The 64,282-nt window shown below is 40.0% G+C and overlaps 1 protein-coding gene across 2 annotated transcripts; it reads left to right on the plus strand.

The window, feature by feature from the left end:
- The first annotated feature begins 10,067 nt into the window (after positions 1-10,067).
- TSNAX (translin associated factor X) lies at positions 10,068-45,888 on the plus strand. Of its 2 annotated transcripts, none has more exons than XM_046027495.1 (6): positions 10,068-10,211; positions 10,684-10,788; positions 13,128-13,242; positions 16,145-16,275; positions 38,607-38,734; positions 42,442-45,887. In XM_046027495.1, the coding sequence occupies exons 1-6, from the start codon at positions 10,196-10,198 to the stop codon at positions 42,817-42,819; spliced, it is 873 nt and encodes a 290-aa protein (XP_045883451.1). In that variant the 5' UTR covers positions 10,068-10,195; the 3' UTR covers positions 42,820-45,887. The 2 variants fall into 2 exon arrangements, with proteins under 2 accessions (XP_045883451.1, XP_045883452.1); XM_046027496.1 differs by having other exon boundaries at positions 10,194-10,211; positions 13,081-13,242; positions 42,442-45,888.
- Positions 45,889-64,282: the final 18,394 nt, after the last annotated feature.

Here is a 64,282-nt window from a genome sequence, read left to right on the forward strand (position 1 = left end):
TCAACCTCTGTGCTATTGCAATTTTGGATAGTTCTGTGCTGTGGCATTGTTCTGTGCATTATAAAATGTTTAGCAATATCCCTAGCATCTATTCACAAGATGCTAGGAGGAGCCCGGGCATCCCACTACCTGATTGGACACCCAAAAAGCTCTTCAGCCATTGTCAAATGTCTTCGGCAAGGAAAATCACCTTTTCTTGGGAACCACTGGTTTAGTCATTTGAAGGGCCCTAAAAGAAGAGGTGAGAGTCTCTGTCCAGTTTTCCCAGTCAATGCTCCTCTCTCAATACCATCACTTCTTAACCAGTGAAGCCTATGCTTAGAATGCTGAAGATCCTCCAAACAGCAGTGAGGTCAGAAATGGTGAAGGATTTACCACTAGAGTGTGAAGGGCTAATTCATGCAAGGAAGGGATGCCAGGAAGGACAAAGGAATACAAGTTCACTGCATCCATTTTACACTAAGCAGTAAGCTTGTTATAGAAATGTGAGTTATATGGAGAGGAGGGGGAAAAAATCACCATATTCAACATTCAAATATTTCTAAACAACATTTTCTAAACAACATTTCTAAACAACATTTTCTCCTTTATCATGAATATAATGCATACTTATAAACAAGATCCCACTCACACTGTTTACAAAAAGTGTAAGCTTCATAGAATAAAGCTAACAAAACCTATCAGGAACCTAGGAATGAATCTAACCAAAGTTAAGTAAAATTCTATTCATGGAGAACATAAAAAAAGTAACAAATCAAGAGATAGAGTATAACCATAGTTTATAGAACAAACAGAAAACTCACTACCATAAATTCTTCCCCAATTAGTATATATATTCAGTGCTCTTTAACAGAGGAAGAATGTTTTTCATATATCTTAGTAGGTCAAGTAAAAATGGAGAGGAACCATATGACCTAGCTATTCTGCTCCTACCCAAGAAAGGTGAGAGCGTATATTCACACAGAGACTTGTAGGCAAAGGTTCATTATTCAGAATAGCCCCAAAGCAGAAACCCAAATGTCCATCCACTGATAAATAGATATATAAAACGTAGTACACCTTTAAAATGGAATATTATTCAGCCATGTAAAGGAATGAAGTACTGATACACGCTATGAGGTATATGAACCGTGAAAACATTCTGCTACGTGAAAGCTAGACACAAAAGACCACATGCTGCATGATTCCATTTGTATGAAATATGCAGAATAGGCAAATCCATAGAGGCATAAAATGGATTAGTGGTTGCCAGGAACCGAGGAGGGAGGGTGGGAAGTGACTGCTAAGGGACATGGGTTTTTTTCTGGAGTGATGAAATTGTTGTGGAATTAGGTAGTGATGATGGTTGTACCACCTTGTGAATCCATGAAAATTCACTGAATTACACACTTTTAAAGGACGAATCTTATAGTATGTGAATTATATTTCAATTTTAAAAATTGTTAACAGTGATATGAAAGAATACAAGTATATATGCGCATGTAAATGTATACAGAAGGGATAGAGGAAGGGTATAGGGATATAAAAGGGATACAGGAAGTGCCAGGAAGGACATGGTTGGCATTTTAGATAGGATTGCTAGGAATTTATGTCTCTAGATACATTCTACTGCTGCTATAAGAAATGATCACAAACTCATGGCTTAAAGCAACACAAATTTATTATCTTATAGTTCTAGCGGTCAGATGTCAGAAATGCATCAAAAATTTTATTGGGTTAAGGGGCGCCTAGGTGGCTCAGTGGATTAAGCCGCTGCCTTCGGCTCGGGTCATGATCTCAGGGTCCTGGGATCGAGTCCCACATCGGGCTCTCTGCTCTGCGGGGAGCCTGCTTCCTCCTCTCTCTCTGCCTGCCTCTCTGCCTACTCGTGATCTCTCTCTCTGTCAAATAAATAAATAAAATCTTTTAAAAAAATTTTATTGGGTTAAAATCAAGTGTTTGGGGCGCCTGGGTGGTTTAGTGGGTTAAGCCTCTGCCTTCAGCTCAGGTCATGATCTCAGGGTCCTGGGATCGAGCCCCACATCGGGCTCTCTGCTTCCCCTCTCTCTCTGCCTGCCTCTCTGCCTATTTGTGATCTCTCTGTCAAATAAATAAAATCTTAAAAAATAAATAAAATCTAGTGTTTGCAGTGCTGCATTCCTTCCTGAAGTTCTAGGGAGGAGTCAGCTTCCTGGGGCTTTCTGCATTTGTTGGATCAAGACCTCCAGCCAACAATCTCATCACTGTTACTTCTCCTGCTGTCATTATCTCGTTTTCTGACTCCCCTGCCTCTACCATTCACTTATAAGTGCGCTTCTGATTACACTTGGCCCACTTGGATAACCCAGAATAATTTCCCTATCTCAAGATCCTTAATTTAATTACATTTACAAAGTCACTTTTGCCACTAAAGTAATATATTTACAAGTTCCATTGATTAGGATGAGGACATCTTTGATTTTTTTTTAAAATTTAAATTTTAGTTAGTTAACATACAGTTCAATATTGATTCATCACGTAGATAAAACACGCAATGCTCATCAGAAGTGCCCTCATTAAAACCCACCCCCCCACCTCCCTCCATCAACCCACCCAAGAGTCTCTTATGCTTTGCTTCCCTCTCCTTTTTCTCCCCCTCCCTAAATGTTCATTTGTTTTCTTTCTTAAATTCCACATATGAGTGAGATCATATGGCATTTGTCTTTCCCTGACTGATGTAATCTACTTAGAATAATACACTAGCTCCAACCATGTTTTTGCAATTGGCAAGAGTTCATCCATTTTGATGGGTGAGTAATATTCTATTGTACATATGTATCACGTCTTCTTTTTCCATTCATCAGTTGGTGGTCGTTTGGGCTCCTTCCATAATGCTACCGTAAACATCGGGGTGCATGTACCCTGTCGAATCTGTGTTTTTCTCTCCTTTGGGAAAATACATAGGGTAATTCTATTTTTAGCTTTTTGAGGAAACTCCATACTGTTCTCCAGAGTGGCTGCACCAGTTTGCATTTCCACCAACAGTGCAGGAGGTTTCCCTTTTCTAGGATGTGGACATCTTTGGAGGGCCATTATTTGGATCACCACAGAAGGACCCAATGAGAAGTTGCATTTTCAGTGAGGAAATGAAGAAAAGAACAAAGTCTGGAAGAAATCTGTTGAAAGAGGCATTCATGCTAAGAAAACAGTAGGTGCTAAGGCTTTGAGGCAGGACCATGTCCAGGCTGTTTGAGAACAGGTCAAAGAGGATGGAGCAGAGGTAGCACATAGATGAGGACAAGGTCATGCGGTGGTGGTTAGGGCCAACTAGGCAGGGTCTTGTAACAGTTGTGACTTTTTCTCTGTGGTAGAGGAGTATCCTTGCAGTTTTAAGTAAAGGGAAAACATCATCTATATTTTAATGGCATCACTGACTGCTGTGTGGAAAAATACTGAAAGTGGGGCAAAATTGAAAACACCAGTGTGTATCAGTTATCTATTGCTGCATAAGGGCTTTATAGTATTTTTTTAAGATTTTATTTATTTATTTGATAGAGAGAGACACAGCAGGAGAGGGAATGCAAGCAGGGGAGGGTGAGAGGGAGAAGCAGGCTTCCCGCTGAGCAGGGAGCCTGACGTGAGGCTCCATCCCAGGACCCTGGGATCATGACCTGAACTGAAGGCAGGTGCTTAACAACTGAGCCACCCAGGAGCCCCAAACTTAAGGGCTTTAAAATGACTTTGTTTTTCATGATTCTGTGGGTTGGATGCATGGTCCTTTTGCTCCATGGTGGTAACTGCTGGCGTCATCATCCTGTTGCATTCAGGAGGGAGTTCAGCCAGGGCTGGAAGGTCCTAGAAAGCTTTACTCACATCGCTGGCAGCTCAGCTGGGTTGGCTGTGAGGAATGGAGCTGGTCAGGCCTTTCTCTCCAATAGAATAGTCAGATGTCTTACACGGTAGCTTATGGTTCCAAGAGAGCAAGAATGGAAGCTGTTAGGTCTTAGAGGTCTAGGCTTGGAATTGATGTGGTACCACTTCCTCCACATTGGATTAGTCAGAACAAGTCAAAAAGCCACCTCAGGGAGTGCCTGAGTGGCTCAGTGGGTTAAGCCACTGCCTTCAGCTCAGGTCATGATCTCAGGGTCCTGGGGTCGAGCCCTGCATTGAGCAAATTGCTCAGTGGGGAGCCTGCTTCCCTCTCTCTCTGCCTACCTGTGATTTCTCTCTGCCAAATAAATAAATAAAATCTTAAAAAAAAAAGCCAACTCAGTTCTAAGGGGAGAGAAAACTGACTACGTTGGATGAGGAGGACTGACATCTATATTCAGTTAGAAGAGCACTGCAGTACTCCAGGTGTGAGATGACAGTAGCTTGGGTAAGGGGAAAACAGAATTTGGGGAGGCGGCTGTAACAGGAACATAACATATGCGGAGGGTAGAACCAACAGGATAGAGTAGTGATTCATGCCTTAGTCTGCTTGCACTGCCGTAAAAGAATACCATAAAGTAGGTTGCTTAAATAACAGAATTTTCTTTTCTCATACTCTAGAGGTTAGAAGTCCAAGATCAGTGTTCCAAGATGGTCAGGTTGTGGTGAGACCTCTCTTCCTGGCTTGCAGGTGGTCACCTTCTTGCTGTGTGTGTCCTCATATGGCCTTTCCTTGGTGTATGCACATGCAGAAAGAGATCATTCTCTCCCTTTTTTGGTAAGGTCCCTAGTCCTATCAGATTGGACCCCACCCCATGAATTTACTTAACCTTAATTACCTCCTAAAATCACTATCTCCAAAGATAGTCACATTGAGGGTCAGGTTTTCCCAGAAGGCAATTTTGGGGGAATGCAATTCAGCCCCTAGCAAACAGCATGTAGAATGTGAAAGACAGAGGAGTCAAGGATGACTCTAGTTTTTCAGTCTGAAAAAACCAGAAAAAGAGATTTACATGAACTCAAGTAAGAAATAATGCTAAAGAGAGATGGGTTTGGGGGGACTGGGATGTTCAATTTCAGACACGTTCATTTTGAGATAAATATTAGATACTCCAGACATAGGTAAGATAATGGGTTATAGGTTTGGACCGGATATGAATTTTCTGGAGCAGAGACATAAAGTGGGGTTTTATTCGATTATTGATGGCATTTAAAACCATCAGAATGAAATCAACATGTCAGTAAGTGTAACAGAGAGGAAATCTTTTAAGCAATTGATCGTTGAATTTGGGGAGATGAGGATGAGCAACAGAGGATTGGGAATAGGTTAGGGAGGGAGAAGGAGGGTGTCTGCAAGAGAACGTGGTGTCTGCAAGTGGCACCAGGAATAACTGTTAAATGCTGCTTACAGGTTGTGAGATGAGGGATAAGTATTGATCACCAGATTTAGCAATGTGGAAGTCATTAGTGATAGTGGTAGCAGCAATTTCTAAGCAGCCATAGCCTGATTAGAGATAGACCAGAAGAGTGGGAATACAGGTAGTATAAAGCTTTTACTGCAAAGTGGTAGAGAAATGGTGGGTAGGTTGGGAGGTAGAAGTGGTCAGGAGACTCTTAAGATGGATGATATGACAGCAAGTTTGTATGGTGATGGGAATGATGCAGTAGAGAGCGGAAGAAAAATAATAACAATAATTGTAAAGGAGAGAAAGGGGAAAATTACTAGCACACACAGAGAAGAGAAAATACCCCAGCTATGTGTATGGCCCACTTGTTCACTTCCAGTAGATCTATGGCCACACTTCCTCTTCTCGGTGAGGTATTTTCCAATTGCCCTGTTTCAAGGGCAACTCACTCTCACCCCTGGCAACCCTATCCTTCATCTATTTCTTTCCTTCATTTTATTTTTCTTGATAGCAACGATCACTTTCTAATGCTATATACTTTGTTTGTCCTTGTCTGTCTCATCTCACTAGAAAATAAACTTTATGTGAACAAGGATCCACAATCCTTAGAACAGTACCTGTGACATGACAGGTGCTCAATAAATATTTGTTGAATCATTAAGAAAACAGTTGTGTCCTCTAAGGCACAAATCACATTGCCAGGCATAAATCAGGCATGGAAATATTTGTTGAAGATTATCAGACCTGTAAGGTTAAAGTACTTTACATCTTTTTAATTACAGATTATTAAAAGTAAGTTTAAGCCACGTTGTTTCACGCTCTTCCTTAATGACACTTAAGTATGTCTATATATCTACATGTATATACCTACAGGATTTGAAATGTTTCCCATCAGTCTTTCAAAAAATTTTAACAGCTTTATTGAGATAAAATTCACTTATTTATAATTCATTCATTTAAAGTGACAAATTCAATAGTTTTAAATATATTCACAGATACATGCAACCATCATCACAATTTTAGAACATCTTTATCACCTAAAAAAGAAATCCTATATACGTGAGCTAGCCTTCTATTCCTTCCCCCACCTCCATGCCTCTCAACCCAAGGAAATGTAAATCTACTTTGTAAAGATCTGAGTATTCGAAACATTCCAAATAAATGGAATCATATAATACGTGATCTTTTGTGATGGGCTTCTTTCACTTAGTATGTTTTCAAGGTTCATTCGTATTATAGCATGAATAGTATCTCAATCCTTTTTATTGCTAAATAGTATTCCATTGTAGAGGTGGTCCACATTTTGTTTACCTCTTTTATTTATTTTATTTTAAATTTACGTAAAATAAATTTTACATTTATTTTACCTATTTCTTTACCACATTTTGTTTTCCTTTGTTGCTGGACATTTGGCTGGTTTCCAGGTTTCCGCCTCTTCATTATTGTAAATGGTGCTGCTATGATCCTTCATGTACAAGTATGTACCTATTGGTGGGATTACTGGGTCATGTGCTAACTCCATGTTTGCACTTATGAGACGGCCAAACTGTCTTCTTACAGTGAATGCACCACATAACATTCCTACCATCAGTGAGAGTTCCATTTTCTTCGTATCTCCTCTACCACTTGTTACTTACTTAAAAAAAAAATTTTTTTTTTTTTATTATAGCCATCCTCCTGACTGTGAAGTGGTATCTCGTTGTGGTTTTGCCCATCCCTTTTTATTCCCTTAAATACAGTTCCCTCTCCAGTAAAGAACCGGAAGGAAAATCTTTTTCTCCTACTACATCCTAGAATTGCTTGAAAAATAAATCCGCGAATTGGTATGTGTACACTTCACAATACTACTTCAGACCCTATAGATAGCTTCTAAATATTATGTTTATTTTTAAAATGGTCACTCAAGATTCTGACAATTTCCCCTAAGACCCCCAACCCCCCCAAGATTTATTTAACAACTATGTAATAAGGTATAGGCTAAAACAGAAAATATCTTGAGAAGCTGTATCTCTTCTCTTGGTTGATTATATGATTTTTTAAAACCTCAATCCAAATTTGATATCAGATTTCTTTTTCCCATAAAGGTGGTAAGTATGAGGATTTATAAAAACAGGTGCCTGGAAAGCTTACAGCTTTATTCAGAGTCAAATGTGGGCAATTAGAACGCAACAAGAGGAGGAAGGAGAACCTTTCCAAAAAGTAAGGACTTACGGAAAATGTTTACCTTCCACTTCCCAACATGGGGTGGTAGTGTTCCTTTAAAAACAAACAAAAATATGTTTTGCCAAATACCAAAACTATGGGAGCGCCTCTGAAGTCACAAAACAAGGAGACAAGGTGCAGATGCCTTCGGCAGGTTACCAGAGGCTGAAAGGTATTTTCTGACAAAGGAGCAGCTACAGATGGGTCCAGGGCGATACTGCGTATGCAAATAAGTGTCGGGAAAGTGTCCCCGGGGTTCACCTCATTTGGTTACTTTAAGAAGTCATTACGGGTTATGAAACTTTGTGTTCTAATCCTAACAGGTATGGCAAGCAGTGAAAAGCAGTTTAAGTAACACGGCTGTAGTTAAACACTTCAACAGGAGTGATGGCTGGAGAAAGAAATCGGGCTGATCTAGGTTTTGGACAGTTGAGGTCTTCGGAGCTGCTATTCCAGTAGAATTAGGAAAAAATACCCTTTTCTTAGACTGTGATAAAATAAATATTAACTCTAAAGATGTTCATAAGTTAACTGGCTTCTTTGGACCTAGAGGGAGTCACATGAAAATGATTCTATTTATACCAGAGGATTTCCCCCCCAACCTCAATTTAACCAAAAAGAGGGAGACTGGACCTCCTACAAACTCAGAATTATTTGCCCCAAATCTACAAAGCAAGAGTCCCGAGCAGCCTGTTTTATACACAAGCAATTTGTTTAATCAGTTGACGTATTCCAAGAGCTGCAAAGAAAACAGGTGGGTGGTGGCTACCTTCTTGCTTCTGAGTTGGGAGACTCCGGAGATCAGCCAGAGCGGAAAACCGTCCTGCGACACACTTGTCTCCGGCTTGAAAACACCGCCGTATTCCAGCCAAACTGTTTCATTTACATTCCTTTGTTCCTAAATTATAACAAGGAGGAACGAACACGGACGGTGTGTACAACACGTGCCCACAACACGGGGAGTATTCGGAGACAGCGTAATGAAATGTATTTGTTTTCCCCACTAGGCCTAGGCTACCCAACCACCGAGTCTTAGCCTGAGTCTGTATCTAGAAGATGCCCGCTGGCTACTTAGTTACCCATCAGCCTCATTCTTCGAGAAACACTTATGCAGGCTTCCAAGCGCTGCGGGCTCCGGGGGTGGAGTGCGGGTGCGGGTCGGGGTCTTAGAAAATGTAGGAAGTCTAATAAGACATGGCGGTACCTGCCCCAAGCAAAAAGCTCACAACTTGGTGGCGCACACCTGTTGTTACCGACCTCTCGCTCTTTTTTGGAGTGCGGCCTTGGGAGAAGGCTATGAAAGCTAATTAAAAAAATATATATATATATTTTATTTATTTATTTATTTGACAGACAGAGATCACAAGTAGGCAGAGAGGCAGGCAGAGAGAGAGAAGGAAGCAGGCTCCCCGCCGAGCAGATAGCCCGACGCGGGGCTCGATCCCAGGACTCTGGGATCATGACCTGAGCCGAAGACAGAGGCTCAACCCACTGAGCCACCCAGGCGCCCCGAAAGCTATTTAATGGAGCATTTACTTTGCGAAAGGGCACTCTTCAGGGAGCTTCAGTACTAACTCACTTGGTCCTCGAGTAAGCCTAGGACGCAGATCTTCTATCCCTATTTTACAGATGAGGAAACTGAGGACCGAGATCAACTACCCTCAAGGTCGCCCACGCAGGCCGCGACGGAGCCAGGAGAAACAGAGGAAAGCGAGACCCGGCGGAGGAGGAGGCGCAGAGGGGAAACACCGATTGAGAGGTGACAAGGGAGAGCAGGGGTGCGGGAGACAGGGGGAGGAGCAGAGAGGGCGGGCTTTACCTTCGTCAGAACGCCGCTAATGCCGTCCACTTGCCGATTTGCATATCCCCATCCCTTTACCTGCTAGCATCACCGCCAGGAACGGGAAGTGTAAACTCCCAGCTCCGTAGGGTTCGGCCACGATCCGGAGAAGACCTTCCCATGGGCGACCGAGGGCTCGCTCCTTCCTCAGCCTGGTCGGGGAGCCAGAGGGCCGGCTCCTGCAGGCGAACTACAACCCCCATGACTCCCCGCGCGGAAGGCTGGGTCCACGGTGAGGGAACGCGGGGGTGTTCCAAAGGTGCCTTGAGAGAAAAAAAAACCACACACACGTACATCTTCCGCCGTTTTTCTACCTTCACACAGTCCTCGCCTCCATCATCTGTTTTTTTTTTTTTTTTTTTTTTTAAAGATTTTATTTATTTATTTGACAGAGAGAGATCACAAGTAGACAGGCAGGCAGAGAGAGAGAGAGAGGGAAGCAGGCTCGCTGCTGAGCAGAGAGCCCGATGCGGGACTCGATCCCAGGACCCTGAGATCATGACCCGAGCCGAAGGCAGCGGCCTAACCCACTGAGCCACCCAGGCGCCCCTCCATCATCTGTTTTATTAACAGACCGTACAGTGAAGCGTGTAGAGTCGCTCTTGTCTTCAGGCACAGCAGAGGGCAGGCATGACCACGGCGCGCGGGCGCGAGGTCCTCGGGCCGCGAGCGGGGCGGAGCCAGGGGCGGCGGGGCCGGGGCGCAGGCCGGAAGTGTGCGAGGGCGGAGGGAGAGGCGTGAGTGGTTGTGGGCGCGCGCTTCCGGCCAGGGCGTCGACGTCGGCCGGTGGCGAAGGGTTTCTCGGCGGGCTCTCCGGGTAGCCCGTTACGTTCCCCTCTGGCTCCGAGGCCTTGACGACATGAGCGGCAAAGAAGGTGGTGTCCCCAGCGGCGCGGGGCGTTATTTATTCCAAGGGGGGAACCTCCATCCTTTCTGTCGGATTTTCCACCGCTCTTCACCCTTGAGGGATGCCCGCTCCCTTTGCACGCTCGGGGTGGCGGGCGGGGGTGGGGGGCGGCCCCGGTGATTTCCCGGCCGCATGGGCCTCTTTACACCTCGCCTTTTTTTTTTTTTTTTATCCTCGAGTTGTGTTTTTTTAATCTTAGTTCAGTAATTGCTCCACCTTGTGCCTGACCAGGGAAGCCACTGGTGGAGGCCCGCGTGAGTGGAGCCTCAGGTTTGGGGGAAGAAAGGCCGGGCTGATGTTCCGCCGTCCGCCGAGAAAGCCTCGGAGGCGAGGGCCCCGCGGGCGCTGGTTCGGAAGGAAGGGGCTCGCCGACCTGGACGCGTGTCCGCTCTCGGTGGTGGAAGAGCCCTCTCCAACTTCTTTCTCCTTCTCTACGTAAGGCTCAGGAGGGTTCAGGAAAAGGAAGCATGACAATTTCCCACATAACCAGAGGAGAGAAGGGAAGGATGTTAACTCCTCTTCACCCGTGATGTTGGCCTTCAAATGTAAGTTCCCTGTGATGGAAGTTAGCGAGGGGAAGAGCTCGGAGCGGGGGAAGCAGGATGGTTCAGACGTGTCGTGCACACACAGAAACAGCCGTCAGAAGGGAAGAGGTGCCTGTGTGGCTTTGTTTACTTTTCCTGGAGGTTTGCTGTGGTGCTGGGTCTGCCATTAAAGTCGAAATCACTCAAGTGTTGACCCCCCCCCCCCCATTACAGTTCTACTGGTAAACGTTAGTTAATTCACATCAGAAACCCGATGTACAAATACGGATCCGCTGTATGTAAGTCAGGGGTATAAATACACACACATATTTAATTAGTTCACTGTTAAGCATGTGTTGGTTTAGTTCCTCCACGAGACTTTTGAAGACAGGGAGTACGTTTTTGTTTTGACGGTAACACTTTGCGCAGAGTGGGGACTCATCTGTCAGTAAACCATCTACATGGTACGCGGATGCCATACGTATATAACGTGTGTGCGCATGCATATGTATTAGTCGCAGTCCTTTTGACTGGGTCAAGTTGCTCCTCCTTTCAGAGCAGATGAGCATAAAATTCTCCTTCCTGCCATCCTGGATCCACCCTCCTGTACCTTATGGTCTCTGTGATTCGGGAACCCGAGAGGGCCTGAGCTGTAGACTTTAAGTCCCACTTATCTGAAGGCTCGATCGGAGCTGGAGGATCCGAGGCAATTGACAAGTTAGGCCTTCTGCCCGCAGCCGGTGCTCAGTCTTCACAGGGAGCCGAGCCCCCCCCCCCCCCCCCCCCCCCCCCCCCCCCCCCCGGTGCTGCTCAGGTGTCCTAACGTTATAGCATCTGGCTTCCCCAGTCAGAGTGAGGAGGAAACCACAATCTCCTTATGTCCTGATGATGATGCAGTCATTTTTGCTACATTCTGTTTGTGAGAAATGAGGCAGTTTAAAAACTGCTTCGTGTTTAAACGGACGGGAATTAGGTTCCACCTTTTGAAGGGAGTCTCAAATAATTCCGGGGCATATTTTAAAACCATCACAGCATCTACAGGGATACTCGGAGGTATAAGACAACTTGTGATTGAGTAGAGATTGCATTGATAAAAACGCCACACATAGTGGAAAAACTTCAGTGGGTCGCGTGTTCCCCATGTTTACACTTTGATATCCTATACAGAGCTGCTTGTTTCCAGGCATACATTGCTTTTGTTATGTTTCTGTTTGGCTTTTCACATGTAGTTCTTTAAGCTTGAAATTCCTTCTAATTTGCCTCCCCCATTGTTCATCTGGTGAACTGTGGTTTTCACGACCTAGCTCAAGTGATCTTCCTTGGAAGCCTTTTTGATTTTTTTTCTCAAGCAAATTTATGGGTAGATGTTGCATTTATTCATTATTCATTCATTTGTTTAGTTATGAAATATTTATTGAGCATCTACTCTTCTAGCCTGTGTTAGGAGTGAACAAGAAAAATATGGTTCGTGCTTTCCTGCACCTTTACATATACTTATTATGTTTTTTTTTGTTGTTGTTTACATCTCTGTTTTTTACTGGACTAAGCTCCTTGAAGATAGGAATTTTCTTATTTCACTCTGTGTTCATAGTACCTAATTCACAGTGATCATTAGTATTTCCAATAAATAATGAAAGCTTTTGATTATCTTGATTATATTAGGAAAAATATCAGCTTAATTATTATCTCAATAATAAAAGAGCAGATATATTTGGTCCTTGTCAACCTGTTAATTTGATTAATAGTTTATTCAAGTTCTGGGGTTTTTCTAATATATGCAAAATATGTCTCTGTGCTCCCTACAGGATAGGCAGTTTGCTAGGTCTTTGGCATGGCAATGCTTCTGAAATAAAGTGGTGATTAAGAGTTAAGTGGTTTATGGGTATTTCAGTGACTGGGGCTTGGAAATTCAGAAAGTTGATGTCCTTAACAGTTATAAACTTTTAATTCAAAAAAAATCCAAATTTTCTTCGGGGGAGATAATATTGCATGTGGTAGGGTGATTTTAAAAAAAAGTTATGTAACTTAGGTAGTTGGAAGTAATTTTTGTAAGTGTCCTGTGATAATTCTGTGATAACGATCTCATGTTTACTAGATGAGGTTTTTTTTGTTTGTTTTTTTACAATATGTACAACTTACTGTGAGGCTGTGAGTAGTAAAACCCACTTAAAGCATACTTGTGTTTAAAGAAATAGTATTTTGGTTACTAGTAGTCTCTGATTTCCAGTACTTTAAAAATGAATGAGATGGTATGCTCCTCATTTTTACAGAGTAAATAATAGTTGCTTTATTGTGCATAATGGTGTTTTACAGGCCTGAAGCATAGAACATGCATTCTTATGGTTGTAATAATGTGTTAGCATTTCAGCAGGAACTTGATGCAAGACATGACAAATATGAGAGACTTGTGAAACTTAGTCGGGATATAACTGTTGAAAGTAAAAGGACAATTTTTCTCCTCCATAGGATTACAAGGTGAGTAAATATCTTTAAAATTTGTTATAGTTGTATACAGTTTGATATGTATTGTAATTCTTTATACCTCAGTAGACAGTAACTAGCTGTTAGAATATTCTGTGATTTATTCTATGAACCCTGGGATCAGAAGATGTTAGCAGCAAGTGGATTTTTTTTTTTTTTTCTTAAGAGAGTGAGCCAGTGTGAGCTGAGGGGGAGGGGGGAAAGGGAGAGGGAGAGAGAATCTTAAGCAGGCTTCATGCACATCATGGAGCTAATGTGGGGTTTAATCCCACAACCCTGAGATGATGACCTGAGCGAAAATCAAGAGTCAGACGCACAATGGACTGAGCCACGTAGGCATCCCACTAGCAAGTAGATTTTAAGAAATATTTTAATCAATATAGGAAGGGAAAGTTCTTATTTTCAGAGTAGGTAGGGATTTTGTGTTAAGATCCCTCAGTGATGTAGATGTTGTTTGTGAAAATATTAAATTTCTAATGGTTTATTAGAACCTGTTACATTAAAGCTTTGTTTGGATGATACATGGAAAATTTTAGTATTATCTGCTTTATCTTCCCATTCAGTGTTCAAATCATTGCAGTCTGCTTTTCTGCGTCACAACTATTGTAATTGCCCTGTTACCCTCATATTGCTGAATCTAGTACATACTCTTATTCTGCATTTTTGTAGCATATGATCCCATTGACTGCTTAATTGTTTTTGGAACTTCCTTTTCCTTCAGCTCTGAGGCATCTTTTCTTTGAAATTTCTTTCTGTAAGAATATTTCATTTTATTTTTCTAGGTAGTCTCTGTATATATCCTGGATTCCTTGGTTGCAAATAAAAGAAACCAGCTTATGAGGCGCCTGTGTGGCTCAGTTGGTTAAGTATCCAACTCTTGGTTTCGGCTTAGGTTATGCTCTCAGGGTCAAGAGATCATGCCCTTCGTTGGCCTCTGCATTCAGTGTGGAGTCGGCTTGAGATCCTTTTCCTCTCCCTCTGCCCACCACTCCTCTGCTGTTCACGTGCATGTGTGTTCTCTCTTGAATGAATGAATGAAAGGAAAGAAAGAAAGAAAAAGAAACCAGCTTAAAACTACCCTAAGCAGAAGAAGGAGGCAAATTATAAAGATTCAGGAGTATCTTATGAATACAGCTAGGTATCACTCTCTTCCATCTTTGCCTCATTATTTCCTTCCTATTTCATTTAATTGGCTCTCTTTGCTTCTCTGTTTTACATGAGGTTAGGAAGTGCCCACCCGGTAACTCCCCGAGAGAGACTCTTGTTAAAAATTACAAATGCCTCTGGGCGCCTGGGTGGCTCAGTGGTTTAAGCCGCTGCCTTCGGCTCAGGTCATGATCTCAGGGTCCTGGGATCGAGTCCCACATCGGGCTCTCTGCTCGGCAGGGAGCCTGCTTCCCTCTCACTCTCTCTGCCTGCCTCTCTGCCTACTTATGATCTCTCTCTGTCAAATAAATACATAAAAAAAAAAAAAAAGAAAAAATTACAAATGCCTCTAGAAGGATTTAATACAGTATGTATTTTATAAAGTGTTTAAGTAAGTCCAGATATGATTTATGGTCTTTTTATTATTAAAAATATTACTGGGGGCGCCTGTGTTGCTCAGTCAGTGAAGCATCTGCCTTCGGCTCGGGTTATGATCCCAGGGTTCTGGGATGGAGCCCCGCATCTGCCTCCTTGCTCAGCGGGGAGCCTGCTTCTTTCTGTCCCGCTGCTGCTCCCCCTGCTTGTGCTCTCTTGCGCTTGCACTCTTTCTGTCAAATGAATAAATAAAATCTTTAAAAAAATATTACTGAAGTATTCTATTCACTCGTTTACAGTTTTTTTCATTTACAGTTTTTAAGATAACATACTACTGGTTCAATTTTTATTGTTTTATTTATTTTATTCTATTAAGTGGAAGTGTATTTGCCATACATAGATTTATTGGAATGTGGGGCTGTAAACTTTGTATTATCACCTGATTCTAAAATTAGTTTTTGCTTATTTTTTAATGAGTTCTCAGCTTACATACTGAAAGATTTTAAGTTATTCTTGAGCTTGTTTTATGGAAAGAAGCAACACTGTTTTGACTAATTGTGAACACTTTTTCAATAAAAATTGCAATTTTGAAAGACCTGACATCAATATTCAGCAGTTTAAAGAAATAATAGAACTGTGACAGGAGATCTTAATATTTTAGAAAAAACCCTATTATTGTGTGAAGTCATCTTGTAAGTATTTCTCCACCAAAAATGTGCATTGGTATTATAGTAAACTTAGAAAGTAGTAATTTTTAGGAAAATAATAAATTGTTTAAAAGTAAAGATTCTGAATGAAAGAAGTCAGTCACAATACCAAAAGATAGCTACCGTCAGCAGATTTCATATTTCATACACAAATTTTATGTGTGTGTATATATATATTAAAAAAATTTTTTTTTAAAGCTCTGTGCCCGGTGGGGGGCTTACACTCATGACCCTGAGATCAAGAGTCGTATGCTCTACCAACTAAGCCAGCCAGGCACCCCTTAATTTACCTATTTTTAGTAAAATAGAATTGTGGTTTTAAGTTAGAGGCATCCAGATACAATATTTATTTAGTCCTGTGTTCATTGATACTTAGATTATTTCATTTTTTTTTCAAAGATTTTATTTATTTATTTGACAGAGATCACAAGGAGGCAGAGAGGCAGGCAGGGTCGGGGGGGAGCACTCTCCCTGCTGAGCAGAGAGCCCGGTGATGGTGATGCATGCAGTGCAGTGCGGGGCTCTGATCCCAGGACCCTGAGATCATGACCTGAGCCGAAGGCAGAGGCTAACCCTCTGAGCCACCTAGGTGCCCCAGATTATTTCAAATTTTTCATCAACAAAGCATCTGGCTGATACTCTAAAAATTCCCAATATTTTGATTATAGTGCTCCTGATATGGAAGAGATACTGACTGAATCAGAAATTAAATTGGATGGTGTTAGACAAAAGATATTGCAAGTAGCCCAGGAGCTCTCAGGAGAAGACATGCATCAATTTCACAGAGCCATTACTACAGGTAAGTGTAGGTTCACTTCAGTGGTAACATTAAAAAAAAAAATGTGTTACCTGATTTATGTGTGAGTTGCATGAATTTTAATTGACACTTGGTGATAGGCTTTAAAAATTGGGACTTCGGAATAGTAATATAAAGATAACCTAGAAACATTAATTGGTTTTATTTTTCCAGTTATATAGAGTAGTCATATTCTATAGAAATAGATTTTAATGAAGATAGATTTTAATAAAGTCATTGAAAAAACAGACCTAACAGAATGAGCTTTATTCTGGAGCGTGTAGGGTGTATTTAGACAGGGCACATCTCACTTCCCAGTATGGGTATGTCTCACTGGTGACTCTGACATTCAGTTTAATTAGGCTCATAAAAGAGAATGTATCGCCTAGCCAAGTGGACCAAACATCTCATGGTGTGACTCCATACTGGAATTTTAGGATAGTACTGGGTTTATATAAATACAAATCACTTTATATATATACAAATCAGTCACATAAATATTTAAAGTGCTTGGTTCTTTTCATCCTTTTTTAATGTGAGTTCACTGACATGAGAGAAACCAGATAATTCAAAAATACAAAGTCAAAGGTTGATTCATTTTATAGAAGTATATGAAAGTTCTCGTTTCTATCAAATAGCTGATTCCATTAACTCTGGACGTTTCATCATGAGAAATGAATTTATGTGATATCTGCTCAGTGTGTCCAGTTTTAGTGTGAACATTTATAATTTCAACTTGTTTTTCAGAAATGTCAACCTGTAGAATATTCAGATGTCTTTTGTTGTTGCTTAGTAATTATATATACAGGTGACCCCTGAACAATGGGTCAAGGTTAGGGGTGCCGACTCCTCACACAGCCAAAAATGTACATAAAATTTTTGACTCTTCCAAAACTTAACTGCCAGTGACCTCCTGTTGACTGGAAGTGGTACTGATGATATAAACAGTCTGTTAACATGTATTTTGTATATTAAGTGTATTTACTGTATTCTTAACAGTAAAGTAAAAGAAAATGTTCCTAAAATTATAAGGAAGAGAAAATACATTTATAGTACTAAACTGTATCGAAAAAAAATGGACATATACGTGAATTATTGCAGTTCAAACCTGTGGTGTTCTGGGGTCACCTGTTATTGTGTGTGTGTGTGTGTGTGTATTTTTTGCTGAGGTATGACTTACTTATAAAGTTACATTAGTTCTAGGTGTACATTGTATATATTGTGAAATGATCACCACAAGAAGTCTAGTTAACATCCATCATTATACATAGTTACAGAATTGTATTTTTATGATGAACTTTTAAGGTCTGTTATTATTGTTATCAACTATAGTTGCCGTGCTGTGATTGCATCCCACTTTTTTTTTTTAATTTTTATTTTTAAATTTTTAAATAAACATATAATGTGTTTTTATCCCCAGGGGTACAAGTCTGTTACTCGCCAGGTTTACACACTTCACGAGCACTCATCATAGCACATACCCTCCCACCGTCCATATCCCCACCACCCTATCCCGTCCCCACTCCCCCCAGCAACCCTCAGTCTGTTTTTTGAGATTGAGTCTTTTATGGTTTGTCTCCCTCCCGATCCCATCTTTTTTCATTTTTTCTTTGCCTACCCCCCCAAACCCCCATGTTGCATCTACACTTCCTCATATCAGGGAGATTATATGATAGTTGTCTTTCTCCGACTGACTCACTTTGCTAAGCATAATACCCTCTAGTTCCATCCATATCGCCGCAAATGGCAAGATTTCATTTCTTTTGATGGCTGCATAGTATTCCATTGTACATATATATATATACCACATCTTCTTTATCCATTCATCTGTTGATGGACATCTAGGTTCTTTGCATAGTTTGGCTATTGTGGACATTGCTGCCGTAAACATTCGGGTGCACGTGCCCCTTCGGAGCACCACGTTTGTATCTTTAGGATATATACCCAGCAGTGCAATTGCTGGGTCATAGGGTAGCTCTATTTTCAGTTTTTTGAGGAACCTCCACACTGTTTTCCAGAGTGGCTGCACCAGCTTGCATTCCCACCAGCAGTGTAGGAGGGTTTACATTCCACTTTTGCCCACCTTCAACAACAACCTAAAATGTCTTTTAACTAATCAGTAAAAGCAAGTTAAGGCTGGAGCGTGTTATTAGAAACTAAAGTGAAAACTCAGTTGTGTGAAGAGTCATTCTGGTAAATTCCCAAAAGAGATCCATTCCCATCATCATTTATTATTTACTATCAGAGATTTTTTTTTTTTTTTAAGTAATAGGACACATAATAAACAAGGTTTAATGAACTCAGTTTGTGCTGTCACGTGGCAAAACCTTGGACATGACAGGTTTGGCAGGGTTGGGAGAGAAGGTGCAACTGCTGTTGAGAAGGGTGAAGGGAAAGCTAAAACAAGCCTTTTGAAGAAAACCTGAGAATATATCTGTGATCTTGTAGTAGAAAAGATTTTTTTTGAAAGGACACAAGCATTAACTGGTAAAGGAAAAATGGATCTATTGGATTTCATTAAAATTAAGACGTCATTTATCGGAAGACGACATTAAAGTGAAAGGGCAAGTCTAAGTCTGAGAGAAGACACATGTATACCTTGGATAAAGGACTCACGTAGAGAATTTATGAAGAATTCCTACAGATCACCAAGAAGACAGGCAATTTTAAAAAGTTGGATAGGGGTGCCGGGCCGGCTCAGTGGGTAGAGCTTGTGATTCTTAATCTCTGGGTCATGAGTTCAAACTCCAGTTGGGGGTAGAGATTACTTTAGAAAAAAAATGGGCAAAAAACATCAGTGGGCCTCAAAATGAATATTCGTATGGCTAAAAAGCATATGAAAAAATGCTGAATGTTATTTACTAGAGTCATGCAAAGTAAAGCCAAATGAGATACCATTTACTCATCTGCAAGATTAGATTATAAAGACTGACAATACCACTTAAAAAGCTTTGGCAGTATCTAACTAAAAATATGTGTCTACTGCATGATCCCTTCTGGGTATGTACACAATAAAAGTGAAGCTAATGTCACCAAAAGACGTGCAAGAAAGCTGGTAACAGCTATAGTGATAATATCCTAAAACTGAAAAATGACCCAAGATATCCATCAACAGGAGGAAGGATAAATCAATTACGGTATATTTGTACAGTATAATAGCTATATAGCAATAAAAAATTATAAACATGCATACCAGCAAATATGAATCTCACATACATTCAGTTGGGCAAAATAAGCAGGCCCGAAGGAGTATCTATTGTATAATTCCATTTAAGTGAAGTTGAAAAGAGGCAAAATTAATCTAAGGAGCCAAAAGGCAGGGTAGTGGTTACTTGGGAGTGGAGGTTGGGGGCAGGGGTTATTGATTAGAGGCATGAGGGAACCTTCTGGAGTAATAGAAGTGTTTTGTATTTTTAGCTGGGTGATATTCAGAGTGTACACATACTTAAAAATTCACTGAGTTACACATGTAAGATTTATATGCTTTATATAAATTATAGCTCTTTTCTTTTTTTTTTTTTAAACAAAGTCACTATTGACAAATTCTTATTCCTTTTCCCAGACCGGTTCTTTGTATCGGGAGATCATATCAATAATCTTTTTATGATATAGGGGTGCCTGGCTGTCTTAGAAGAACATGTGACTCTTGATCTTGGGGTTGTGATTTCAAGCCCCATGTTTTGTGTGGAGACTAGTTAAATAAATAAAACTTAAAAATAAATCTCTTTGTGGCAGTCTTGTGGTGAGAATAAATGCCATGTTCAGTGAAAACAGCTATGTTATTCGTATTGATGATATTCTTTGTCAGAATCCTTTTGTTGAGGTTTCTCTTGGGTAGCCTGACATTTCCACTTGTTAGGGCAGATTTTTTTTTTTTAAGATTTTACTTATGTATTTGACAGAGCGAGACCATGTGCACAAGTAAAGGGAGTTGCAGACAGAGGGAGAGGGAGAAGCAGGTTCCAGCTGAGCTGAGCAGGGAGGCTGACTTGCGAGGCTTGATCCCAGGACCCTGGGATGATGACCTGAGCCGAAGGCAAAGGCTTTAACCCACTGAGCCACCCAGGCGCCCCTGATCTGAAATTTTTATCTGCCTCTTCTAGTGGAAATGGATTGGGAAGGAGGTAAGCTTGAACATCCAGCCATTTCCCCATGTTAGTTCTCAGGGTTGTTTGGAATCCAAAGTGGCATGTCTAGGCTGCAGGTATGTTATAGATCTTTTCAGGGATATAGATCAGGAGCGGTGGTATTGGGATTCCTGTAGGCTCTTTCGGAAAAGCATGTGACTGTTGATCTCAGGCTCCTGAGTTCAAGCTCCATGTTGGGAGTAGAGATTACTTAAGAAAAATCAGTAAATAGGAGCAGTGGTGTTATCATTTCTTGATACGCGAGTATTCCACTGCCATGAGGAATCCCAGGGACATTGCTGCTGTTCCTCCCTGTGAGCTGGAAGTAGCTTGAACCATACTAGAGACAGATTGGTGGCAGACGTACACTTCAGCCAGAGTGGTCCTGCTACGTATGACTGTGTATGCGTGTATAATCCAAAGGGCCACTGGGTGGTGGAGTTGGTGGTGGGGGCAAGTTGGGTCTCCCAGTTTCTAGACAGTCCTTGATCTGAAGAGCAGTATGGTCTAAATGTCTTACTGCGTCAAAGTGAACAAATCACATTCTGTGGCTTCTAAGTATCCCATCAACTTGGGTAACTAAAGGCAAGAGTTTGAGTAACTTCCATAGCTTGATCGTTTTTCTGTCACACCATGCAATGAGCTTATCTTAGAAAAACTTCACAGCAGTGTAATACGTAGAGTAAAAGGTGGCTGCAGTAGTCTTCACTCTTGACTTCAGTCCGTCCCTAAAAACTTCCGTACCTCCGGAAGAACTGGTATCTGTTCCTCACAGTGTCGGTGCTTCGTCTTATGATGTGTCTAGATTAAACATCTCAATTCCGTATTAGTTCAAGGTTAAGCCCTACCAATCCTCATAACTTAAAGTTCTGGCGGGACAGTGTAGATTTGCTTTGTTTATCCCAGTAATCTATTTTGTATGTTCTTTGTCAGTGAGTAAAGTATAAGGAAAGACTTTAAACAAGACCGAGGACCATATGGGTAGTGACATAAAAAGAATCCTAGAAAGTTGCCCTTGGCTTTTAGAACAAAATGGAGAAAGGAAGAAAAAAGACAAAGGCACATTTCATTGAATCAATAGAATATCACTTAGGAAGGAGACATTGCACTATTGGAGAGAGTTTAGATAGGGCATTAATAAAATGGAAGCAGTTTTCAGATTTTCCCTCTTCAGTGTATCATTGAGGATTATTGGAAGCACCAGTTCCATTTTAGGCTTTTATCTATTTTTTGTAAGTTTTTATGGAGATTGCTTATTCATGGTTTAAAGATTTAAGGATTCCCTGTATCTCACTCTTCTCTAGTTAAGTCCTTAAAATGAGATTCTTTAAACCTAAACAATAAAGTTGTTTTTTTTTCCTTAAAGTTAAGGAATAAAGCAGTTAGATAAAGAGGTATCTAGGACTTAAAATTTTGCTGACAGGTATTTTATTTGGTAAAATAAGGTTACTTATAATTAGAGTAGCATTAACAATATGATGTTTATGAATAGCTTGCTGCTTGTAATTGTTAAATGCTTGTTTTGGTGTTACTCCAAATAGTTGTTCTTTTGACTTGAAGATAAAACAATTCTGGCATTGAACTAAAGGAGTTCTGTGCTTTTCCTCATTAAGAATAGTGCTAATGGCACGCAGAGCATTTCCCCAAGGGATACTTGTGTGAGCTCAAACGTTGAGTATCCTCCTAATAATTGAACAACAACAAAAAGTTAGGTCTGTTTTCTACACATTTCTTATCGGAGTAGATTACAGATTGTCCCAAGGGATGGTTAAACAAATGAACGAATAATTAGTTGCTTGAAATAAGTCACTTAAAAAAATGTTGAGTTCTGTTGTGTTTTTGTTTTGTGTTTTTCTCTTGTTGAAAAATTAACAGTTGGGGGAAAATGTTTTCCATCTCAAAGAAAAAAAAATTTTTTTTGTTTAGTTTATATCACTCTGATAATGATAAAAATTGTTATTTAATTTTGAGATGTTTTGGTGCACATAACTAAGTTCAGACCCTAGCTAATATTTTAGTTCTCCTATTCAGGAATGTGAAGGATGGGTTAAGTGGATATTTTGGGCCAGTTAGACATTTTTTTTAAGCTGTTATTCTTTATGACCTTTGCAGTATCGTTAAGTTATAGATGTTATTCTTACTGCTAAATAGGTGGGAAAATTGAGTTACATAGGAGTTAAGCAACTTGCTTGAGATAAGCTAGTAAGTGGTACCATTGGTTTCTTGCCATATGGATTTGATTTATCTATTGACTTTAGAACCTTACTCCTAGTAAAGGCTTAGTCTTGCTTTAAGTCCCCTTCCCCTCAGTGTTAGGGTTTTCCTTACAAATCCAGCACACATTATAGCTCTTATGTTGCTCTTTTTTGTCCATAGCACTTAAAACCTTCTGACATACTATGAAGTTTCTTTGTATATTATAGTGTCTCTCTTTCCTGTATTAGAAAGTGGACTCTACACGTCTCTACAGATTTTGTTGTTGTTCACGTCAGGTTTTGATAAAAACAACAGGTTTTTGGTTTTTTTTTTTAAGATTTTATTTATTTATTTGACAGAGACAGAGATCACAAGTAGGCAGAGAGAGAGAAAGAAGCAGGTTCCCTGCTGAGCAGAGAGCCTGATGTGGGGCTCAATCCCAAGACCCTGGGATCATGACCCGAGCCGAAGGCAGAGGCTTTAACCCACTGAGCCACTCAGGCGCCCTCAAACAACAGGTTTTTATAAAAGTTTAATTTTTATAAAAGTTTTTTAATAAAAATAATATTTTATAAAAACTTTTATATAAAAGCTTTCTAAAAAAATTTTTATAAAAGTTTAATAACAGGTTTTGATAAAAGTTGATAGAATGAAGAACAAAACCATTTTCAAAGGGCTTTTCTTTTTTTGTTCAACCAGATCCTTTATCTGATGATTTACTTTTGCAAATTTTTCCTGGACTTTTTTTGTTTCTTCCAAAAGAAAACCTGTTTCCAGTGGCTGTTACCTACACATGATAGTAGAAATAGGATCGGTATTAATATTCAGGAAATTCTAAACTTTGTTTTATCAGTACAGAGGACTTTGATGCAGGTTCAACCTATTAACAAAATTCAGAAGGCTCACAGAAAATGAACTAGGATACAAAGAGTCGTAAGCCTTTGGAATGATAGTAAGAAGAATTAAGTGAAGGGAAAGATATAGCTGAAAATTAAATTTATCTGTTTATACATGAGATTCATTATAGAGATATTAGTTAAGATAAAGCTAAGAACTGAAATAGATGAATAAACCATGGCATTTTGGTTGTTTAACAAAGCAGCAATTGTTTCTTTCTCCCTGTAAAGTCCAGGCTTTGTGATGGTAGTTTGCATGTGCTTAGTCATTCAGGGACCCAGGATCATGGGGCTCTGGTATTATCAATACATGGTTTCCAAGATGAGCTAGGGCATCAAAATAAAGCCTGTGGGTTGTGGGAAAGAAGGGTGCAGGGTGGGGCGCCTGGGTGGCTCAGTGGGTTAAAGCCTCTGCCTTCGGCTCAGGTCATGATCCCAGGGCCCTGGGATCGAGCCCCACATCGGGCTCTCTGCTCGACAGGAAGCCTGCTTCCTTCTCTCTCTGCCTGCCTCTCTGCCTACTTGTGATCTCTCTCTGTCTGTCAAATAAATAAATAAAATTAAAAAAAAAAAAAAAGGGTGCAGGGTGATCCCTGAGGTTTTTATGTGATCCCTGAGGTTTTTAATCCCTGCAAAAGATAGATCACGTCTGCCCACATTTTTTTGGCGGGTTACATGGCCACATCTAACTTCAAGGAAGAATGAGAAATACGATCTCTTCCTATGCTGGGGTAATGAAATGTGTTTGGTGAATAGTCAGATTTTTTTCCTGCCCAGTATGGCAATTTGATTTCCATTTGGTTTGGTGGAAAATCCAGGTATATGCGTGATGATGGATTTTAAATTTTTTTCTGAATATATTTTAATTTTGTTTGAAAACATTCATTTACCTAATTTGAGAATAATTTTATAACTGAAAGAATGGTTAGAGGATACCTAGTCCTGCTACCTTATTTTCTAAATGAGCTTAGTGATTGTATTGGAATTGAAATCTGATTTATCTGCTCTGATACATTTTCTGCTAGACCACCTCTTCTCTGATAGCTAGTATTACTATAATAATCTACTATAGTAATACGACTATAATACTAATAATACTACTATAATCTACTATAATTGTTTTTGCCAAAGCCAAAGACTTCTACTTGACTATCTCAGATCCTATATCTGGGTAAAGATACTGGTACTTCCATTAATTTTACCTGTACATGTAAGTAAATTGGATACAGTTTAAGTTTGCATTTAAATGTGAGAAGGTTCAGTATACATTTTCCTGACTATTTTAATCACAATTTAGGGGCACCTGCGTGGCTCAGTCAGCTAAGCATCTGCCTTCAGCTCTGGTCACAATCCCAGGGATTGAGCTCCCCTGCTTTCTGTGGAGCCTGCTTCTCCCTCTCCCTCTGCCTGCTGCTCCTCCTGCTTAATGCTCTCTCTCACTGTCAAATGGGTGAATAAAATCTTTTAAAACAAAATCACAATTTAGTAAGTGTGTATATCATAGTGCAGACCCCTGTGGTGAATAGGATGACCATGAGAAAAATCTTTATAGGTATTTTCTTGGTTACAGAAACTCCGTTTGTAAACGTTCTTTTAGATAAATGTCTGGTTCCTACAACTTGGACTGTCCAAGTAGAGGTCTTCTGGCCTAGTTTCTCTTTTCACCTTTGAACATTCCTATTGCTTTTCTGAAATCCTTTTTGAGAAAGCTCCCTTTTTGAGCTGAGGTCTGTCGGTTGATAAGGATGGAGCTGAGTAGGGAGCATGGAAGGGACAGACAGCTTCTTTCTTAGTTTTGTGTGAGTGTACCAAGTCAAAGAGCTTCTTATTCCATGACAGACTATTTTAATTTAATATGCCTTAGTAAGATAAACAGTCGTGTTCCATTAATCTAATTTGCCGTTACTTAGAATTATAGTGCATATTGGGCTAGGGTAACATTTCAAAAGAATGTCCTCTTTTAATACGAGTTAATGCACTGCAATGAAAACGGTAACAGAAGAACCACTAACTTCTTTAAAGAAATTAGAAAATGTCTAACAAAAGTTAATCACCTTCATTCATTTTTTTTTAAGATAAATGATGGAAGATGTATTATGAGCTTTATTTTTCCAAAGATAATGCCCTCATTCTTATTTTAGTTATTCTCACGTCAGTTTAATTCAGCAGTTTCAGAGGTCCCTTGTCCCGATACTGGTGCATTCATTATTCCATATAAATCCTGCAGTGTAGGTAGATGTCCGTTCTTCACAAATACGAAGTTGAAGTGCAGTAAAGTTCATAAATGACCTTCGTTCACACAGCTAATGAGACTGAGTTAGCTTGTGAGCCTCATTTCAGGTCTGTACCTTTCTTTTATGCCACCCTCATATTTTATTTGGAGGAAGACTAGAGGCAGGAAGGTGAGTGAGGAGGCTGTGGTGGTCATTCTAGGTGTGACATGAACGGAGCCCCCAGGCTGGTGTTAGCTATGGCGATGGAAAGGAAAGAGCATACTTTTAGCGTGTGGTTTTTTTAAATGTGCGAGAAGAAGGAAATAGTTTCAGGACCACCTTTAGGTTTCTGGTTGGGCTGGTTGGATGAGGGCGTTATTTAAGAGAAGAAAACTGGAATGTGGAATGGGTTTTGGATGATTACTTGGAATCTTGGAAATTATGGGGCATCCAAGTAGTTGCCTAGTAGGCTATTGGGTATAGGGTCTAGAGAGCTGATGATACAATGCAGGACTGATCTTCAGTTTCAGCCTCAGAGTCATTGGCTTATAAGCTGTTGTTGGGTTTACAGACATGAATAAAATTGTTCAAGGAGGGTGTAGGATGGGAAGAAAGTCAAAGACTGGGTCCTGTGGAACTTTAACGAAAGGGGATAGAATATTTGACAGAATCAGATCCCAGAAGAACCAGGAGAGGGTGAGATCCAGAGCTTAGGTGAATTGACAAGCCTTAAAGGAGAGGACAGCCACCTCTTTGGAGATGGGCAGTTAAGGATGGGTATAGAGGTAGGCTGTTGTGTGCTAAGAGAGAAGGGATGGGAGGTGGGGCAGTGGTTTGGAATTGATGGGAGACTGAAGATAAAAGAAGGACTGTCAGGGGAATGGGAGTGGGACCTTAACCAGAGACATTTATTGTGATGGTTAATCATTTCTGAAAGTTTACCTGATGAGTAAATTTGATCTTTTCTATATAGCAGTAGAAGTGAATGAGGTAAAAATTTAATTTGTGGTTAGGGTTTTGTTAATTAGTTGCAGCAGAAGAAAGTGGGAGAAGTAGGACAAGACACTCAGTTCAATAGACTATGGCCATTTTGGTTGTTAAAAGAATACTTTTGTGTCTGTTGGTAAGTAGTGTATTACCAACTGTGGTGAGTAGCAAAGGCAATAAATAATATAAATTTCCGCATATCTGGCGTATCTCACAAGCCAAACACTATAGATCCAAGATACTATAGTAGTTTGTTAGGGCTGCCATAGTAAAATACCACAGACTGTTGGCTTAAACAGTAGGAATTTACTTTTCCACATTTCTGGAGCCTTGAAGTCCAATAGGCAGGATTGTTGTTTTTCTGAGGCCTTTCTCTGGTTTAAAGATGGCTTCTGTCTTTCTGTGTCCTTACATGGTCTTTCCTCCACGCACGGGCATCCTTGGTGTTTGTCTCACTGTGCTAATCTCCTTACAAGGACACCAGTCAGGTTGAATTAATCATCCGAGTTACTAGGGTTAGGGCTTCAACAGATAAATTTGGGGGATGTACATAGTTAGCCCATGACCTGCTTTCTCGTTTTGTGCAGTGCAGCTAGGGGGCAAGCTGCAAAATTCATGTTACTCCGGGGTGGGGAGACAGGGGAGTTGCTCTGAGCTAAGTCCAGAGGTGCAGCTCGGGGGACTTGTGCTGTGCAGCTGAGCTGTGGCCCCTTTCTGTAACCCTCCGCAGAAATGCCCTAAGGGGACAGCAGATAGCCTTGGGGAAGTCTGCCAGGAAGCAGGTATCTAAACAGGTGTTTCATGTAAAGCATATTTGCTCAGGTTGTAGTAAGAGTCTTTGAGGTGGGTTTCAGGGGAGCTTTGCTTTAGCTGAGACATACTCCCTGATGGTGAGGGGAGTGGCTGTGCACTAGGGGAGGGGTCTGGGGGAAGGAATCTGCCCTGAGTCTTATCGAATGACTGAAGGACAGCATACCTCTCCCACCCAATAAGTGACTTCCAAACCTTTCTCTTTTTTTCCCTTCTATTCCCTTATTTATATGTCAGTGGCTAGAGTGAGGATGGTGAGAGGAACAGAGATTTGATGAGTAGTGGGGAGTAGAGGTAGAGGCAGGCCTGCGAATCTCCACATAGGCAGGATCCCCAGTCACTGAATGACCCATTGAAATGGAGAAAGTCATGGGAAGAGTTTGATGATGTTCCCAATATCAAATCTTGTCTCAGTGGCTTCATTTAGCTAGAGAAAGACAGATTAAAAAGACCTTTCAACCAGCATCTAAAAATCAAGAAATGATTTGGTAAGTAACTTACACTTTTGTCTTACAGCACTTGGTAAGCAGTTTTATAATAAATATAGCTTAATGTAGTAAGGCAATAGAAGAGTCTGTTTAGAATCTGGGATTAATATGGATTTATATAATAATTTATGTTCTGTTAAAATATCTTGAACATCACTGGAAGGAACAAAGGAGTTGAAAATGCTGACAGGAGACGTTTAAGGGATTACTGTAGTGATTAAGTGAGATAGGAAGAGACCATGATCCTTTGGTACTAGCAGAGTCAGCTTGGAGGGATTTAGAAGATCCCCAGATTACTACTAACTTCACTACTCATTCAGGTTTGCTATTTAAACAGATGAAATTTGCTCACTGAGGTGAGGTAGAAAGAGAGCGTCTGCTGTCAGACACACATGGGTTTATGTGTTCGCTCTGATACTCCTTAGATTTGTAACCTTGGAGCACAGTATACAACCTGTCTGAATTTCAGCTTCCTCACCTGTATGTGGGGACAGGAATAGCTGCCTCCTGGAGGTATGTTTATGGACAGCATTTCCTATTTTGTTTGGCATGTAACTATTAACAAATGTTTATTCGCTTCCCTTCTGGAATTTAGCAGAATTAATCTGTAACAGTATGCTAAATTTTAAAATTCATTTTCATTTTGGGTTAAGAACTCAGTCATACTTTTTCAGCGTACACGCTTCAGTTTTAAAGTAAAAGTCATGCGCAAATGGACGATATTAAAATTAGACAAAGTCCAAATTAGTGAAATTGTGCTTAAGTTTTACTGTTGGTAGTATAATTGCATGTATTTTACAAAGCTAAGGCTTATGGATGTATTTTTAGTGTGTAATCTATGTATTTGCAGGTAGATTTATTTTAGCAGAGTGGCATGTGACTCAAACCTGGATCTGACTTTAACATTTCAGTGATCTAATAGAGCTAACTACTGAAAAAATTGAAGTGGTGTTCTTAAAAATAATTATAAATGCAGTTCTAAAAATTGACATATGATTTATACATCATAAAATTAACCCACTTAAATTGTATAATGCAGTGGTTTTTACTGTAATCACAGTTGCACAGCTGTTTACCATTGTCTAATTCCAGAGTGTTTTCAGCATCCCAAAGGGACACTCCTTACCCATTCGCTGTCACTCCCCATCTTCCTTCTCCCACACCAATACACCCAAGCCTAGACAACCACTAATTTATTTTCTGTCTCCATGGACTTGCCTCTTCTGAATATTTCATATAAACAGAAGCATACGGTATGTGGCCTTTTGTGTCTGGCTTTTGTCACTTACCGTAATGTTTTCAAAGGCTCTCATATATGTTGTAGCATGTATCAGAACTTTATTCTTGGGATGCCTGGGTGGCTCAGTTAAGCATCTGCCTTTGGCTCAGGTCATGATCTCAGGGTCCTGGGATCAAGTCCCACATCGGGCTGTCTGCTCAGCAGGGAGCCCGCTTTCCCCCTCTGCCTGCCATTCCCCGTTAGTGTGTTCACACATGTGCGCGCGCTCTCTCTCTTTCTGACAATAAATAAGCTATCTTTTAAAAAAAAAACAAAACTTTATTCTTTTTTAAGGCTAAATAATATTCCATTACAGATATACCACATTTTGTTTATCCATTCATCAGCTGATGGACATTTGGGTTGTTTCTCCTCATGGGTTATTGTGAACAGTACTGCATTTGTCTACAAGTCTTTGTGTGAGCCTTTACTTTCAGTTTCTTGGGTGTATACCAAGGAGTGGGATTGCTGGGTCATATGGCAAGCAGTTTTTTAAAACACTGAAAGCCTGGAAAAAGTAGTTGAGTACAAAATTTGAATTTAGAATGAAACCTTTGTCTTGTCTGTTTACCTTTATATATGGTTTTTGATGGAGATTTGGACTGGATGTATATTGCTTAAGTATTATAAGAATAAGTAAAAATAATCAGAAGTCTTTAATTGGGTTTCCTTGTATATGTTCTAATAGAGGAACAAGAAGAAAAATAACAAATTACATAAAAGCAACCTACAGACTTTTCTCTTACTGGCAGCTGATTCTGTAAATAATTCTAATTGGATTTCATCCAAGGTAAAAGCTGAAGGGGAAGACATTGTTTGATGGAATATGGCAGTAGGTTGAAATTTTTCACCTTGGGGATTATTCACTGAAAATAGCGGATGTCCTTTTCATCAAGTTGAAACATAACTTGTTTAAACATCCTTTTACCTAGATGTGACCACAACTGCTTTTCAGTGTTTGGGGCCAGATGTCCTTGAACTTTCTGTGTGTTATATCATGAAACTTACTTACCATGGAGCAGTAATGGCCACCTCATTTCTGAAGCAACTTTAATCAAACACATTCTAAGAACAACTTAAATAATGACGTTAGATATACTTGAAAATGGAATGTTTGACAGCCATCCATATTTATGTACATTGACACCACAGAAGAATTTTGAAGTCTGTTGTTCTATACCCTCCCTTTTTTCTCCCCATGAAAAATAAATCAGATAACTTTAAGACCTCTGATTCTGAACTTCATCAGTTTGAGCTTCAGTCTCGTAAGAGTATTTATTTCCATTAAGGACTTAAATCCAAATTAAGTATAATTAGATTATTCTGAACATTTGAACACCAGATTTTAAAATATTTTTGTCGTAGCACTTACAGTTTCATCAAACTAGTGAGGAAGAACCAGGGAGAAATTATTTTAAAGGATTTTCTAAACATTTGAGTCTCTTCTCAAGGTACCTTTGGGAGTGGGGAAAGGAGAAGGTGTAAAGGTGTCATTCTTTCCTTCAAAACTCTGTGGTACAAAAATGGTGTTCATAACTCAGAGCTGGCTGAAACATTTAGTTGAAGCAAAAGTTTTGTGTAAATGGTATGAAGAAATGAGTGTTCCCTTGACTGGGCATATCAGAACATTTAAACCTTTTTTTTTTTTTTTTTTTTTAATAGGTAAAAAGGATTTGAGTGAAGGCAGCCTAGGTGCAGAATAGCATGGAGTCATGAAAGTGTGTGGTATGACAGACTAGAGAGTAAAATTGAACAGAGCATGGAGAATAGTTGAACTGGGAATTTAGAGGGAGAAAAAGTAAAAGTGATTAGGTTTTATATGGAGTTGAATATAAAGAAGCAGTTAAGGTGGTGGGAAGAATATGAACTTTTGAATTAGATATTTTTTTTTACTTTGTGACATGGGTGAATTTCTTAATTTTTTAACTTTGTGAGCCTCAGTTTATCTGTAAAGGAAAGATAGTAGTACAGTCACGTGAGGTTATAATGTACATGACAAAGATGGATATAAATAACAGATATGTTAGCTTACACATAACTGACACTCGGGACTTAAGGACGCTACTACTCATACTTGATTTATATTTTTAAAAAGTCTTGTTGGAGGCTTCTGGAATACACCCCAGAACAGTTAAAAGCAGGGACTTTGGCAGATATTTGTACACTCATGTTCATGGCAGCATTATTTGCAATACCCAAAGGGTGGAAGTGACCTAAGTGTCCTTTGATGGATGGATGGGTGACAAAATGTCCCATGGCTGTACAGCCTGAAAAAGGAAGAAAACGCTGACACAGTCTACCACATGGATGAACCCTGAGAGCATTGTGCTAACTGAAGTAAGCCGGTCACAAAAGGATAAGTACTTTACGATTCCCCTTCTGTGAGGTACATAGAGTAGGCCAATCCAGAGATAGGAAATAGAGTGCTGGTTGTTAGGGGCTTGAGGGAAAGGGGATTGAGAGGCTGTTTAACAGGTAGAGAGTTTCATGGGCGCCTGGGTGTCTCAGTGGGTTAAGCCTGTGCCTTCAGTTGAGGTCATGATCGCAGGGTCCTGGGATCGAGCCCTCTCTGCTTGGCGGCGAGCCTACTTCCTCCCACCCTGCCTCCCTCTCAGCCTACTTGTGATCTCTCTCTCTGTCAAGTAAATTAAATAAAAAAATCTTTAAAAGCAGGTATAGAGTTTCAGTTTTTTAAGAAAACAGTTCTGGAAATGGTGGTGATGGTTGTACAGCATGTGAATGACTGCCATGGAACTCTGCACTTAAAAATACCCACTTAAAATGGGAAGTTTTATGTTTTTACCCTATTGGGTGAGTTTAATACTATTTCATATGCATTTATGTGTAAGAATGCAAACATTTTAGCAACAGCATACTGCTAATTTCTATGTCATTCAGCACTGCTTTGTTCCAGAAGCAAATGATGGTTCTATTTAATTGCCGTATCATTTAGTTTTACTAAACGGGGGGCTTTTGTGTGTGTGTGTATGTGTTTTTGACATTTTCGTAGGAAGAAGAGTTCCTACCATTCTGAATTTGAAAATTAGCATAGACATCATTGTGTTTAGTACTTCTGTTTTACAACTGAAGGGCAGGCCTGGAGGTTGGTTGTACTTAGTTGATTTTGCTAACTACAAATCATTTTGCTAATGTATTCGCTTGAACCATTTTCCATGCTTTCGATCGGCTCAACTGGATAAAACAATTGGACAACTAATGAATTCAGCCAAATATTTTTTTCCATTCATAGAGGAGTGTTGTTTTACCTGTTCTCCTGTAGGTAGAATCTTGATTAAATAAAGTCCATTAAGAATTAGGAATAATTTTGGGGCGCCTGGGTGGCTCAGTGGATTAAGCCACTGCCTTCGGCCCAGGTCATGATCCCAGGGTCCTGGGATTGAGCCCCCACATCGGGCTGTCTGCTCTGCAGGGAGCCTGCTTCCTCCTCTCTCTCTCTGCCTACTTGTGATTTCTCTCTCTGTCAAATAAATAAATAAAATCTTAAAAAAAAAAGAATTAGGAATAATTTTTATAATATTGGTATGCTGTATTCACTGTTTGTCCCCCTCTCCATCCATAGCTGAACTCTGGAACTTAAAATTATTTCTCTCTGATTATGCAAGGCATTTCAGTTCTATGGTCCCTGTTCTGAATTTAGCTCCATTTCTACCCTTGCGTGTCCCAACAGTCCTTAAAGGAATCTTAAACAAAGGGACATCTACTCTGGGATGCTATCCTTATGCATCATGAAGTAGGTCCTGGAATTTCAGTCTAGAACGGGGTCAAGTTCTTAGACAGGATTTGCCCTTGCCAGTGTTTATAAGCAAAATAGTGCAATACAGCAATATTTGTTCCCACTAGAATGATTTAAGCCACTTTGCTTGGAGAGCTTAGGGGGTTAGAATCCTTTTGATGTTGTTTTAAAGTACTATGTTTTCCCTATTTTCCATTGGTGTTTTTTTTTTTAACTTATACTTAGTATATATACTATATATAGTATGTATAAGAACGAAGTTTTGTACTCTGTACACATTTTTGTTATGTGCATTCAGCTGAAGCATTCTGCCTTACCGGGTATGCCATTCTACCATTTCACAGTAGAGATTCTCCAGAGAAGCAGGAGAGGGAGCGAGTAAGGAATCGATTTCTATATTTTAAAGAATTGGCTCTTATGATTGTAGGGGTTAGCAAATATGAAATTTCCAGAAGAGACTGGCAGACTGGAATGTCAGTAATGAATTGGTGTGGCAGTCTCGAATCTGACCTCCACAGTCTGGAAATATAGGCGAGGTTTCTCTGTTGCAGTTTTGGGGCAGAATTGCTGCTTCTTTGGAAAAACTTAATCTTTGTTCTTAAGGCCTTCAACTGACTGGATGAACAGCCTCTCCTCACCCCCATTATGGAGGGTGATCTGCTTTATTCAGAGTCATTGATTTAAATATTAATCACATCTAAAAAATATCTCATAGCCACATCTGGACTGATGTTTGACCAAGCAAGTGATCACCATAGTGAGCCAAACTGACGTATAAGATTAACCATTACGTACAGTATTGCCATAGAATAGAGAGGAGGCTGGTTCAGTTTTAAGTGATAACCTCACTTCTGATATCTTCTACCTTGAGTTGCACATAGGAATTCATATCTTGACCACAAACCTGCTCGAGGTTTATAGGTGTATAGATGTGATTATCCTCCATCTTCAAGTTCACATTGACTTACACCCATTCATCCGAGGTATTGATTGTTCGGCAATGTCATTGAGAGCCTTAGCTTGAAAGTTCAGGAAAGTTTACGTTGCCACCTTCAACCGATGCGTGTTATAGTTACAGTTCTTATGCTCTCTCCCATCCCTATCAGTAAACACATGTAGAATAAGAACCTTGCCGCTTGTGTTTGATTCTGACATTGAAAGTACTGCTGTTTTTGCTTAACATAGCCCTGAAATGTAAGCCAACCCTAGGAATTTGGGGACAGGTTATACCTAGAAATATTGAAGTGTAGTGATTTATACTAACTGTAGGGAAAATTCATATTACAGAATACATGTAAGTCTTGTGCATTTGTTGAATTCTTTAAGGATTTTAAGAACAATTCTGACATTTTACAAATATGGGTTTGTGTACCCATCTTTGAAATTTAACCTTTTACGAGTTATAACTTGCCTATGGCATGAGTTGAGGCTGATATAAGTTGGCGGGGGGTGAAGTTGAGCAGGTCTTACTGAGTCATGTTAATGATTTTGCTCTGTATTCTCAGAGCCATGGAAAGTTATTTGGGCTTTAAGCAGGGAAGTGATGTGGTGACCGTTCTTTATTAAAAAGACAAACATCCAGTGGTATGAGAATGGGTGACAGGTCAAAAAATGGATGCGGGGAAGGCCTCAGAATTGGCAAAACAAAGAGGGGCACTGCATTGGAAGGAAGATTGTGATTTTGAAATCCCTCTGATGAGATTGTCAAGTATGTATTTGGATATATAGGACTCTAAGCCAGAGATGTAAAGTTGAGGGATGGCAGGAGTAATTGAAGCCAGGTGCAGGTGAATTTGAGAGAGCCTGGGACTAATGGAGGCAGAGAATAAGAGGATCTGGCCAGAGAGGTAGAAAAAATAGAAATTAGGAGATGATGCTATCAGGGGGACCAAATAGAAACTTGTTTAAAGAATTCCTCTTGGGGTGTGGGGTGGTTCATTCGGTTAAGTGTCTGCGTTTGGCTCAGGTCATGATCCCTGGGTGCTGGGATCAGTTTCTCTGTGGGGCTCCCTGCTCAGTGCAGAGTCTGTTTTGCCCCTCTCCTCTTGCCTCCTGCTCATCCATGCTTGCTTTCTGTCTCTCAAATAAATGAATACAATCTTAAAAAAAAAAAAAAAAACAACACGAAGAATTCCTCCTTTAAAGTGGTCAAAATGCTGACTGCTGCTAAGATTGAGACTGAGAAAATGTCCCTTAACCTTATTAAGTTCATGATAGCTGGTGTGTAGAGACGGGCTCAGGGGTAGGATGAGGTAGGCTGAGAAGTGTGAGGTGAGGTTATTGAAGAATGTTGTAGCGAGCTACTTCAAGAAATTTAGCTCTGAAGGGGAGAAGAGAGATGGGGCAGTAGTTGGGAGGAAAGAAGTCCAATAGGTAGGAGAGATCTGAGCATGTTTGAATACTGACCATTAGCATCTGACAGAAAACACAAGGTGGAACATTGAAGGGAGGATGTGTTTGAAGCTTCCTGCTGGGATTGCATCTTTATCCTGATGGTAGAGACTGCGACTGGCCTCAAAAGATAGAATACCTCCTCTGTAGTGATGGGGGTAAAGGAGAAATAATATCATTATTTTCCTAATTCCCTATTATATTCACCAGGGTCCAAACAGGAAACAAGCTGCCTAGTAATTCAAATAGGGCAAGTTTAATATAAAGAATGAACTGTGCAGGGGATTACCTGATAAGAGCAAAAGTCTATTCTAAAAAGTATAGGAATCTCAGAGGGGGCAGCCACTACCCCAGAGCTAAGGCAGGACATTCAAGAAAGAAGCAAATCTAGAAGGGTATACCTCTCACCCCCACCCTCCCTCACCCCTTGAAGGCATGGCCCATCGGATGGCAGTCAAGTCTGCTGAGGTGTTGAGCTGATTTCCAGAATTTCCAGAATTCTCAAACTCCTTGCCCAAAGTGGTGGCTCATTGGGAAGCTGCTTTCAAGGAAATGCTGTGTGCTACTGGCCACCTCAAAGAGCTGGTTGCCTCACATGGAGAAGGCTGCTAGGAGGGACACATGAGAACCAGGAACAGCTTTCTCCTCCTTTGCTTTCCTTCCAGTGCTCTCTACCAGCAAAGTTTAATAGTATGCCACCTGACATGTTTTAGAGTCCACCTCCGTTATCTGAAATAGTGGAACTGAGAGACAGTAAATGGACAAGACATCGATGATTGATCTTTTAAACTTTCTCTACCTTTTTTGCTGTAATGATAATGATGAATATCCTTGTATGTAAATCTTCGTGCACATATTTTCTGTTTAGTTCATTCATAAGAGCTGACCGTAGGAGAGCTTATTTAGAGATGCAACGAGTGGTCCTTAGGTTTTGTTCTTCTTTTTGTGTGCGCAAAGTTATTTCTGGAAGGAAATGAGAAGTACAGATTGTCTTTGGGAAAGAGAATTGGGCGGTCACCTATTCTGAAAACGAAAATTTTACACAAATATTTTTTATTGTAAATGTAAAAGATGTTATCTGTTCTGTTAAACTTAACTTTATTGTTTCATTTCTCAGTGTGTTATGGTTTATGAAACAGTGTCCTATTCCATGTCCTGTTCTGTCAGCTGAAGGCACCAGTCTCTGACCTTGCCTTAACATCACTTGTGGCTCAGAATGAATCAGGGTATTTTCATTTAGTAGTTTCCTCTTGCTGTTATCAAAACCAGGTCATCCACTTCCCTTTGTTTCTTTGACCCTTATGTGGCATTTGATGTGATGATACCCAGTGGGGTGAGTCTTAATAACGTTGCTGCCAAGCCTGACTTTTAGCGTCAACGCTGGGAGGACTCTTCACAAGAAGTGATAGAGAGACAGCTGGAATGTGATGATTCTACTCAGTTCTGAGGTTTCTTTCTGTAGTAAGAATTAATTCTCTTTTTGTTCTTAGAACAAGGCCTTTTTTTTTTTTTTAAAGATTTTATTTATTTATTTGACAGACGGAGATCACAAGTAGGTAGAGAAGCAGGCAGAGAGAGGAGGAAGCAGGCTCCCTGCTGAGCAGAGAGCACAATGCGGGGCTCGATCCTAGGACCCTGGGATCATGACCTGAGCCGAAGGCAGAGGCTTTAACCCACTGAGCCACCCAGGCACCCCAACAAGGCCTTTTTCCCCCAAAGATTTATTTATTTATTTGACAGAGATAGCAAGAGAGGGAACATAAGCAGGAGTGGGAGAGGGAGAAGAAGGCGTCTCACAGAGCCCAATGCGGGGCTCAGTCCCAGGACCCTGGGATCATGACCCCATCTGAAGGCAGATGCTTAACGACTGAGCCACCCAGGCGCCCCTACAACAAAGAATACTAAGACAGGGGGTACCTGGGTGGCTCAGTGGGTTAAAGCCTCTGCCTTCGGCTCAGGTCATGATCCCAGGGTCCTGGGATCGAGCCCCACATTGGGCTCTCTGCTCCGCAGGGAGCCTGCTTCCTCCTCTCTCTCTGCCTGCCTCTCTGCCTAGTTGTGATTTCTCTCTGTCAAATAAATAAAACATTAAAAAAAAAGAATACTAAGACAGTTTCTTAAGTTAACAATAATGAAAGTCATTTTAAGAAATACCTTTTCCCTATAAATATCACTTTATAGATTATGCTATAATAAAATAATATTGAAAGTTGTGACTAGAGAATTTAGTTTTTTAAAAACACTAGAAGAAAGTATTTATAATACTGCTTTTCTCACCTTTACCAAAATTTGTTTTTATTTCAGTGTTACTTTTGTAGAACTTAGATCTGGTACAAAATTGTATTGCTCATTAGGTTTTTTGTTTTTTTAAACTTAAATTACTAAAGCAGAAAAGAGTTATCTGTTCTTCGATCCATTTTGGAGTAGGAGGGAAAAAACCAGTATTTTGACTCTTAATTCTATATTATTTAGTGTTTTTTGCCTATTAAAATTTCAGGAAAGATCCTAAATTATGTTTGATTTTATGCCTCGTTTGATTAAAACATTATCTGTTTTGCTGCTTCAGGGAGCAAAAAATAATCCAGTGTGTAGTTTCTGTTACAGCTTAAAGAATTTTTATAATAGCATTTTCTTAAATTCTTTAAATAGTTTTTTTTTTTTTAAAGTATCTTTAACATTTCTCCGTAGGAAGGAGTGTAGATTTTTAAGAGTATAAAGACCCGTGAAGTAGAAAGAGCTTGAATACATTTATATTTGAGTGGTCTGTGAAGTTCAGTGTCAGAAATGTTTGGTGTGTTTAGTACTAACACCTACCATCTGTCTCAAGTAATTCTTTGTAGTCTAAGTATTGAATCCAGTGTTACCATTAGAGTCCGCATCCTTTAAGCCTTTTTTTTTTTTTTTTTTAAGATTTTATTTATTTGGGGGAGAGAGGGAGCAAGTGGGAGGGAGAAGAAGAGAGAATCTGAAGCATATTCCACAGTGAGTGCAGAGCCTGATGCAGGGCTTAATCTCACAACTGTGAGATCATGACCTGAGTCTAAACCAAGAGTCAGACACAGTTGAGACACTCAGGTGCCCCCCCATTAAGCTCTTGTTGAACTAGATGATGAGCAATTTGAAGTTCTTTATTGATGACAGTCTGACTAATTCCGTGGTTGTTTCTTAGTAATTTTCTTGGTTGGTATTTCAGGACTGCAGGAATATGTGGAGGCTGTCTCTTTTCAACACTTCATCAAAACACGATCACTAATCAGTATGGATGAAATTAATAAACAATTGATATTTACAACAGAAGAATATGGAAAAGAAAATAAGACCGTAAGAATTTAAAATCATTTCACATTTATTACGTAATTTATATAAACAGTATAGAGATGTTAGGAGATTTGATGGCTTGCAATGCTAAGAATGTTGAGATAGCAGTGTTCCTTCTAAAGTGTGGTTTCAGAGATACTCAATTAAGGAAATGGCCTTTTGAAAATTTTTGCTCATGGATGGAACAAGAGCAGCTGTGACTGTGTTGGGGGAGAATAATACTATTTATCTAAAGCACTGCCAAGTGATTACTGTTAAGTCCACTTTTGATTTTACTGTTATTTATGATGTGCCCTTTGTAAGCACTATCTCATTTAATTTTGGTATTAAGTGAATGAAGTAAGAATTATCACCCTCATTTTACAAAGTAGGAAACAGGCTTTAGAGAGATAACTTATCAAAAGCCACACAGCTAATTAAGTGTGACAGAGCTAAACTTGGAAACCGGTGTTTTGAAATCTAAGCCAGTGCCCTTGCCCACTCTGCCAGTTACTTCTCAAAACGTGCTACGGAAACCCCTGCACCAAGCAAGTATCTGCCTCAAAGGAGTGTTTTATAGGATTTGATTTCAAGGTTTTCAATTGGGCCGTGTTCAGTATATGACACATAAGTGCTCACTTGTGGTCATTATAAAAGTTAATATAAAATTGTTACTGTATAGGAGAGCTGTTAATCACTTACTAAATTCATAAAACTTGTATCTGAAAATTACATAGCTATTCTGAATTAAGAAAAGAGACATTTTTGTAGTTTGACTTTTAAATAAATACTATTTTCCCCCGGGGTTTCAGTATAACATATGCAGGCAACAAAAGGGGAGATTTGATACTTCCTGAGATACCAGTTCACTTAAGGATACCATTAGACAGTTTTTCCTATCTTAGTTTTTCATAATTTTTTATTACTTTTTAAACATTACTCAGCCAGGATGGTCAGGCAGAAGTTGGAGGAAGCTGTAGAAATAATGTTTTCTTGAATATTAACTAAAATGTTAACATTGAAAGGTCAGACTGAATTTGGCATGACAAATACACTTTAAGGAAGCCATGTATATTCTCAGTTTTTAAAATTATATTAGGTTTATTAAGGAGGATATTCATTTTTGAGAAGTAAAATTTCTTTAGATTTTTTTATTTAGTGAAGATTGAATTATGGAAAGAATAAAGTAATAAGCCTATTTGATCCTGCTTCTTAAATATATTAGAGCAGTTACCACACCCTCTTTCAAGTTCTTTCTAATTCAGAATGGAAATAATCAGGGCAAAAATGTAAAGAAAAACAGAGAGTAATGCATTGTTTCAGGATTTAGGTAGTAAATTATTCTATGACTATGGTATCATAATATTTCATATGTACTTTTCAAATTAAGACCACATCCATGAATAATTTTTCCTTGTAGTAGGCTTTTGATAGGGGGAGGGCATTTTGTTCTGACTTGCCTACTGAGAATACTGTCAAAACCATTTAAATTTTTAAAAATGTTTTACCAGGAAAAATTTCAAACATACAGAAAAGTAGAGAGAATAGTAGCATATGGACACCCATGTACCTAGTACCTGGACTCAGTAATTGTTACTATTTTACCATATTTGCTCTATTGAGATACTTCTCACTAAACTACTTTAAAGTAAATTATAGATGCCATGATATTTCACCCCTGCATATTTCAGATGCCTTGAAAAATTGCATTTCGAGAAATTTTCTTTTCTCTAGTTTCTAATATACATTATCAGTAAAGCAGAATTCTTCGTAATTAGCTGAAATTTGTTAAATTTTTAACATGCTTGTTTCTCTAAAATCAACTTCTTAGTCATAACCAGGGAACTCTTTCCATCCAATGATAGAAACAAAGAACATTAATATGTGCTTAAGCCAAAGTTATTTTTATAAGCAACCTATAAAATGCAGTCCTCCCCCTTACCCTCCCATAACCTACTCTTTCTTAAAAGATGCCAGTTCTCCTAACAGTTAATCGAAAGAAAAGATAACAGGTAGTTTTATGTCATGATGTTGTTTCAGAGGCATCAGAAAAATTAGGAAATTATGACTTTGGGTACTTATCTGGTTATGTCATTAGCTAGCTCTATGATGTATTGCATTTCTTGGACCTCACTTTTTATATCTGCATTGAAAGATTTGGCTCAGACGGTCTCTGAAGAGTCCCATGATACGAGTGATGTTAATAAAAACATAACTTTGACTCTGTCATTTCCTTGCTTAATTCTCAGTGACTGTCTGTTACCCACAGGTAAAGTTCACATTCCTTAATGTGACTTTCTTTCTGTAGTCGTCCTGTACCTACTACTCACTTTAAACTTTACCCAAGAAATACCTCATGAGTTCCTCCAATCCATAACACAGCCCTCCCCCGCACACCTTCGCAGTTCTCTCTTCCTCAGATGTCCTCCAGTGAGATTGCGGCCTCACTCAGCGATGTCTCATACAGACTTTTCATAATAATGTAGGCCTCTCCTCTTCCAGAAAGGTTCCAATAGAGGGAGGGAAGAGTGGATGTGGAGAGGAGATGGCTGTGATGGTGGTGGTGATAGCAGCCGACATTTATTGAGAATTGACTTTGTGTTGGGCATTGTGCCAAGAGCTTGGTAAATGTTATCTCATCCTTAAAATAAACCTCTGAGGTAGGTACTGTTATCCCGTTTTACAGATGAGGAAACTGAGGTTTAGAGAGATGAAATAACTTGCCCAAGGGCATACACCTTATGAAGCAAGGTCCTGGAAGAGGTGGGAGGAGATGGGTCAAGGTCATTTGGAAGAGTTAACCTCAAACAAGAGGAGGGACAACTCATCATCTGAGACTGGAGGATAGAAGGTAAAGACGGATGGGGACATAAATGAGCTTTTTATTTTGTTTTGTTTTGTAGGATAAGGTCGTTGAGAGAGCTCATGCCAGGTGATCTGGCAAATGGGCAGGTCAGTGAAAGTAGACAAGATTGTCCACTGGCAGTGGAGAGGTTTGGGATTGTGTAGGGGGCTGAGGAGAGTAGGGAAGGTTTGGAATAGTGTCGGAAGAGACCGGAGAGAGAACTTATAGGAGTAACTAAAAAGGATTGGTGAGTATTTGTAGCAGTACCAGCTCTGTATAGTTGGCGATTACATTTTTTTAGTCCAGTGGTACTCAGCCACTTGAATAAAGCACTAGCATGAGTAGATTTTAATATCGATTCAGGGTTGTGTCTCTGTTGAGCAGGTGGAGAAAAAACAACAAAGGAGTCTAGAGGAACTGAGGAGGAGATAGTGAAAGCGATAAATCACGATGGTCAGTGCTACGTGGGGATAGAAGAGGCCAGAAAGGGACTAAGCAACTTAGGAAAACATGAGTGGATCACAAACCTGGAGGGCTTTATGATTTGTCTTTAAATAAGTAAGTGACTGTCATGTCATGAAGTCATCAGGCTTTAAGAATGTTTTCATTTTACTTGATATGTCAAGTGAAGTTGGGAATAGTTGATCTTAAAATGATACAGTATTAGATCACAAAATTATCTGGAGTCACTTACTTCAACTTTCTACCCAGGGCATGCATTCTTGTAACATCCCAAGTGGTCCTTAAACAAAAAAGACCTTTTTACTTAGAGATTAGTATGACTCATCTGCTCTTGATTTTGTACCTTATAATAAATGCGATACCTGCATATTCACACTTTTTCATATTGTATTTTCTGTGTGTGTGTGTGTGTTTTCTTTACCAGCCCTCCTCTGATGCACAGGATAAGCAGTTTGGTACTTGGAGACTGAAAATCACACCTGTTGATTATCTGCTGGGAGTGGCTGATTTAACTGGAGAGTTGATGCGGATGTGTATTAACAGTGTGGGGAATGGGGACATCGATACCCCCTTTGAAGTGAGCCAGTTTTTACGTCAGGTTTATGATGGGTTCTCATTCATCGGCAATACTGGACCTTACGAGGTTTCTAAAAAGTTGTATACCCTGAAACAAAGTCTGGCCAAAGTGGAGAATGCTTGTTATGCCTTGAAAGTCAGAGGTTCAGAAATTCCAAAACATATGCTGGCAGATGTCTTTTCAGTTAAAACAGAAATGATTGATCAAGAAGAGGGCATTTCTTAGGATTCCCTACCTACTTGGTGGTTATTCTCTTGAGAGACCAGTTTGTAAGACTGTTAATTAGTATTTCGTTTGACTTTATTGTGGCTTTTACATAGAAATGTTTTCAGTTGTACTTGTTTTAAATTGTAAACAACCTGTACATAAATTATCGAGATGAATCATTTCTTTATCTTACTCATGAAAGTTTGCATACAAATGTTTGCATATATGCCTATTTGAATTTTTGCTGGCTAAATTTCATCATTTATCTTCGTAATGTGAACATGGTTCAGAGTGCACTTTCTGTCATACCTGTTTTAATTTACAGTGTGTGAAGTTTGGAGTGATAATATTTAGTGGAAGCCATTTATAATTTAAGTGAAGATTTTGTTATATATAGAAAAGATTTCTTAGTTACACGTCTGGACTTGAGCTTCCTGTTTAAATTTCTTGGTAATATTTTGTCAAGCCTCCACTATAGGCTTATTCTATAGGACAAGAATGAAAAATTATTAAGTTATCAATAGACTTAATTTTATGAGGTATAGTAGTGAGAATTCATATTATATTCTGGCCAGTTTTTAGGCCATTTTGAATCCATTTGAAAGCCTTCCAGAAAAGTGACAAGACACCCAGTTTTTAGTTTTTACATCTAGTTTTTATCCTTTATCACAGAAAGTCTGATAGTAAATTGGAGCTAACGTTTTAATATCTTCACTGGTGTTTGAATTCAATTATATAATTGTACATACATCTGAAAATCTTTCAATAATGATTATTTAGCAATTCTTTCATCGTCATTATATTACATTAGGCATGTTTCTTATAGATGCGTCTATAAGAAATTACATTTAAATAATTATAATGAAGTTTAAAATTTTTGAAATACTGAGTTAATTCAAACCTTTATAGTTGTCCAGTTGTGTTACTTGATAGTATAAAAAGTTGCCAAAGAAAATTTATCATGTACAATTCAGCAATAAGACAGTTGTCAACACAGTTGGGAATAACAGTGGTAGTCTCTAGTAATACTTAGAATTGAAATTTGCCTTCTGGAATTAGAGCTTATTCCCTGTGATGTGAAACTGATTTGAGCATGACACTACTGGTTGACAACGAAACGTTTCCGTTCAGTATTGTAAGTTTTGAGAATCTAGATACTGGGTTTTATTTGTGGAAAGACTAGCTGCTCTGTTTGCAAGGGCTGATTCTTTGAAAGTGAAATTTTCCCCAAAACAAATATATATATATAAATCATGTAAAGGAAAATGAGACGTAGACATGCCTAATAAATTAGGTTGATTGGTTTGCTTTGGTGGAAATAAGTTTTTTGGTTTTCGTACTTGAGGACATTGCTAAAATATAGTTACATATTTTTTTTCTTTTGCCACTTAAAGTTAAATTTATAATGTTAAAAATAAAATAATAAATGGATTGATGAATGTCTTACAGATGTTTAAAACTGAAGTCTTTAAATAAAATATTAAAAGATAAAAGTTAAACTTATTTTTTGATCATATTGAGAAATACTTAATCAAATTGTTTTAGAATTTTTGGCCTAAATAAGAAACCTAATGTAGACTAGCTTAATGTGGAGATTTATTATTTCTTAAAATAAGTCCAGAGATAGAGTTTCAGGAAGGACATCTCTTCAGTCATTGACCCAAACCGGGTAACATTCTTATCTTTCTAAACCAGTTAGTGGAAAGAAGGAGATCACTTTGATAGGCCAGCATACCTTTTTTCTGAGAGGAGGAGAGACACAAGAAACCGAGTTAGGGCATTGTCATCATAGGAGGAGGGGCAAATGGCCTTTGGGTAGGCAGTCAGCAGTATTTACCACAGGTGGATTGGTGCCATTGCTGTTGATAAACTGCCACATTGCATTTTATACTAATATAGTGGGTCTTGGACCACTCATAGTAGAGCATCTCTAAGTATATCCTGAATGTTCTAAGTTCTAATGTTCTAAGTTCTAAGAATCCTCAGTTCTAAAATAGTTGGTCTGATAGCATCATCTATTGTAATGTTTTTCATCTTTATTATAAAAGACTGGTTCTAGATTACATGGCAAGTTACTGGCAGAATTCTGAAATAAAATTGGGTTATTTCCTTCATAAGTAATTCCTGTATGTATTAAATCAGTAGGTTTCAGAATCCACACTGCAGAGCCTCAGGGCTTTCTGAAGGTGCCTCAAAGAAGATGGTGGCTATGTAAATGAGTGATTTGGCAGAATGGGTTTAAAAACTTGATTCAAACTCTTTGCACTCTATAGACTCACCTTAGATTCAAATATACAAATAGATTAAAAGTAAAAGAATAGAATAAGATATTTCATACAAATAGTAACCAAAAGAGAGGTACACAACATAGACTTTAAGGCTAATTTTTCGTTTTTGCTGGGGACATGAACAACCTGTAATGGTTAAAGGCTCACTCTATCAAGAATATATGGCAATTACAAACATACACACACACATATTAACCACAGAGCCCCAGAATACATGAAGCCACATCTGACAGAACTCAAAGGAGAAATAGACAATTCAACAGTAGTAGTTGGAGGCTTCCATACCTCACTTTCAGTGATAGCTGGAAGGATAAGACCGTTGAGTAACGAAATCGAGAACTTGGAGAGCACTATAGACTAGTTGGATTTAGACTCACACAGAGCACTCCAACCACTAACAGAAGACACAGTTTTCTCAAGTGTGTGTGGAACATAATCCACAAAATGTCAGGTTACAAAACCAGTCTCAATACATTCAAAAAGACTGAAACCATACAAAGTATGTGACCACAAATGGAATGAAATTAAAAATGAACAGAATTAAATGCAGAAAATTCATAAATAGGTGCAAATTTAGCAACATATTTCTGGGTAACCAGTGGATCAAAGGATGTAATCACAGGGAAATTAAAAGATAATTCAAGGGGAATGAAAAATACACAACTAACGGGATGCAACAAAAGCGGTACTCAGAGGGAATATCTTTATAGCTTCAAATCTGTACATTTTTTTGTTTAAAGATTTTATTTATTTGACAGAGACAGCGAGAGAGAGAGCCACAAGCAGGGAGAGCAGCAGAGGCAAAGGGAGAAGCAGGCTCTCCACTGAGCAGGGAGCCCAATGTGGGCCTCCATCCAGGGATCCTGGGATCAGGACCTGAGCCAAAGGCAGATGCTTAAGGACTGAACCACCCAGGTGCCCCTTAAATCCCTACATTTAAAAAGAATGAAGTCAAGTCGATAACTAAACATCTGCCTTCAAGAAACTAGAAAAAGAATAGTAAGCTAAACTACAAAACAATTTAGAAAAACGAAATAACAAATATTTGAGTAGAAGCAAATGAAGTAGGAAACAGGAAAAGAGAGGCCATCAGACCAAAAAAGTGGTTCTTTGAAATGATAACTGAGTTAGCAGAATGGGAGTGGGGATTGGGAGTGCTAGCAAGTATGTGATTTATTGTTGAGGTGATTAGAAATTAGTGGGAATGGTTGCACAACCATGTGAATTTATTAATACCCATTGAATTGTACACTTTAAGATGGTGAAATTTATGTTTTGTGAATTGAATCTTTGTATTAGTTTTTTAATGCTTTGTAAAAGTAGATTGATTGCTTTGTTGAAATTTTGCTAGAAGTTGCCTAGCAATTTCCTACCATTTCCTAGCAATGTGAAACTGGGTATAATACTTTGCTTGTGGGAGGGTTTTTTTCTAAAACAATTTGTGCCATTTCTTTAATTGTATAGAACTGTTCAAGCTTCTGTCATTTCTTAATGGTAAGTTTCAATAAGGTATATTTTTCTCAGGATTAGTCCATTTTATCTTCTCAAATTTTTTGATACAAAGTGTTGTTAGTATCATTACATCTATATCCTGGCTATATCTGTATTCATATTATATATTTGTGTTGTCTCTCTGTATCCATTTTTCTTAGTCTATTTTGCCAGATGTATCTCCATTATGTTAGTCTTTTCAAAGAGTTACCTTTTGCTTTTTAATTTTTCTTTTAAGTTTCAATTTCCATATGGTTAACATACAGTTAATACTAGTTTCAGGTGTACAGTACAGTGATTCAGCAATTCTACACATTTCTCAGTGCTCGTTGTGATAAGTATACTCTTAATCCCCATCACCTATTACCCCCATCCTCCCTTCCTCCGCTCCTCTGGTAACTGTCTGTTCTCTATAGGTAAGAGTTTTTTTTGGTTTATCTCCTTTTTCTTTGCTTATTTGTTTTTTAAATTGTACGTATGAGTGAAATCACATGGTATTTGTCTTTCTCTGACTTATTTCACTTATTTCAGCATTGTACTCTCCAGATCCATCCATGTTGTGTCAAATGGCAAGAGTTCATTCTTTTTAATGACCAAATAATATTCCTTTTCCATTCATCTATCGATGGACACTTGGGCCACTTTGGCTGCTGTAAGTAATGCTGCAATAAACATAGGGGTGCACATAGCTTTTTGAATTAGTGTTTTCATATTTCTTGGGTAAATATCCAGCATTGAAATTGCTGGGATTGGGGCGCCTGGGTGGCTCAGTGGGTTAAAGCCTCTGCCTTCGGCTCAGGTCATGATCCCAGGGTTCTGGGATCGAGTCCCGCATCGGGCTCTCTGCTCAGCAGGGAGCCTGCTTCCCCCTCTCTCTCTGCCTGCCTCTCTGCCTACTTGTGATCTCTCTCTGTGTCAAATAAATAAATAAATCTTAAAAAAAAAAAAAAGAAATTGCTGGAATCGTACTGTAATTCTGTTTTTAATTTTTTGAGGAACCTTCATGCTGTTTTTCCACAGTGGCTCACAAGTTTGCATTCCCACCAACAATGCAGGAGGATTCTTTTTTCATCCACATCCTTGCCAACATGTGTTGTTTCTTGTGGTTTTGATTTTAGCCATCTGACAGGTGTGAGGTGTTATCTTATTGATGTGCATTTCTCTCATGATGAGTGATGTTGAGCATCTTTTCATGTATCTGTTGGCCATCTGTATGTCTCCAGGGAAGTGTCTGTTCTTGTCTTCTGCCCATTTTTAAATTGAATTGTTTTTTTTGGTATTGAGTTGTAGGAGTTCTTTATATATTTTGGATACTGACCCTTTGTCAGGTATATCTTCTCCCATTCAGTAGGTTGTTTTTTAGGTTGTTGATTGTATCTTTTGCTGTGTAGAAGCTTTTTATTTTGATGTAACAATAGTTCTTTTTGCTTTTATTTCCCCTGCCTCTCAGAGAAATTACTATATGTACTCTCTTCTAGGATTTTTATGTTTTAGGTTTCACATTTAGGTCCTTAATCTGTGTATTTTTGCATACGGTGTAAGAAAGTGGTCCAGTTTCATTCTTTTGCATGTAGCTGTCCAGTTTTCCCAGCTCTGTTTGTTGAAGATTGACTTTGTTTTTCATAGTCTGTTTTCTGTTTCCTTGATTTATACTCTCATTATTTACTTTCTTTGGGTTTATGTTCTAATATTGATTATAGTATTTTTTACATTCTTCTTTAGGTTTTTTAAAAATTTTTTCTCTGAGTCTTGAACATTGGTTTTTTAAATTTGTATCAATAAATGTTCCCGGAATGCTTATTAGTAAGATATGGTGCTTGACTAGTCTACTTTCTTTATAGCCCTGGATTGGTCCACCGGATCTCCTAGTTTTAGAGGTCTAAATGTCTCTCCCCCATTTGGGAATTAGGTAGTTGCCTGATTAGCTTCTGTTGGCTGATGTTTATTGTTTTTCTCCCCATTTTTATTTATTTATTTTAAAATTTTTATTTATTTTTAGAATTTCTTTTCAGTGTTCCAGAATTCATTATTTATGCACCACACCCAGTGCTTCATGCAATACGTGCCCTCCATAATATCCACCACCGGCTCACCCAACTTCCCACCTCACCCCTCCAAAACCCTCAGATTGTTTTTCAGAGTCCACAGTCTCTCATGGCTCGTCTCCCCCTCTAATTTCCCCCAACTCACTTCTCCTCTCCATCTCCCCATGTCCTCTGTGTTATTCCTTATGCTCCACAAATAAGTGAAATCATATGGTAATTGACTCTCTGCTTGACTTATTTCACTCAGCATAATCTCTTCCAGTCCCATCCATGTTGATACAAAAGTTGGATATTCATCCTTTCTGATGGAGACATAATACTCCATAGTGTATATGGACCACATCTTCCTTATCCATTCATCCGTTGAAGGGCATCTTGGTTCTTTCCACAGTTTGGCGACCGTGGCCATTGCTGCTATGAACATTGGGGTACAGATGGCCCTTATTTTCACTACATCTGTATCTTCGGGGTAAATACCCAGTAATGCAATTGCAGGGTCATAGGGTAGCTCTATTTTTAATTTCTTAAGGAATCTCCACACTGTTTTTCCAAGTGGCTGCACCAATTTGCATTCCCACCAACAGTGTAAGAGGGTTCCCTTTCTCCACATTCTCTCCAACACACGTTGTTTATTGTCTTGTTAATTTGGCCATTCTAACTGGTGTAAGGTGGTATCTCAATGTGGTTTTAATTTGAATCTCCCTGATGGCTAGTGATGATGAACATTTTTTCATGTGTCTGATGCCCATTTGTATGTCTTCACTGGAGAAGTGTCTGTTCATATCTTCTGCCCATTTTTTGATATGATTATCTGTTTTGTGTGTGTTGAGTTTGAGGAGTTCTTTATAGATCCTGGATATCAGCCCTTTGTCTGTACTGTCATTTGCGAATATCTTCTCTCATTCCGTGGGTTGCCTCTTTGTTTTGTTGACTGTTTCCTTTGCTGTGCAGAAGCTTTTGATCTTGATGAAGTCCCAAAAATTCATTTTCGCTTTTGTTTCCTTTGCCTTTGGATACATATCTTGAAAGAAGTTGCTGTGGCTGATATCGAAGAGGTTACTGCCTATGTTCTCCTCTAGGATTCTGATGGATTCCTGCCTCACGTTGAGGTCTTTTATCCATTTCGAGTTTGTCTTTGTGTACGGTGTAAGAGAATGGTCGAGTTTCATTCTTCTGTATATAGCTGTCCAATTTTCCCAGCACCATTTATTGAAGAGACTGTCTTTTTCCACTGTATATTTTTTCCTCCATTGTCAAGGATTAGTTGACCATAGAGTTGAGGGTCCATATCTGGGCTCTCTACTCTGTTCCACTGGTCTATGTGTGTCTGTTTTTATGCCAGTACCATGCTGTCTTAGTGATTACAACTTTGTCGTAAAGCTTGAAATCAGTCCTCTTAGTATCCATACAGTCTTTTCAAAGGCCTATTCAGAAAACTATAGCCACATCCCAGCCCTTCAGCCTTACAGCCACATCACCCATACCCAGTCCAGCGGTGGGGAGGGAGGTGCGATGGGAGGGAAAGAAGGACTTTGAGGACCACAGGGGTGGGAGGGCTGTGACCTCGTCTCCATAGGCCTGCACTCCCTCGGTCCTTGGCCTCTGCCCTGCCTCTGGGGCCCTCATCCCCAGAGTCCCTAGCAATGCACTTGTGGAGGGTTGGGCAGGGCCTAGGCACTGGCCCCACTTTATGCTTGGGCCAGGCTAAACCTCTCTACCAGCCTTGGGCTGCTTAGGAATTAGGAAATAATGAGATTTCCTTTTGGTCATTTGTTTTTATTTTTATTTTATTAATTTTTAAAATAGATTTTCTTTATTTATTTTAGGGAGAGCAGAGCTAGAGAGAGACCACAAGGTGGGGGAAGGGGCAGAGGGAGAGGGAGAAGCAGATTCCTCCCTAAGCAGGTAGCCTGATTTGGGACTCCATCCCGGGACTCTGGGTCATGACCTCAGCTGAAGGCAAATGCTTAACCAACTAAACCACCCAGTCACCCCAGTTGCTTGTTTTTAAATGATAAATGAAGTTTTGTTGAATAAATGTCCCAAAGCTGTCCCCTAAGAGAAGTTCTTATTTGTAGAATCACGTTGATATTTTGTCAGTCATTATTACTTATTGTGACTGTTCCTTACGTTCATATAATTTGTGTCTCAAGAGAAAGGTTTTTTGCTTTTGTGGAGTAAAGTAATATATGTAGTTAGTTTTCAGTCATCTTCCAATTTTAGGGTAAAAGTTTTCCCTTTCATTTTTACTTTTATTATTTGATATTATCCTACTTGAGATATAATTGACAGTCAACACTGTAATTTTAAGGTGTACGAAGTTGACTTGATACATTTATAAATTGCAAAATGATTACCACCATAGCATAAGCTACCACCGCCATCCTGTAACGGTTACCTTTTTTTTTTTACATCCATTATCATACGTGGTTACACACCATTAGTTTTTTGTGGTGACACAAAAGAGATTTAAGATCTCTTCTAGTAACATTTAAGTACATGAAACAATATTATTAGCTATAATCGCCATGAAGTATAGTTAGTTGTTAGTCTTTGTGTACTCTCAGCAATCTCCCTGTTTCTCCCACTCCTCAATCACCACTTTATTCTCTTTGTCCTTTTTAGATTATTAGAAAGGTGATATCATATGGTATTTGTCTTTCTCTATCCGACTTACTTCACTTAACATAATGCCCGTCAAGGTCTTTCCAAGTTGTTGCAAATGGCAGGATTTCCTTTTTTCTCATGGCTGAATAATACTGTGTGTGTGTGTGTGTGTGTGTGTGTGTGTGTGTGTGTGTGTGTGTGTGATCTATATCCATACACCCATTGATGGACACTTAGGTTATTTCCATATTTTGGCTCTTGTGAATGCCATAGTGAGCATAGGAGTGCAGGTATTTTCAGTATCCAGTTTTCATTTTCTTTGGATATATACCTTGAAGTGAGATTGCTAGATCATATAGTAGTTCTTTAATATTTTTGAGGGATCTCCATGCTGTTTTCCATTGTGGCTGCACCAGTTTACATGCCAACCAATAATACACTAGGATTCCCCTTTCTCTACACCCTCACTAACACTTACTGTCTCTTGTCTTTTTGATGATAGCCATTCTAACAGGTGTGAGGTGGTAACTCATTGTGATTTTGATTTGCTTTTCCCTGATGACTCATGATGTTGAGCATCTTTTCATGTGCCCATTGGCCCTGTGGATGTTTTCTTTAGAAAACCGTTCCATTCTGCCATTTTAAGAAGTTGTATTTTTGCTTTTGAGTTGTATGAGATCTTTATATATTAATCCCTTATCAGGTACATGATTTACAAACATTTTCTTCCATTCAGTAGGTTGCCTTCTCATTTTGTTGATTCTTTTCAATAGTTTTTAGTTTGATGTAGTCCCATTCATTTCTTTTTGCTTTTATTACTTGTGCTTTTGCTATCAAAAGCATTTATTTTTACTGGCCCACTTTTCCTGGAAACACCATGTTTGGAGTCCATCTTGATGATCTTTTGAATAGGATATGCAGTTCCATATGCCGGGTCACAAGTGTTGCCTCAGGAACCGTGACAGAACAGTATCTAGGCAGTACAGCAACACAGGACTCAAAGTCCAGAACTTTTTTCCATACTCATAATACAAATGAAAAGCCTCCCAAACTGCCTGTCTAGTATGATGCACACATGCAAACACAACCCCACAGTAGTTTCTCGAACACCTCTTAGTCCTTACATGTGGAGGCAGAATGGATAGAAGGTGGCAGCAGCACCAGAGAGGCAGAACCCTAACGCCACAGGTTCTTGAGGAAAGAGGTTTTGCGTCACCCACCAGGTAGCGAATCTCAGTTAATCGAGGTTTTGGGCAAAGACACAGGGAACATAGGATGAGTAGTAGAAGAAAATACAAATATGAATGATTTCTTCAAGGGCAGTGGCAGAAGCAAGGACTTCAGTGACTGTGCATTTTTTCTCCTCACTTCCTGTGTTTGATATTATCAATTGGTTGTGTTCTTTTTTCCTTCCTCTCCTTTTCCCTCATTATTTATTTTATGGAGGGTCTGTTGTTGGTGGTTCATCTTTAACTTTAGTTTTCAAGTTATAGGATGGCAAAGGTTTGGTATTAAACTAAAAGAGGAATGAGCCTCGGAGTCGAACAGTGAGTGATCGAAGTTCATCCGAGAGATGAAGGAACGCGGTGAGGACACCTTAACTGCATGGGGGGTAGTTGTTTCACGTTAGCTGGAAGCATGCTGGTGTCTGGAAGTTGAAACCTAGCAAGCAGGGTGTGCGTGAGTGCCCGGTGACTGACAGGACTGTGCCGGGCATCACCTGTTGGCGCTAGAGCTGCCTTCTAAATGCCCACTCCGAATTGTAGGGGTTGAGGCCTGGAAACCACATTTCCGTGATTCTCTTGCTAAGAGGGTTTTATTTGCAGTCCACCCAGGAGAGGCTCAAGTAATATCTGAAAAACAAAAGAGAACCAGAGCCAGCATTGTTCCCTCAGCATCAGGGGGCAGGTCTGCGGACTCCTTCGGATAGCAGACGTGAGGTTTCGCAGGAGCTTCTGCATTCTGTTAATCATCTGCTTCTCCGCAGCAGGCCGCTGAGATCATCAGCCCTGGTTTCCTGCAATTCCTGTGACTTGTGGATTTCCTGAATTTGCTGGCAGCTTTCCCTGACCTCCCTCTCACCCAGCCCTTCCAAGGTTTTGGAAGCACCTGTATTAAATCCTTTCCTGCCTGTAATACCTCGAGTGCTTTTTGTTCTCCTGGCCAGAGTGCTGACTCATAGAGACAGTTTTCGGATATGAAATACAGATGGTTCTCAATCATAGGAAGAGATGCCCGAACTCTCTCATAAGAGAAATGCAAGTTAAAGCCACCACTTACCACTTTTTACTTACCAGAATGGCTAAGATTTGAGATGGATAACACTGTGGATGTGCGAGCGTAGGTACTCCTGCTGCTGTGAAAAATGGAAATTGATATTGATCAGTGATCTCTATGGGAGTGTTGAGGCAATGCCCATCAATTTTATTCTTACATTTATGAAATTACAAGTTCAAAAAATACTCATTCCAGCATTGTTTAATAGAAAAATGTTTGAAATATGAGTGTTCTTTTACGGAGGCCAAGTTTAAATAAATTACGGTATAGCTATACAATTAAGTGCCATAAAGCTGTTGAGGCAGTTTGGCGGGTACTGGTAAGGAACTGATAATAGCAGGACGTAAATATGCCACTAGTGTGGGAAAGAGTGAAAAGAATATGTGCATATGTTTTCATCGATGCACAGAATACCCCTAAAAAATACACACAACGTGACAACCGCTTGCTGGGTGCCCACCTTTCACACAGGAAGAGGTGAGCAAGGCTGAAAAAAATAGTGGCCATGTATAGGCTTTATCGCATAGAGAGCTCAAAACCAAGTATAATGTTGGTATTACTATTTTTATTAAGTTTGTTTCAGTTTTCTCTAAGGAAGATTTGAGATGTAAAAAGACATGGTTTGCGGAAGGTAGACCAGAGGAGCCAGAAACTTTGTTTTGGGTAAACTGAGAATAGCTGCTAGCATCACTTTTTGATCCTGAGTCGGATGGAAGACACGGGAAGCCCTGTTTTCTGAGTTTGCACAACTAGTTGATTTACACTTTTTGTTTTTATTTTATTTTTTTAAGTAGGCTCCCTGCCCAATGTGGGGCTTGAACTCACGACCCTGAGGTTGAGGGTTACAGGCTCTACCCATAGCCATCCAGGCATCCCTGATTTACAGTCTTTAAAACCATGTTTGTAATTAATTAATAAATAAAAATTAAAAAAAAAAAAACAAGCCACATTTGTTGGCGCACCTGGCTGGCTCAATTATAATGTCAACTCTTGATTTCAACTCAGGTCATGATCTCGGGTGTGGATTTGAGCCCCACCTTGGGCTCCGCGCTCTGGCATGGAGTCTGCTTAAGCTTCTTTCTCCCTCCCTCTGCCCCCTACCAAAAAAAAAAAAAATAAAAAAAAAAATAAAAAGAACAAAAACCATGTTTGCTTGCTTAACTGACCAAGCCACCCAGGTGCCCCTGCTCCAAGCTATTTTTAAAGAATTAAAATGTTACAGAGTTTTCCTCCACCTCTCCATCCCCAAAATAACTGCCAACCACAAGATTGATATATATTCTTATGATATGTATTTTTATGTTTTTACCATATATGTATTGATCCATAAACAGTTTTTTTTTTTTAAATTTATGCCAATGGTGTCATAGTGTATGTCTTTTTGCAGCTAGATTTTTTTTTTCATTTATATTAGGGTTTTGAAATTTAGGTACAGCAGTACCTGTAATTCTAGTTCATTTTAGCTGGCACCTGGTATTATACTTTTCAGGATAAACCAGTTACCCATTTCCCTTCTGCTATAATCTGCTGTACACCAGCCCGTTCCTCCTCGTTTCTTAATGAATTTAGGTCCTGGTATACTCCATTCTCTTTAATGTTAGGCCCATTTTTTTTTTAATCCAATGGCAAGTTTGGGATACATAAAGATAACTCTTTTAATATACTAGCTTCTCACATATTTGAATTTCTTTCTTCCAGTTTTATTTCCTCCACTGTACATCTAATGATGTCCACTCCCATGGTTATGCCAGGACCTTCCCACCATTGTGTCCTTATTAACTCGTGTTCTCAATTGTCTGCCTCCCAGCATCTGCCTACCGCCTGTCTTTTTTATCAGTTTATCTGTTTCTAGTATCCCAACTTCAACAATTCTTACACCCCCCGGGACCTTCAATCCATCAGTCCAGCTAACTTTCCAGTGCTCATTAACCGCTTCGTAGCCTCTTTTCCTTTATTTCCCACCTCAAGTTTCACTGCTGTAACTGCTCCCCTGCATACAATGTCAGCGCTCTTGTTCCTCTCTTACTTCCTCATACTCATTGGCAAAACTAAAACCCAGAGTAAATCCATCTCTGACTACTTCATACCTACCTTTATGACACTGAAAAGAATATAGGAAAGACAGACTACCAGACTGCTCATTTCAAGTTTATGACCTGAGTTTCATGTGGATTTTTTTTTTTTTTTTTTTTTTTAATTTGACAGAGATCACAAGTAGAGAGGAGGAAGCAGGTTCCCCGCTGAGCAGAGAGCCCGATTTGGGGCTCGATCCCAGGACCTCGGGATCATGACCTGCGCTGAAGGCAGAGGCTTTAACCCACTGAGCCACCCAGGCGCCCCTCATGTGGGTCTTAACACTGCCCGGTAGTCCTACTGTGTTTCTTACTCCCTTCATTCTTCCTCTCTCATGGATGACTATTTGACATTGTCCCTTCCTTCCTTTAACTCCCATATCAGCTCCTTACCCTCCCACTTGGCCAGTGGCAACGAAAATGGAAGCAAGCAGGAGAATTTCTACAGGCTCATCATTTCTCAGCCAGCACACAGGTTCACATGCACTGCCTTCCTGCCTCCTGCTGTCTGGTCTTTCTCTGGGGTCAGCTCCCACTTGGGTGGTAGGTTCCCTCTCACCTGTGCAAGGACTGCTGCAGCAATTCTCGCCTCTATCCTGAAAGACTGCTTTTTGCCTTCCTACTAGAGCTTCCCATCGGCATACACAAGTGCTTTTATTGTGCATATCTTAACAACAACAACAAAAGTCCTCTTTGGGCGCCTGGGTGGCTCAGTGGGTTAAAGCCTCTGCCTTTGGTTCAGGTCATGATCCCAGGGTCCTGGGATCGAGCCCCCACTGGGCTCCCTGCTCGGCAGGGAGTCTGCTTCCTCCTCTCTCTCTGCCCGCCTGTCTGCCTACTTGTGATCTCTGTCAAATAAATAAAATCTTCAAAAAAAAAAAAAAAAAAACAACAACAAAAAACCCCTCTTTACCACCCGTTTCCAAAAGGCACGTATGTACTTTCTGAATCCAGATCCCTCTCCTCGTGTCCTCTCTTGACCATCCTCAGACCTTCGTCCCCGGCATTTCACAGACCTGCTCTTCTCCAGGCGTCCTTCCTACTGTGCAGTTCAGTGTGTGACCTTCTGCCCTCCTCTTACTCTACCTGTCAGCAGCCTCTGACAGAGGTGATCATTCTCGGCTCCTTGGTCCAGGTTTTCTACTTGCTTGCAGCCATCACATTCTCGGTCTTCCTCCCGTTTCACTAGCTGCTCCTCAGTCTCCTTGGCTGGGTCCTTCTCATCCCCTTAACCTTCTGTCATTGGACTGCCCAAGGCGCCATCTTTGAACCTCTTCTTTAACTACTCTACCCCCTTCGTGGTCTTATGCAAGCCTTTGGATTTAAATACTCTCTATGCTAACGATTCCAGCCCAGACTTCCCTTTTGAACTCTCGGTGCATATGTCTAACTCCTAATTCAGCGTTTCCACTTGAATACCTAATACACGTGTCCAAGTTAACATGTCCAGAGCTTAACTGGTCTCAAACCTGCTCTACATGTTACCTGCTGATTCTCAGTTGATAGTGACTTTATCCTTCTAGTTCATGAGGTATAGTAATACTCATCCTCGACTCCTCTCTTTGACTCACACTCCACACCCAATCGGTCAGGAATACTGTAGGCTCTACGTTTTTTTTTTTTTTTTAAAGATTTTATTATTTTTTTATTTATTTGACAGAGAGAGATCACAAGTAGATAGAGAGGCAGGCAGAGAGAGAGAGAGAGAGGGAAGCAGGCTCCCTGCTGAGCAGAGAGCCCGATGCGGGACTCGATCCCAGGACCCCGAGATCATGACCTGAGCCGAAGGCAGCAGCATAACCCACTGAGCCACCCGGGCGCCCCTCTACGTTTAAAATATATCCAGAATCTAACGTTTTATCACCCTGGTCCAAGCCATCAGCCTCTCATACCTGGATTATGAAAAGCCTTTACATTCTCCCTTTTGAAGTCCTAGTGATTTTTTTAACATGCAGTCAGATCACTTTGCTTCTCTGTTAAAATCCCAGCAGTGGCTACCAATTCATTCAGACTAAAACATGCAAGTCCTTGCAGTGGCCCACAGGAGTCTACGCAATCTGTCCGCGCCCACTCTCCTGCCCTTCATTTTATTTATTTATTTATTTTTAAAAGATTTTTATCTATTTCACAGAGAGAGAGATCACAAGTAGGCAGAGAGGCAGGCGGGGGGGGAGGGGAGCAGATTCCCCGCCGAGCAGAGAGCCCGATGCGGGGCTCAATCCCAGGACCCTGGGATCATGACCTGAGCCGAAGGCAGAGGCTTTAACCCACTGAGCCACCCAGGCGCCCCAAGCCCTTCATTTTAATTAAATTATTTCCCTTTGACTCACTGACCTCCAGGTCTTTACAAGGTCTGTTTCTTCTGCCTGGTTGCTCGTTTTCCCCTGCTTGTTAATTCCCTCATCACTTTAAACTTTGTGCTGCTATGTCACCTTCGTAACGGGGCTCACCTTTATCTGATTTAGATCGCCATTTGCCACCAACTCCCAGCTCAGTACTGCTGCCTTACACATTTTCAGACGTGGCATTTCATAGACTCTAGTATGAATGTTGTCTTGAAGTTGTGGAAAGTAGCATTCCCTTATTACCCAAGTAATATATAACTCATATATGATTATTTCTTTCCCTTAACTAGTAAGTAAGCTCCTCAGTAAGAGGAATGTTTGTCTCTTGGACTCACTGGTAGACGCAGACATCTTGAACAACCCATGGCACACGATGGATACTTAGTGAATATTTGTAGAATAAATAGATTATTTTCAAGTTTGATATTAGAGATAATACTGTAGTGACTATCTTTGATAGTTAATTTACCTGTCAACTTGACTGGGCTGTGGAAAGCCTAGACAGTTGATCAGGCATTATAATGGGTATGTCTGTGAGGGTGTTTTCTGATGAGATTAATACTTGAATTGGTCCACCGAGTAAAGCAGATCACCCTCTCTAATGTGGGCCTCACCAATGAACTGAGGGCTTAAATGGAAAAAGGAAGGAATTCCTCCTCCCCAAAAGCTTGATGTGTGGGTCTTTTCCAGCCTTCAGATGCAAGATTGAAACACCAGTTTTTCTTGGTTCTTAAGTCTGCTGGCTTTTGAACTAGAACTTGCACCATGGGCTCTCCTGGTTCTCTGGCCCTCAGACTTAGACTGGAACTGCACATCGGCTCTCCTGTGTCGTCAGCTGGCTGACTGTCTATTCTGAGATTTCTCAGCCTCTATAATTGCACGAGCCAATTACTTAAAATAAATCTTACACGCTCATATACCTTCCCCACCACATACCTGATTGGTTCTTTTTCTCTGTAGAACCTGAATATAATATTCTTAGGTTATCTTCTTGTGAGCATGTCTGAGAATTTATCTAGGTAGTTTATGTAGAAATGAAATTGCTTGGTCTTAGGGTATGAGCCTGTTCCATTTTATTAGATATTACCAAAGTGCTCGGACCAATCTATGCTTTCTTTTGCAACTGTGTAGAACTTTGTGTTTCCATGTAATTTTGCTAATCCTAATGACCAATCGGTTTTAAATGGTATCTCTTAATTTTTGTAGACCTTTCACTGATAGTTTTACCTATATGAAATTGCATTTTTGCCAAAAACTAGTAAATATTGGTAATTTGATGTGGTTTAATCTAACAGCGAATATTTGTACAATTTAAACTCTGTACCATTCATATTTCTTCTTTTGTAATTTACTTGTTCATATATTTTTTATATTTTTCTGTTAGATTGTCTCCCTAAATGCCCTGTAATCTCTCACTCTTTTTGTTGTTCTTTATAAATACCTCCTGCTGGTCTGTGGTAGGAAATATGTTGTTTTCCTCACACAAAAATGTTTTATTTTAATGCCTTCAAATTTAGTGGTCAAAAAAAAATTTTGTTTTTTTTTGTTTGTTTGTTTGGTTTTTTTTTTTTTTTTTTTTTGGTCTTATTTAAGAACTTCATCCATGAGGTCAGAAATATATTATCTTGTATTTTTGTCTATAAGTTTTTAGAAGTTTAAAGTTTTGTTTTTTCTTTTTAGGTTTGGAATAAATCTGGATTTATTTTTATGTTTATTCTTACTTTTTTTTGGCATTCCAGTGTCTGATGTGTAGTATGTAGTATGGAGAAGGAAAGTTATCTTAGTTTTTTTTTTTTTTTTAAGATTTTATTTATTCATTTGACAGAGAGAGAGAGAGATCACAAGTAGGCAGAGAGGCAGGCAGAGAGAGAGAGGGAAGCAGGCTGCCCGCTGAGCAGAGAGCCCCATGCGGGACTCGATCCAAGGACCCTGAGATCATGACCTAAGCAGAAGGCAGCGGCTTAACCCACTGAGCGACCCAGGTGCCCAAAAGTTATCTTAGTTTTTTATGTGGATTGAAAACCTTATCTTTGGGGCGCCTGGGTGGCTCAGTGGATTAGGCCGCTGCCTTCGGCTCAGGTCATGATCTCGGGGTTCTGGGATCGAGCCCCGCATCGGGCTCTCTGCTCCGCAGGGAGCCTGCTTCCTCCTCTCTCTCTCTGCCTGCCTCTCTGCCTACTTGTGATCTCTCTCTCTGTCAAATAAATAAATAAAATCTTTAAAAAAAAAAAGAAAACCTTATCTTTTCCCCATTGATTAGTCAGCTACTCTACTTTCAGCAATTTATCCCCAAGAAATAAACATGCACGTGAACTGACAATGCTCATCGTTGCAGACACAGTGTAGGGAGGACCCAGCAACAGGTAATAACACCGGGAGCATGGATTTCAAGACCACACAAGGACAGGAAGGCAATGAAACTTCGAAGTAGAGGTAGCTGACTAATATGAGTGTTTTTGCTATTTACTGACAATTGAGTTGTTTTCTTCTGGAGTAATTGTCAACCCCACTGCTTTTTCTAAATCCTTGTTCCCCAGATATCGAAGATCGAAATGATGTGGCCATATATTTATGTATCTCTTCCCAGAGTTGTAGGCATCCTATCACAGGCTTCTCCCAAGGTTCCTAAGAGCTGGTTTCTGGCATGACCTTCCTACCTAACTCCACCCTCTCATGCTTAATAGGATTTCCATGTGTCCCGCGTGCTCTGAAGTATCGGTACGTGCGCTGAAGGAGACAGGGCTCTTTATGATTACTTTTCAACATGAAAAAAAATGTGTATATGCCTCACATTTATCTGCTCCATTTACCGGCACCCAGCTTCATCCTGCCTCAGTGAACTTAATGAGATTAACGGGTGCTGTTTCTTTAATCTCCAGGAGAGCACTGCTTCAGGTGACAGCATCATTCTGGGGTTCTTGGAACTAAAGCCTAGAACAGTGCTGAGACGGAATAAAATTTATGGGAAAATAGTCCTCAGGCCTTACAGCTTCCAAGTATAACAATTATAATGGCGATACCTTCCTAAGGCCATTTTTAAAACAGTGTAATATCAGAAACCTCTAAAACAGAATTGGCTTTTTATTCAAGTATCATGTTTTATTAGGTGGTAGATTATGTAAAATATTGCCATTATTCTTGCTTAAAAACACTGAAAAGAGACATGCTATGAGTCCAAGAAATTAATTTTAAGTTTCATAATGGCATTATGATTAGGTAAGAATAAACACCTTTTTTTTTTAATGTGTACTTGTAAGTATAAGGAGTGAAACAACATTGAGTCTGGGATTTGCTTTAAAATTCAGTGGAGAAGGAGGAGGAGAGAGAAGGATCGTGGACAGTTGCAGGAAGTACGGCAAAACTTGTCGAATTTGTGGATGATGGGTTTGTGAACACTTGACATATTTCATAATTTAATAAAAAGGTGGTCTTTTTTTAATATTTTATTTATTTATTTGAGTGAGAGAGACAGTGAGAGAGAGCATGAGCGAGGAGAAGGTCAGAGGGAGAAGCAGACTCCCAGTGAGCTGGGAGCTCGATGCGGGACTCGATCCCAGGACTCCAGGACCATGACCTGAGCCGAAGGCAGTCGTTCCACCAACTGAGCCACCCAGGCGCCCAAAAAAGTGGTCTTTAAGTTAGGGGTCGGGGGGAGAGAGAGAGAGAGAACCCTGTGGAGACTGGGAGTTTAAAGGGAAGAGCCAAGGGAAATTTGTCTGACAGAGGGAGAAACTTGGCTGAGGCCAACTTTGTTACTGTTACGAGTTAGCTTCCTGCTGCCATCTAATGGTACAAATGTAGATAGAGATATGTGTGTGCATGTCCATAGATCACACACACACACACACACACACACACACACACACTCCATTGCTCTTAAGCCTGTGTCTGGGTTTCGATTCTTCACTTTTGTTAATCAGGATGTTAATACTGGAGGGAATATTAGAGCTCATGTAGTCTATCCGTTTCATTCTGCTGCAAGGAACTTGAGTAAAACATGTATTTCTGTGCTTGGGCATCTTTTATCTGATCTCATGGACCCTCACCCCATTTTTGAATCATAAAAAAGCCAGAGATGGGGGCGCCTGGGTGGCTCAGTGGGTTAAGCCTCTGCCTTCGGCTCAGGTCATGATCTCAGGGTCCTGGGATTGAGCCCCGCATCGGGCTCTCTGCTCAGCGGAGAACGTGCTCCCCCCCGCCCCCGCCCTGCCTGCTTCTCTGCCTACTTGCTATCTCTGTCTGTCAAATAAATAAAATCTTAAAAAAAAAAAAAGCCGGAGATGTTGCTCTATATATGACTCCATATATGAAATGGAGTCACTGGGGTGGGAGGCAGTGGGTAAGTGGTTTTGCCACTTTTTAGAACCACCTGAAGTGATCTCTTAACTTGAACCCAGGCCCTTTGACATCCTCCCAGAACTCTTCCTGTTGTGTTTTCTTTTTTAAAGATTTTTTAAAAATTATGAGAGAGAGAGAGCAAGAGAGGGGAGGAGCAGAGGGAGAAGGGTAAGCAGACTCCACACTCCGTGCAGGCTCAGCGCAGGACTGGATGTAGGGCTCTTATCTCATGACCCTGAGATCGTGACCCTGAGATTATGAGCTGAGCTGATACCAAGAATTGGACACTAATGCCATGGCACCGCCCAGGTGCCCCTCCTGTTGTGTTTTCTGATGTTAGCCCGTAAGAATTAAAAGTTATAAATATCACTGATATGTGAGTAGGGAAACTTTTCTGCAGTGATCTCGTTTTTGTATTTTAAAGCCTGAATTTTAATTCTGATAGAACAAATTCTATTCAGTGGCTCTAAAGTTGTGAATGTTCAGGTTTGAAATTCAATAGTAAAATACGTACCGCTGGGTTCAGCAGCTATGTTCTATGCTGTGCCAGAAGTAAGATTTTATAAAAATTTTATTGACAAGGCATACACAGCTGGCTGCCTTATATATAGAATTTCAGAAACAATTTCCTGACTCAAAATATATTTTTCCAAACCTGCTGTACTCATCTCTGGCAAGTGGCTCTCATCCTTTTTCTCTACCATCTCTCTGCCTGCTCCACTTGACGCTCTGTAGGCTCTGAGCCAATCTCAAGTTTCCAACGCTTTTCTGCCTTCTGCTGTTCCGAATGCTCTTTCCTTCTCCTTGAATGCCCTTCTTTAAGGCTGAGCTCACATTTCATCATCTTCATTTCTAAGGAAATCTTCCTTCATAGCCCCCAACAAGAAATCTCCCTGTTTCCTGGTTTGCCATAACGTACCACCAACCAAGAGGCTTCAACAACTAAGATTCATTGGACAAGTCGGCGATCAAGTGGTCAGGATGGTTGGTTCTTTCTGAGGGCTGTGAGGAAAAATCTGTTCCATGCCTTTCTTCTAGCTCCTGATGATGGCCTGGCAAGCCCTGGTGTTTCTCACAGGTAGAAGCATCACCCCAAGTCTCTGCCTTCCTCTTCTCTTGGCCTTCTCCTCTCATGCAGTTCTGTCTGCAAATCCCGCCTTTTTATAACGATGGCAGTCCTACGGGACTGGAGCCCACCCTACTCCAGTATGACCTCATCTTAATTAATTACATCTGCAAAGACCCCATTTCTAAATCAGGTCGTGCTCTGAGGTACTAGGGTGTAGAATTTCAACATACCAATCTTGCTGGGGACAGAGCTGGGGAGGAACCATAGTTTGACCCATAAAATTACTTCTTTTGAATTTTTTCACTGCTTATTTTTATATTTTTATTCATGGAATATATCACATTCTTTGTGGTTATCTCTCTTGCCTCTCCTCAACTGTAAGGTCTTTGAAGGCTGACTCATTCTTCATATAACCTGTAGTGCCAAGCCCAGAGGATGGGTGAATGTTTGTGAGGGGTCTTGGGTATTTTTCACTATGCTTCCCTCTGGCACCCAGGTTAGACTATGCACTCCAAACGGCAAGAGGCAGAATTTTCTTAAAATGGAGACAAATCCAGACTTTTTCCAGGGAGCTGTCTGCATATAGTTGAGTTTGTGTACATTGTAGGAATCAGGACAAAGTGATTGGGATTTGAAATCGGGTTGAGAACCAGGGCTGTGTTAGTCTACTTCATGGAGTCAGCTAGGGGTGAGGCATGGCTGGGAGAGAGTGTATGTGTGTGTGTTGGGGGTGGGGGGAGGATAGATAGAATGAGAATGAAAAAATACGGCTATCAGAAAGCCAGGGAAGGGACAGCTGGGTGGCTCAGTCAGTTCAATGTCTGCCTTTAGCTCAGGTCATGATCTCATGGTCCTGGGATCTAGCCCCACATCAGGACTCCCTGCTTAGCGGGGAGTCTGCTTCTCCTCATTATCCCTCTTTCTCTCAAATAAATAAATAAAATCTTAA

This window comes from Meles meles, chromosome 13, assembly GCF_922984935.1.
Source record: "Meles meles chromosome 13, mMelMel3.1 paternal haplotype, whole genome shotgun sequence".
Taxonomy (NCBI): Eukaryota; Metazoa; Chordata; class Mammalia; order Carnivora; family Mustelidae; genus Meles; species Meles meles.

Coding starts and splice junctions, on each gene's coding strand:
- TSNAX (XM_046027495.1), top strand. Junction 10,789..13,127: donor CGTGATGTTGGCCTTCAAAT/GTAAGTTCCCTG, acceptor ATAATGTGTTAG/CATTTCAGCAGGAACTTGAT. Junction 13,243..16,144: donor CTCCTCCATAGGATTACAAG/GTGAGTAAATAT, acceptor TTTTGATTATAG/TGCTCCTGATATGGAAGAGA.